This window comes from Rhipicephalus microplus, unplaced genomic scaffold (genome assembly GCF_043290135.1).
Source record: "Rhipicephalus microplus isolate Deutch F79 unplaced genomic scaffold, USDA_Rmic scaffold_393, whole genome shotgun sequence".
Lineage (NCBI taxonomy): Eukaryota > Metazoa > Arthropoda > Arachnida > Ixodida > Ixodidae > Rhipicephalus > Rhipicephalus microplus.
In genome coordinates, this window is record NW_027464957.1 from 28803 (window position 1) to 100891 (window position 72089).

Sequence of the window (72089 nt, forward strand, 5' to 3'; positions counted from 1 at the left end):
TACTCAGCAGCATCCAGATTATACGGGCCAGGTCAATATCACTCTACATGAAGAATTCACCCAAGCGGATATCCGTGCCGCCCTACAAAAATTGATATCAAATCTGCACCAGGTCCGGACGACATCACGAATAAGATGATGCGCAATTTGGACGATGAGTTGATCACGCATATCACGGACTATATTAATAACTTCTGGAACACCGGAATCTTGCCCCCGCATTGGAAAACGGCCAAGGTGATTCTGATTCCGAAACCAGGCAAACCACTGAATACTGACAATTCTTAGGCCCATCTCCTTAACATCTTGCATAGGCGAATTGATAAAACACGCTTTCCTGGCTAGACTGACAAATTACCTCGAAGACAATGCTTTTTCCCCCACACCATGATTGGCTTCCGCAGGCATCTTCCAATGAAGGATGCCATGTGGCAGCTTAAGCATCCCACTACAGACAGTACCGGGTGCTCCACTAAGGGCATACTTGGTCTCCATCTCAAGAAGGCTTTTGACTCTGTCACGGATAGCACCATTCTAAATCAGGTCAATACCCTAAACTTGCGGCTTTGCACGTACAACTATATAAGGGCATTTCTTACGGGCAGAACGGCCACGATCACTGTGGGAGCACTCAGGTCGTCCGAAATAACCATAGGAAGTGCGGGAATCCCACAGGGTTCCGTGATCTCTCCCTTGTTGTTTAACCTCGCCCTCATTGGTCTTCTTCAAAACTTCAAACCATCCAAGGACTTCATCACATCATTCACGCCAACGACATTGCCCACTGGGTGTGCGAAGGCAGTGACGGTTCCATTGAACAGAGATTACGGAGGGGGGTTGACATAGTCGAATGGTATTTACAAGGAACTGGACTATCTTGCTCGGCGGAGAAATCTGAGCTACTGCTACATCGCCTTACACTTAGAGGTCAGCCCCCAAACATCATTCCCAAGCGCAGGCACATGGTGACATAAAATTACCTACAAGCGATGGTCACGCCATACACACCGTGGACAAAATCCGAGTGCTAGGTTTGATCATAGAAAGTAAGGGTACCAACAGAGAGACAGTTCACAACATTGAAGCCAGAGTGTCCAACACGATGCGCCTCATTAGGCGCATTACCAATAAACACAAATGCATCAAAGAGGCTAGCATCATCCGTTTTATCCAATCATTTGTTCTAAGACACATCAACTATACGGTGGCGTACCACCGATGGTTCACCGCAGAAAAGTCAAAACTCAACAGCCTAATTTGAAAAATTTACAAACACTAGCACCGAGCTCCTCCTTCAGCTTGGTTTACACAATACCCTTGAGGAACGTATTGAGGCACAACAAATCTCCCAATTCTAGCGATTAGCCAAGACTAAGCCAGGCCGCCAGATTCTATGTAATCTTGGTTTTTTTTACCACACTCAACATGGAGATAAACACGACATACCACGCACTATCCGTGCTAAGCTAACAGTACCACCCATACCAAGAAACATGCACCCTGAACACAACTAGGGCAGACGTGTCGGTAGAGCCAGAGCCATGTCAAAGATGTTTGGGCACAACCACGAGGCAGTCTTTGTTGACGCAGCACGCTACCCGGAACGTCACCACTTCGTGGCTGCTGTCGTAGACCACACATAACAATGCAAAAGCCGCGCGTCAATCATCTCACGGAACGTAGAAACGGCAGAGAAAGTGGCTATCGCGATGGCCATAGCCCACACTAATGCCTCATGCGTAATCAGCCACTCGCAGACAGCCGTTCGAAACTACGCCAGCGGCAGAATCTCCCCCGAGGCATTCCGGATTCTTAGTACAGGCAAAATTCACAAGGCGGAGAAATACGTACACATCTTGTGGTTCCCGGCCCACACACCACTAGGTAACGCGGAGTACAGTCCGAATGAAGTGGCGCACAACGTGGCTGGAGGTCTTACGTTCCGAGTCACGTCAGACGAAGCGGCCACCCAAACGGACGTTTCGGCGCCGGTGTGGGAAAGGGACGATCGGCTCACTAAATTTAATGGCATAATTCAACACTATCGACTCCAAAGGTGGGAGTACTCTCCGCCTCACCCCAAGCTAACTCGGGCCCAGTCCGTTCAGTGGCGACGGCTACAAACACGCACATACCCGAACCCTGACATCATGCACCACCTATATCCCGACGTCTACAGTTCTAATATATGCCAGTACTGTACTACCAGAGCCACTATTGACCATATATTATGGGAATGTCCAGCATTAGTCAGAAATTCTGGGTTCACGGCCTCCAATGAAGACCTTCGGGCGCGTTCGCGGACTGCGCTGCTCAGTTCGGGCCTGGAAAAACAACTTTGGGCGATCCTGCAGGCCAAGAAAGCTGCCGGGAGACACGGTCTCTCCGTTGGCCCCTAGGTGGGAGCCCATCCCAGCAATCTGCCGGAAATTAATAAAGTATACCTTTATCTCTCTCTCTCGGTTTATCACGAGCGGAAAAAGCTGGTTTTTTTAAAGAGGCGCGAAACGAGGATGAGGAGGCGAGTTCGAAACCCTTGCCGCTCCTCCGTGTAGCCTTCGCAAGCCAAATCTCTTTCCCGCCCTATCCAACATCCGACCATGAGGTGACGTGTGCATGACTTGCCCGAACAAGTCTAACCCCCGAGCCCGCGATCAGCGTTACTTTGTTGAGCAGCGTTATTTTGTGGTCTTGTGCCTCTTTCTGCAGGATGGTTTGAAAACGCTGGTTTAGACACGGTGGAGTAGATGAGCACAATGAGTGCGCGAACGCGTAGGAACTTTTCACGGTGGTTGTCTGCTCGATGCGCTGACCGCAGAGACACGAACTCATGCAAAACGCCGACACATTAGCCCCGCCTCTCGTTGAAATTCACAAAAAAAATAAAAAAAGACGCTCACATTCTCCTATTGCGTCTGAATGTTTATCTAGAGCTTCATTATTCTCTTCAAGCAAAAAATTACATAAACTTTGCATGCGGTGTTAAATAATTTTCGCCATGTCACGTGCACTGTTTGCAACGTCAGAGCAGAGTCGTCTACGTAGAGGACCAACGTCACATCGTTGGCGTGTACGTAGAGTCATTCATACGCGCACGTCATGCGCTCATTTTCTAGGCGCGTGCCGGCAGAGGGGAGGGAGAGCAGCGTTCATCTTGAAATTTGACCCATTTCCGCGGTGCGTAGAGTTGCGAATTTTGGCAGACGTGATCATGTACGCCTTGTCTACGTATAGCGCTTGTCATCTCAAAATTGTCAACTCTGGTGAGTGGCCCTTTATCTGTCAAGTACAACTCGTAAACCTTCAACATCGCAGCAAATCAAAAGATCTAGTGGTCTTCAACCTCTTTGAACAAGAAAGGCACTGCTTCAGCCTTTTTCACCATACTCCACTACCCGGCCTGCATGAGAACGAAACTTAGACTGTAGAAAAAAGTTCCTAGACAGCTCTCTAGCTAACCTTATCCAATCCAAAGCCTGTGCTTCCCATATTTTCTATGGAATTACACAATCGCAGTGCCAGATTCTTTTGTAGGTAGTATTGATGAAGCTCTTTTGCTTGATGCTTAGGAATCGAGGCAGAAGAACATAACGTGTAGGCGACACAATGCAATTTGCTCTCGACACGGGCGCCTAGCGGTCACAGTGCACGATTCTAACCCCAAGGGTGCGACATGAACTCATTCGCAGCGGCTGCATTTTTGATGGAGGTGAAAAGGATATATAGCATTGTGCTAAGATGTCGGTGCATGCTCAAGAGCTCCAAGTGGTCATAAATTGTTCTCATATTCATACCAAATATTTAGAAGGTAAAACACCGACACATACAATGCATTAGAAATTCAATGTGTGCCGGTGCGTGTTCCCTGAAGGATAGGCTAAGGCACACGCGCCAAGCGGAAAAGTACCTGCGAAAACCATGACGTTTTCTGAAGGCGGTCAATATTTTCCGTGACTGCCTTAAAACAAGGTAATCCGCTTTATATTCGAACCGAGTGCTTCACTGTAGCGCTAAGCTAGTGTTCGGCATGCACCGTTTAGGGACATCTTAAGGATCAGAGGGCAAATATCACCATATGGCAATCTGAACTCCACTCCGAGTCATTCAGTTTCGCAGCAACTCGCAGATATGTAACCCACTTTTGTAAAACGCATATAAGCTTTCCCGGGACAGGCAATGGTTTGATGGAACCATCGTAATTCACATTCACATTGCCAAGTTTTCTTGTTCTTGTTCACCTATTGATCATGACGCGTACCCACTATAGGGGATCGACCAAGAATCAAGTGGTTTTAAAAATTATTGTTCAGATTTAGAATAGTGTAGATGTAATAGAAAGATTACCGTTAACCTTGGAAACTGTCGTGCCAAGTTTTGCCTCGAGAATGAATAATGATGATGACACTGAGTGTGGGCATTTTTGATCCTTCTATTGGGTGTTTACAACATTTTGCAGCAACCGTATAACAAAAAAAGACTTCTGTTTTACTTGTGTAAGTTCCCTGGTTTTTGGTCAACCTAAGTTTAGTATCCTTTGACAATATAAAACTTTGAACTCTTTGAAGCCCGGTTTCAGACCCTCTGAGTAGGTATGAGCCATATTTCACGCATCATGATCGTCATCATTATCTCTAGTATTAAACTGGTGGTCGAGAGCTGTGGTGAAGCAGCTGTTTCGGCTACCTCGTGATGGTTTCTCTGAAACGCGATTTTCGAGTGCGTGCACACAAGAGGGACACAAGAAGGAAAGGACACAAGAAGAAAATGCCAACAAAGGCGATTGTGTCGTCACTCTCTTCTTTTGTCCATGTTTTAACAGCGCTTCAATCAATCTTTCCGGATGTTCCAGTCTTGTGAACCATAAGCAGCTGGTCAGGGCCTTTTGAAGGTCTAGTTAAGCGGCTCAAACTTTTTTTACACCTCTCAACCTCTCATAGATGCTCGGAAATTCGTAGAGGAAATCATGGTGATCACATTTTTCAAATATAGCATCGCTCCCCACCACAGAAAGCCTCTATTTCGAAACGCGATTCGCTAACCCCTTTGGAACAGTAGATCAATCTTTTTTTTTCACGCGCAGTGTCGCAATCACGCCGATTGGGGCCTTGACATAGCACGAAGATTGTCGATTGGTCTCAACCAGTGATGACGATGGGTTATGCCTTCCCCTCTTTGTGAGGGAAAAGAATGACGAGGCCATACGAGAATTTGAAGCCCGCTGAAACCAATGTTAGAACTTCTTCAACTTTCTAAATATAGTACGTAATAGCGAAACTATTGCGGTAACATGTTTACAAAAAATTGCACCTATTTTTATTGTTAGTTTAGGAACTTGCGCAGGCTTGCCACTGGTGGCCACTTTCCGCCAAATCGAATTTGAAAGGCCCGTGGCAAACTAAAATTGTGAACAGTGACATGGCAATCTTTTCGAGATGTTCATCCGTGGTCTCGACTGAGTAAGACATTCGATGCTCCTTGTCTTCCCAATGAATGCGATAAAATATTTTGTTCTACTTTTTTATAGTTTTATAACCGCCAGTAGAAGGCGCACTAAACGCGCAATTTAGTACGTCTGGTATTCTTCTCATGCGCATCTCCTCAAATCAACAAATTTTTTGGACACAGGCCCATTGGCGCGTCCACCAGCAACCTTCCAACAAAACTTAAGTAAACGTACTACTTCGAGTAACCCCAAAGTAATAGTGTTATAATAACGTTTGCTTAGGTATTTACACATTTTAAGCTTCTTTAAAATTTTGCTTCTGACGTGACTTTGTGACAATTACGCCACGTTTTCGAGCCACAGCCTCACTTGTCTTGAATAGCTTGTCGAATTTTTCACTGCTGTCATTTCGTATGTGAGTTTAAATTTGTCAATGACACGTTGTTCAGGCCAGCCAAAAAGTGGGCTTCTTTGGGCAACCTTCACAAACTGCTCTACGGTGACTGCAGCGTAAGCATGACCACCCTGAAAGCATGGTGTGGACGTTGCTATGGTTCTCACGTACTTTCAAATTTATTTTCGTACTTACGAAATTTGGTTGTTTACTTATCAGACATATGATTCCACTGCGATGAAGTTCTCATAGGTTGGCAGGCAGGCCACACACGCAGTCCGACTCTTGTTGTAACGACTGGTTCGCCCTGATGCCGCACAACTGAAAGCATTGCAAACTTTCGTTTTGAGGCAGTAGCATTGAGGGACACAGCTGGTGCATGCATGCCCTTTCAGTGCTTCCACGGTAAAGGGGATCATGTGACTCCAAGATCACCAGGCCTCTATAGTAAAACGGGTGACTCAACTGGCATGTAAAAACGTTAATATATTTAGGAGTTATGGATGGTACTGTTAACAACGGGGCTATATAAAATTGGCAATTTTTACTACTACACACCTCACACAAATGTTCAGTGGGGACCATGCAGACAAAATCTGAAGTAACAACTTTTGGCGACTTTTCGCTCGTTGTTTGGCGAATTTCACTCGAAAGTCAGAGGTAACCCGGACCCTGGGGTTTGTTTACTGGCTCTTTAACAGCCAAACTTTTTAAGCATGGACTATGTGCACGTGAGGTACACAACTATTTAGGCCAAAATGTGTCAAAGAAACTGTTTTATTTCCAATACAAGTGAAAGACATTTGAGGGACAGCCATTGTATTGAAGGGAAACACAGGAGTGAAAGAGAGTAGGGAAGAGCAATGAGGAAGCAGGTTGAAGCGTTCAGCAAGGGAGAGTATAGTAAACCGGGAATGCTGAGACAGGGAGCCTGAATGGAGGAGGCAAGTGAGCGCTAATCGAAGGCTTGGTTAATGGAAGTGAACAGGAGGATGGATTGAGGGAAGGAAGAGAACAAATGAATAAGATGAATGAACATTTTTCGTGAAGCGGGATTAATATTTTCGTACTCACGGTCGAAACTCGAACATCACGATGACGCTGCTAACAAGGCAAAGATTTTTAGAAACCATTTTATGGAGTAGCCTTGGGCTTGCTAACGTGCATTGAGAGTTAGAAAAAGAAAAAGCATGGCATGGCCATGCATAATGGCGAAAGAGGCAACAGAGTGGGTAACTCTCTTGTCTCTGCATTTTGACAAGAGAGTGAATAACATAAGTCAGAATGATGAGGTAAAGGAGGGCATAGTGTAAAATTTGCAATATCAATGATATGTACACTACATTATTGCGCGTGCGCGGGAGAGTGAGTTCAGGGGGAGGAGGTTTGATGAGATGGTAAAAAGGAAAGATAATTGAGAAAGAACGCCGGTCACACTGTACCAACGGTCTTTACGTCGCTTATGTGTAGATTTCCGTTTTTCATTCTCCTGAGTGGATTTATTAACAGAAATGACTTCATTAACTGTCTTAATTTCAACCTACGCGAAAGAATCATTGGCACACGTTTGCAGCACCAATTGTGAAATCTTTAATATTGTGCGTTGCACCGTATTCATGGGGTAGGTACACTTCTTAAGGTGGTCTTCATCATGAACAATTTTAAAGTAATTTTGTAGTATCTATAGTGAGATTTAAACAATTACTAGGATGGCGAGCTGAGTATTAATGAAAGATAGCACGTGCGTTAGCTTCTGCCATTTTGTTCGTTCGGCATGGTCTGATATTGACAAGCGCTTTTGTAAAACCTAGAGTACAAAACTCTTGCATAAAAATAATTAGTTTCAGTATGAAATATGCTCTCACTGAAAGCAAATAGTGAGTATGCTTTGGTCACATCGGTTTCAAAGTTTCCAGAAAAATGGACAGGAGTAGACTTGCGAAGAACTCTGATTTTTTAAAAATTGCTTAATTTGATCATATTGGGCTCCCTGCGTCCCGCCTTTTGTTGATCAAAAAAGGACGCCGGAGGTATAAAATAAAAAAACGAACACATCCCAAGGAGCCCCGGTAGACTAGACAGCAAAGTGATGACCATGATTATCGGGCAGCAGCACTTAGCCAGCGTGGGTGACATCATCTGTTGTTCTTGGCAGCCAAGGCACCCGTCTCTTCGGAAGATTGCAGGCTGCCCTTTCAACTCGCGCAGGTTGGCCACGAGCACCACCACAGCACCGCATGTGGTGGTGCGCGAACAGGCGGTGTGCGTGGTTCCCACATTTTTCACGCATACATATTTAACTTTAGAAAAGCAGATCAAAGATCGGCGTCAAATATAGTTATCCACAATTTCTTTGTCATTAAGATATATAAGTATGTTTTAATTATGTAGTCTCTAAACTCTCTGCAGCCGAGTTTCGGGCCCATTCTCTCTTTGTTGCTCTACATTGCAGAGAGATGAAATTATACCCATCAGTTTCGCAAAGGGGATGTGTGCCAGAGATAAGAAGATGCACTTCAGTGACACCTTCAATGGTGCATACATCTTGTGCACGAAGCGTTGAACGAGAAGTAAAAAATAATTGAGGACAGCCATATCCCTACCAAACTTTTTAAAACTTTACTAGAAATGTTCATTGGAAGCAGTGCTGTTTTAGGAAACCTTACCATGTAGAAATATCCAAAGTATTCAAGAGCGCCTTGGTACTTTGTCTTTATTAGTTTGTTCGTGACAATTCCCTCGAGTACGAACTGTGTCAGCCTTACATAAAGATGACTTCCAGAACATAGGGGTTTTGGATTGTTTTCATGATATCTTTTTTTATTGTAACAACGTATCGAACTGAGTCACATAGCACTTAAAGCTCATAATCTCAGCCTCAGTAACTTACCGTCGCGAAGGTTGATTACACAGCAAAGCATTCTCCATCGGTTCGTCTCGCCACGTAGTCGGGGTCAGATGCAAGCCGTTCGTGTGTAAAATCTTCTTCTCTCACACGAACCTTTATATCTCCTGCTTTACGCTTGCCCATGGTTTCGGAACCTCCTCCACGAGTTTCTGGATCAGAATGGCGACTTTGTTGAATGGCGACGTTAATTCACGTTGACGCTGCCGACGAACAGTCTCTTTAGGAGGGTTCAAAACTGCACTCATGGGCGAAAATGTGAGACACTTATCCGGGGTTCTGGGTCAGATACGCTGATCGAATGGAAATTTCGCTTTTATTGCAGAGTAAGAATACCGCGAGAAGTGTACAGTAGAGCTAATTCTGGAAACTGTGGCACGCCGACACGCTAGGAGATTGCAGATAAATTGAGCGTTTTATCAAAACTATTTCTGATAAAGTTTTTTTTTATTGGGCGATAGAAATCTGAACAAAAAAAGTTATAACTAGCACATTGAAGTTGAATAGTATTTAAGCGATGAAGCGGAGAGGTTCGATAAACCTAAAGTAGTTTGAAAAAAGTAAAAAAAATGGCCCCGTATCTGAAAATCTGCCAATGTTGTCGAAAGTTGATAGTCATGCGTCTAGAGAGATCGAACAATACATTTAATTCAGGTTCTGCGCAAGAAAATTAGTGAATGGTATTCTGGAGGCACTGCGTTAGAGTGCCCCGAGCGCGCAGCGGAGGACAACGAGCGCACCAAGTCACGTCACACGTGAGACACGAGAGCTATCTGGCAGTTATCTGGGAAAGTAAAACGCGTGGCTCTAAGACAGGCGTGCGCGCCCGTCTCAGGGGTGATAAGGTGTAGAACGCAAGGTGGCAGGTAGGTGCCACCACCGTGTCCACTTAAGAAAGCGTTGGAAACACTTCCCTTTTCGTGCAAGCGTTACATGGTCAGCACCGCGTGATAAACGCTACGATCTTTAGAACAACTTATGTATGCCTTTTCTAGTAAAAGACGCACATACACAATATATACGTGTTGTTATGGTGCCTCAGATATTCGCGATTATTGCTTTTTATACGTCAATACCACAAGTATGAAGGCTGAATCTTGAGCAACATTGGTGGGCGCTGCGGATGGGGTCGGCCGTTTGGGATATCAGTGATGCCGTTTAAAGTGTCCGGTACTGTTAAGGGTGGACAAATAGACAAATAGACAGACAGACGTACAGACTGACAGACCAAATTTTTTTGCTTTGAAGGTCCCCAAGAAAGGCTATCGTCTTTAACACAAATAAACTCATCATTCCGTAACCTAAACCTTCAATGAAACGCTAAGCTCTTGCAAAATAACGCCACCCACTCCATTGCTTATGAGCCTATCAAGATGCACTTTGATGACCTAGATGATAGTCGTGAGAATTAGCCGAACTCTATGGAACATGTCTCTTAGAACATGCGAGGTACTTAACGCCCAATAGACCCGAAAGGACCTCGACCAAGAACAGTTTCTTTTTTAGAAGATAGTTTCGTTTCAGTTCATCTCCAGTTACAGTAGATGTGCATAAGGCAGCAAGATAGAAAAGAGTATACAGGGTTGACAATCGCATTGCTATATGGTGTCTGCAGTGGTCAGCCATGAGTTGTTTCTACTATACCGATTTACCTGTCGCACGACAACAAAAAATGCTTCTATAAACATCTAAACCACAAAAGGCTGTAGAGCACCTAATGTCGAAGCCGTCCAAATACGTTGTGATGTTCCAATGTTATGCAAATAAAATCGAGAGGGCATTGGTGACTCGATCAGTTAATTTATTGGCACTCTTTTAGGCAATCAGCCAATTTTCCAGGTTCCCGGAATCCGTCCTTGGTATACTTCAGCAATCCTTTGAGGCAGAATAGCCTGCTGAATTTACCAAAATAGTTTGTAGAAGAGCAGGCGTTACTGAAGTCATCGTAGTCCACGTCGTATGCAGCGACACCAAAGGCATAGGACCCCTGTTGCGTCCTCACCTTGCAGAGCTGTGGATATGGTCAGTAAAAACAGGAATAGTTTAGTAGCTTAGTGCCTCTAAGTTCCTGCTATGGTTAGTTGTTGCTGATGACAGTGATAGCGTTATAAACGTCACGCTACGTAACCTGACTGTGGGGAGCAACTGTAGGTATTAAGAGGCTCTGCCGACTACTGCGATAGTTGTAAATTAGGCATCGAATGTGGCGAGGGAGCCAAAAATTGTTCTTCGGCGTGCCACCTTGTGTAGTCACTGTGATATTGCAGTCACGTGTTTATTCAAAGCACTTGAAACGTTTCAAATAACATTTAACGACGTTCACAATAAAGCTGAATTGGCATCAATGCTCCCCTACCTTGTCGACATGAGTGGTCTCATTGTCGAACGTGAATGTCCGGCCATCCGATCGGTTGTAATACAGTGGTCCATAAGCTCCCGTTTTGTATCTGGAGCCATTAATAAAGCTGGGATCTTGGCAGACCTGATTCAAGGAGTGTGTGAGAGAACAGGTACACAGTCGATTCAGTGTTTACACACAAATGTGACATTACACGAAAGGCCATGACACGAGAATCACACACAGGGGGTGCAGGTAGCAATGAATGGAATCATTGACGTTGCTATTCGTTTATTTGGCATACGTCACATATCCGTTTTTTATAGTCTAAGAGGATCTCTACAATCGAATATTTATACAAATAAGTCATGAAAAAACTGTGGAAGACACAACTGCACATCGGACATGAATTTGAACACGTAAAGTGATTCGGACGTATAGTAGATAATAACAAAGGTAAACTAGACAACCATTCGTTTTTGGCAAGAAGCCAAGCGACTTTTTAACCTTTTGCTACCTTGCAGGTCCAGGCAGAACTCATTTGCAATAGTAGGTAATACATACAGACTAAACACAGAATATATAACATTTACACTTTAAATACATTTGTAACCTTGTGCCATCAGCTCGTGATATTGAATGTCTAATTAATGGACAAGCTTTCAAAAGTATTCATTTGCTATTGTTATCGTGGCTTATGCTTGCGAAGTCACTAAATTTCAACAAATGTATTAAACAAACAGACCGTACCATAAGCATCCTATTTTGAGAGGCCACATTGCCACAGCTTTACAGAAACTCGGGAGTACGTTTGGTCGAACTGCGCACCATATGATCTTAGCGCGTTTTAAAATTACTCGAGCATATCTCTTCCAGGTTTCTGGTAACACATAGCAGATATTTGGCATTTTCTTCTGTCTCGCCGTCCCGAACCTTCTGACGCTAACTATACGTTCAACGCAGAAAAATTGGGGGGGAATCTTAAACTTCATCTCTAAGAACTGAACGCCATGGCGATATTTGCGTGTGCATATGCGCACCCAAGCATATATACGCACCCAAGCATATACGCACCCACGCACATACATGCAAAACCACGCACATACATACACATACACAAGCACACACACACACTTGAGTGACATAACTAAGGCAAAGACACTTTTTTGTGCCCGTTTCAACCACCCCTTCATGGCAACCGTATATGATGTGTCCGAACTACGAGTGAGTATAGTGGGTTGGTGCACTTTTAAGACACACTACAAGGACAGTGTCCTGCGGCTATTCTCTTTGCGTTCGTAAGCGCTGAATTGACTCACTACACACAGGCACGAACATTGCAGTGACATTTTCAGTCACTGCAGCCAATACAAAGAATTACCACTAAAGGAAGTTCATCACAAGTGGACGTGACATGATAATTTTGAGTCGTAGTGCCAAATAGTCATCTATATCTGTGTAAGAGAATGCGTGCCAGCATGTGTGCACCATTAGTTACGGGCAACTAGCGATGCGCCAACTTCGTCTTTGCCGGGAAACATCCACAATGTGATAGAAACTGGGAATGTACCACGATCAACCGGGCCACCACCATATGTATTTATATAGTGTCTATTAGTGATAATAAATTAGTTAAAAGCCTGCGCTGGTTCTCGCTTCTTGTGCTCGTTGTGTATTTTTGTACTGAGTAGTTTGATAATGAAATACCAAGAAGCCCGATCCCATGCTTCACCACCGCCACATTTGGTCTAGGGCGGCTGACACTGCAGCGGAGCAGTGTTCGTTTTACGTGAAGTACTCAATGCTTTCCACAATGCCTGTGCTTTAGCAGCCCCAAGGGAAGTGTACCACTCTTTTTCAACTGACCAACAAAGAGTAAGTGGCAATTTCACTTACCTAAACGCACACGCCCCCATGCTAACACTATAAAAATGTGAGCTGATCTATCTATCTATCTATCTATCTATCTATCTATCTATCTATCTATCTATTTATCTATCTATAAATCTATCTATTTATCAAAATATCTATATATATATATTTATATGTCTAATTATCTTTAAGTCTACTTAGTTATTGATCTACTTATATATTCATATATCTATTTATTTATCTATGTATTAGTACAGTCACCTATGACTGTGCTTTTCCGGACCGTTTCATTGAAGCGACTTGTACCGAAAATGATGTGGCATAAATGACGGCGTGTCAAATATAAATGGCAAGGCACGAGTAGAAAATTATAACATGCATGTGAGGGAGCACATGATCTGCACGCCGCTACCTTGGTGTTCTTGGCGGCTGCTCTGCTAACTTTGTATATACTACAATTGGTATGGCGTGACAAGAGTGCTTGACAAACATAAGCGACTGGTTTTGACCCGCAAACAATGACACGCAGGTTATATACAACATAATTTATATCGTGCGTCTTGGCTTTCTCGGGGCAGTTTAAATCATTGCATGTAGGCCGAAATCACTACGACAGATGCACGTGTACTACAAATGTAAGGGGCAGGCGGTAAAGCGAAAATCATGACTTGCACATTGTGTACGCCATCAGTTACAAATATCCCCGCCTATGACGTGCTGGTGGTACGATTGGCAGGTGGTGAAAAAACATATATTTTATTGCACACAAAATAAGTGATATGTCCTACTTTATGCTTATATTGTGTTATTTATGGTCGTCATTTAGTGACGTTAGGACATACCTGTTTCGATATATATCAAGATAGCACACCCACTGCGAGTGCTTCATAAGCAAGGCTGCTAAAACTTCGCTTACATGAAACGTTTGTCCTATTTCTTATACTACCTGTAGTTATGTTCGTTATACTGTCCCCTCACGCATTAGTTATTATCAAGGTAGCCACCCCGCCATGAGCTCAATTAAGTGCGGCATATATTGCTGTACATAAAAATGCGAGTCATGATTTTCATTTCCCAATTTATCTTTTATGCTCGCGTTATGGTCACCTAGCAAAATGCCAATTTTGATGAATATCAAGCTAGCAAACCGGCCTTGAGTCCACCTTGAGCGCGGCGTGTAAACAGAGTCGAACGCGATACAGTAATCGTACCCTGCTCGTATCGCTTACCCAATAGCTAAAACCTACCTTCGCCTCTCGCTGGAGACTTTAAAAATATCAGAAAAGTTACAGGTCGGCAGGATGCGGTGTTTTGCGCGGTGGAAATGCAAGTCACAAAGCGCAAGACATGATTGAGTGCAAGCGCGGTGCTGCTGAAGCGGCCACGAGGACATTAAAGAGCATCGCACACGTGGATGGATGGTGCAACGTTGAAGATGTTAAAGAGTGAAAGTGTGCACCAACACGCTGGTCCAGTCGTCAATGATCAGGACGAGTCATGTGGGCCGGAGTTTAAGGAAGATACTGAGGTACAGAACAAAAAAGAGTTGTAGCAGAAGGAGGCGAGCGCAATGTGGTCGTGGGACCGGGTGCTTAAGATGGGCTGTCGGGTAGTGGACCCAAACCACGAAGCGGGAGCTTCTGCCGTCAAGCTCCCGTTCTATAGGACCGTAGCCATGCAGTCCTGCACTTAAGTCCAGGGACTGCGGACTTCGGTGCTGACAGGCAGCAGCAGCAGCAGTCGGGCAAGTGCTCTGCACTGTGCATTGAGCTGCCTGGCTACGTAGCCCCTGGTCTCTCGCTGCGTCGCCCAGGAGCCCGCGTCGCCTCACCTTAACCAACCAACCCATGCCAAATGCACTAGTGAAGCCTCCACATATCGGTGTGATCACACTCACAAGGTTCACCATTGCGCCACTCACGCGCGTTGTTGATAGTTTAAATCAATGGACTAAACTTGGGTCTTTTGGTTCATTCTGAGTCTTCTACTACATGCTGTGAACATTTTGTTGAGTGTGTAGATTGACGGAAATATTTTAGGGGCGGAGCTCTTTATAGCGCCACCCGTTCATCCCTCGGAGTCGTAGTAGTAGTCGTAGTGTGTAACCAGTCTTACATTTAGACCTTCAAGGTGGTGCCGGTGAGAGATTTCTTCTGTGCGTTGTTGAACAATGAAAAAATCGCAGCGTGCACGTTAACTAAGAACCAAAGTCTCCTGTCTCTCATTCCCCCTTAGCAGCCATTGGCATGTACATTGAGCACTATCTGACAAGAAAGGTTTGCTACGTTATACTCGCTGGGCATAACCTCCTTGGTTTTAGAAAGGTTTAGCGAGCGCTGTGCCGTATCGCCACGAATACAGTGAACTAGTTTATGCCATGAACTCGAGATGGTTAAAAGTGGGAAGCAGACACGAGGCGCAAGCTGTAAGAAAGTGTGAGTGTGCCACTTCTCGTTCGTCCTTGGAATGTCCGCTGGATGGCGGTGCATATGCGGAATAAATGATCAAAAGATGCGAATGGTAGTACTTGGAATGTTGAATAGATGGACGAATGGGCACACAGACAGATGCATGGACGGACTCACGGATGGCTGCATTGACAGATAGACGCCGGGGCGGATGCATGGACGGACGCAGGGACGGACGCACAGATGGACGTGAGGACGCAAGAACAGACGCACGCACAGATGGTCACACAGGCGCACGCATGGACGGACGGAAGCAATAACGAATGGATGGACGGATGCTTAGCCCCACTCTCCATCATTCACTCTGTGTACTTGTTGCAATTTTTTTACTTCAAGTAGAAATAAGTGTTTTCTGTTGTCTTCTAAACCAACGGCTTTTTCCTTCATAAAGCTCTCAGTTGCTTAACCCCACAGTGATAACGAAATGAACAAAAAATACCTGAATCGCAAATGGCGTCCGAAGCAACAAGACGTGCTATTACAAGCTTTAACAGTGGCTATAACCACTGGTACAAGCTACCACTCTAGCGTCGCCAGCGCGAAGTCGGCGACGGGAATGACAGCAGGTTAGTTCGATCCGTACGCAAGCAGAGACAGTGAAGAGATCAGAGACGTGAGAAAACAAAACAAACTTTACTCTAGTGATATTGCAGCAGAGGGATCTAGTACAACACTTCAATACAACTAACAAAATACATCAACACTTGATATAACTAAATATACATATAAAGAACAATAAATCAGGTTTCGAGAGAGAACTATTACAAACTACACAAACCAACAACAACAGAACTAAGGAGGATAAAGTTTGAAGATATAAACAGGTGAAGGCATACGTTTGATGACCGGCAGCGTTGCGTCCCCGACGATCAGATGCGAGAAGTCGAAGAGAGTTCTGGCACGACTGCGATGTCGGCGGTGTTGCAATGCTGGTGGCTCCGGGAGGCTAGTGCTGGCAGGTGACCTCGGGCAGGTTGAGCTAACTCGAAGCGAAGTCCTGATGTCTACGTTGTAGACGTTAAGATCGCGTCACAACTAGACGAACGGCTACGTTTAGGTGGCCAGCCGATACAGAGCCACACTAAAAACTTCTAGAAGAGATACTTGTTGATCTGTTTCTAAACCATGTTGGTCAGCCTGCCTAGCAGGGCAAAATCCTGCGCTCAAATCCCCCTCGTGTCCCCTCGCTCTCGTCCTTGGGGACAAGACACCTCTACATGGGTCCAATCATGCGCGTTTCATTGCTGGAAACTCCGCCCCAAAAATATATTGACCCCACCCCTTTTTAATTGGGAGAGGGCCCTCAACTAGCGAGAGTGACAACCTGTTGGGGTGCTGTCATACGGCTTGGCCACCAGAAGTTTTCCCGTGGGAACGGTCAGACTGTTTGGCTCTCAGCTGGTGCGTCCCGTAGTCTAAACCTTGTTCTGGGTACATCGCGGCCTTCCACGACCCTTCAGACGCCGCCGTAGGTACAAAAGATCAAACGTCGGCGGCGACGTTCGAAGAAGAATACCCCATTCTGCACTTCCCGGCTCTCTTTCATGCGCCCGCAATTCCCGCCGGTCAGCGGGGTAGTACGGCGCCCGTTAATTGCCGTGACGCCGGGTCGCGAAAATGGCAGTCTGTGACATTTCAAAAGATCAAACGTCGGCGGCAACGTTCGAAGAAGAACACCCCATTCCGCACTTCCCTGCTCTCTTTCATGCGCCCGCAGTTCCCGCCGGTCAGCGGGGTAGTACGGCGCCCGTTAATTGCCGTGACGCCTGGTCGCAAAAATGGCAGTCCGCGACAACCACGATGAGCTGATTATTGGAGCTGACGGCATGTATGGCTCCCAATGGATTGGAGTTTAGGAAGTGGTACGACGGCCAATTGGTGCGAGCCCAGGAGGGAAGGTTTGCGATATGGGAAGCTAGAAAGCTGAAGTATTAATATGTGGGGTTTAACGTTCCAAATCCACCATATGATTATGAGAGACGCCGTAGTGGAGGGATCCGGAAATCTCGACTAGCTGAAGTTTTTAACATGCAAGCAAATCTGTACATGGGCCTACAGCATTTCCGCCTCGTACAAAAATGCCGCCGGCGCAGCCGGGATTTGATCCCCAGACGCGCGGGTCAGCAGCCGAGTACATTAGCTCCTAGACCACCGTAGCGCAGCAGATCAAAGCAGCTAGAGTGAGCAGTTCAAAGTAGACACGCGTAAAATAAAAGGCTATTCGAGGTATAGAGACACCCAAAAAAAAAAGTTGGCTAAAACGGGAGTATGAGACTTTGCAATAGAGCCAGATGTGTGAGGCAGTGGCTAAGGTGTGCTCGGATTTCAGTTACATTGGAAGTGAGTTGGATTTCTGTAAGGCAGACCTTAAACCTCGTCATATCTTTGCGTTAGAAAGAGAACCTCAAGTAGAGTATGACAGGCAGAAGGGCAGTGAAGATTTTAAAAGACCTGAGGAGCTCCTTGAAAAAGCGGAAGGCTTCGAGAGCATAAAACTACTTTGTTCTATTCACAAAAATGGCTGTGCTGGAACCTTCGAGAGGCCAAGCGCCTACCATATCGCGTAGAGTTGGGATTACCTTTCATTTGCTCAATTCAATGAGCAATAAATAATTTCCTAGGTAACGACGGCGATCGCCTAATTATGCTTTGATGTGGTGGTCGCTTATTTTTTTGTACCGCTGAATGTAGCAACAGGTGCCACGCACAAGGTCTCAGACTGGGTATAACTCCCTAAGAGAGAAAGAGAGGAGTGTTCGTTTTTGATATAGCGTAAATGCTACATCTCTGAGAGAGCGGCTTGAGAGTGCAGACGCACTTTCCTAAATAAACAAGGTGTGGTCGGAGGCAGGCTGGGTAGTAAAGTAAATGTGGCCAGACAGAATGACCACTCTGAGAAGGCGAAGAGCGTTAAAGATCATGCCATATTGGTTGAAGGCGAACTAGATGAGAGCCTATTGCAAGGGAGTTCAATTCTAAAAAGAGAGGAAACTGACGCGTTTCACATAGCATCTTGAGATACAGAGGACACTTCATTTACACTTGGTGACGACGTTCTAAGGCAGCACAGACGAGGCTATACGAAGCCCAAGCACACGCTTTTTTATTACGCTTTTGCATCTAGTCCACGAACGCTAACTTTTATGTACTGCGTAGCCTCAAGGTAAATATAAAATTAAAAATATGATTAATATGTCCATGATTGCTATCAACATTATTAGGAAGTTTACGTTCTGTGGAATTCTGCAGAACAGACGCCTTGTGTCGCAGCGCGCCTCTAATGAGGTTTGTTGGAATCATAAGAGGGGTGATCGGCAGGGCCATCGTGAGTGGCGACCAGAGAAGTGTGCGCACGCCGGTGGCCACGAAATTGACTGGGCCGGAGCTTAACGAGCAAGCTCCTAAAATTATGACAAATCCTAATTCGAAAGAAGTTCAATAGCTGCGGCAAAAATATTTATTAATTTAAAAATGCAGCACAACGTTGCCCAAGTCACGTAGAACCAATACAGTTTCGATATTAGATTGGATTGGATAAACTTTTATTGCAGTTTCGATATATGACGCGTAATATCACAGCAGTGGAAAATATTGCTGCAGAAGCTCATCTGAAAAATTTTGAGAGTCACATTGAACGCCTACCTCGGATGGGAACCCAACACTACTAAATATTAGCAGTTCAGCTTAGCGAAACGCCTCGTGTAGCTGCTGTCAGGTGTAGTTTTGAGGCACGCAAAGCTCCAACATTGATTTGATTGATATGTGGGGTTTAACGTTCCTAAACCACAATATGGTTATGAGAGACGCCGTAGTGGAGGGCTCCGGAAATTTTGACCTCCTGGGATTCTTTAACGTGCACCCCAACCTGGGCACACGGGCCTACAACATTTCCGCCTCCAGCGGAATTGCAGCCGCCGCAGCCTGGGTTCAAACCAGCGACCTGCGGATCAGCAGCCGAGTACATTAGCCACTACTTTAGCCACTAGACCATATTCCGTCCTCGCCAGCTTGTGGCAGCACAGTGAGGCTCCCTGAAAATGTGCTGTATGGCGGAAGAAAAATACGCATTTTCTTCGTCTCAAAGCTCCACCAAATACCGTGGTTCAACCTCTCCTTGACCTTTCCTTAAGGAGGCGCCAGCAATCGATTCCGCGACCGTGCCAAACAAAAAATGGCGGACGTGCCTGGTGTTGCAAGAATACTAAGCGTTATGAATATTCGCTATTATGGACGTTAAGATACGTGATGTCCGCAGTTACTTTTTTCAAGATGTTTTCTCCTTCAGATTAAGCGACCAAGTGCCGGTGATGCGTAGGTGGGAGGAAGAGCAATGGCCGCCTAGAGAAGTGGTGGCTCCCTTTCTCGCACGGGGTCGGAACCAGCCGAATACTGATTCCGGACAACATTTTGAGAGAACATGTTCCAGTAATGTTCATATGTAGTAACCCGCCAAGTTCTGGCGGCACAAATATATATATATATATATATATATATATATATATATATATATATATATATATATATATATATATATATATATATATCATGCACTCACCAACAGGTACCACGCTCAACAAGCGCAAGTTTCCTCACCCAAAATAAATCAGCCGTTTTGTCATGCGTTTGTATCATACACTGGTTTAAGCAAGCAGTAAATATAACCGCTGCGCTAGCATGCTTACTGCATTACTTACTTCTGTGTAGCTTCCGAAGGATTCCGCCGCTGGATCGTGAACACACTCGGACAGAAATGCGGCCGGTTGTCCGGCTTTCAGTGTATTCCATCGGCCTTTCATGGTAACGGAGAGGGCCCACTGGGAATTCACGCCCCTTTCAACAAGCTTCCTCATGGTTTCCGCCGCCGTGCTCTGTGCAACATAACACTTGGACTGTCATTTGCTTTTTACTCAGTAACAGCATCAAATCAAAGTAAATAAAATGATTCTTTCGAAAGCTTTTCAGGGTCGATGCACCTAAACTTTACACACTGCTCATCCTTCTCCGATCGGTCCGCGCCATAATGCACAGTCGCAGCAGAGGGAATGCTCGGGTAACGTATTATATGTGAGACAGAAAAGAAAGATTGGAGAATGGGCTAACTCAATTCGTCCGCGCCATAATGCACAGTTGCAGCACAGGGAATGCTGGGGTAATGTATGATATGTGAGACAGAAAGGAAAGATTGGAGACTCGACTAACTTCGCTCATTATTGTGGCGGAATATAACATGGCTAGAAGCACAAACTCGTTATACTAGTCGCCAATTTCAGCGTAGACATTACGGACACTTTTGCGACTTTCAAAATATATGTGTGTATGTAAATAGAGTGATGGTTTCAAAAGAATGCCTGTGTACTTCGAAGTCATTATCACTCAATTTGTGAAAATGCGTGATTTTTTTAGTTTAGCGACAGTGCGCCTGTTTCAGGAAGACAGAAATTTCCCACATATGTACGAAGTGAATGAAGATGAAGGAGCTTGCTCAAGAGGTTGTATTCGGTAAACCGTCAATCCTCTGTACATATGCGTAATCATCATGAGATAACGATGTGGCACGAGATATGTTGTGCTGTTATTCTATACACACGTTATATGCACAATTTTTATTATTTACACAATAATTTACTGTATACAGATTTTATATACCGATGCAGTATATGCCTTTTGCTCAAGAGCTTACTTGCGGATGACATAGGCTCAGAGTAACCTTTTAGATTTAGTATTATGGCTTTTTGATCCGTGAAGTACAAATCCAGAGGATCTTGAATTTAAGATGTAGTGGAAAGCTCAAGAAGGGTCCTGACGGCGAGCGCGCGCTTCCGCCGCATTGCGAGTCTTTCGTGCCGCCACCTTGGCTTCCGCGGTGTTCATCATGCGTAGCGCTATTGGCGAAAGAGAAAAGAAGCGCGCCGAGAGCGAGCGCGACGTATACACGCGGTCACCTAGGAGTCTGCTAACAAACTGGAGCGCAAACCGACAGTGGAACAAACGTCGCCTCTAGAGTGCATCGCACGCAACGAGGCACCCTAGTCTCCATAGTGGCAGCACGCAATCAAGTGAGCGCTCTTGAAATGAAGAGCCCAGTTGCGCCTCTAGCGGAGCAATGAGCATTCCGTCCACACCACCGCAATGACGAGACAACTTCCCAGCAAAAGGAACGAGCTCCTGAAAATGCAGAAAACTACGTGCCGTGAAAACTGGCGCAAAGTAAAGCGGTGAAAGTTCTAGAGTCGATCAGGGTGAACTAAGACCTCTAGTCCTAATTAGGTAACCATCGTCATTACCGTTTGGAGGACAGTCTTCATTCTGATCATTATATGGCATTATCCTCTTTTCATTTGCAATTACCATCATCATCAACATACCGCCCGTTATCGTCATCTTTTTGATATGCTAACGTGCGGTATCATAAGAAATGTGTTTCTACGGCTACTATACTGCTACTACTACTACTTCTGTACCTGTTGCTGCTGCTGCTGCTAATACTAATAATAATCAAGCGGTATGAGCCCTGGGACAGGAGAGCAAGAAGCACGAGAACTGGGCAGGAAAGGAAAGAAGGATGTAATTAGGAATACAGCAGATTAAGATGAATGCCAGTTCGACAGAGAAGCTATAATGCTGTTCCGTTCTTTTAGGTAGGAACACTGCCTTATTTTTTTTGGTAGGTGTAACCTTAAGAGACAAGAAGAGAGCAGAGTGGATTAGGGGACAAACGGGGGTTAAGGATTCATAGTTGAAATAAAGAAGAAGAAATGGACATGGGCCGGGCATGTAGTGCGTAGACAGGATAACTGCTGGTCATTAAGGGTAACTAACTGGATTCCCAGAGAAGGGAAGCGGGTTAGGGGGAGACAGAAGGTTAGGTGGGCAGATGAGATTAAGAAGTTTGCGGGTTTAAATTGGCAGCAGCAAGCACAGGACCGGGTTAACTGGCGGAACATGGGAGAGGCCTTTGTCCTGCAGTGGACGTAGTCAGGCTGATGATGATGATGATGACTGCCTTATTTTGGCGCAGCCGGCCATAAAATCCAACAAGTGGGTAACATTCTTCGTTGACGAGGCCCACGTGGACAAGATGATCTTTTCTAAGTACCAAGTTCAAAATGAAGCAGCGGTGGAGCTCCCTCGTGAGCTCTGCTCGGAAGAACTCGCGAAACTTGATGCAGGAAAGCCAGCCGTGAACACTACTGCCATATGACAGAAAGGGACCGTAAAAGTGAACTTGCGTGTGGCGACCTTCTACAGCTTAGTCCTTGAAACAGCACGTCCAAGAGACCCTGGATCAAGGTCTTGGACAGAAGAGGTGAGCCTCGTTTTGAAATCTCTTCAGCTGCAGCAGGAACAGACTGTGCAACAGAACCAAATATTGACATCTCTTATAAGCTCTCTAAATCCTGAGGAAACAGTGCCTAAATTCGTAGAACGCTATGTCTTCATGTCCACAATGTTGGCTTGAGTTTAACGAATATACCGATGAATGAAACAGGTGGCTCTAGGATTAGGAGAAAATCACTAACATGCGTGTTTACTTGAGAGGTTTTGCGCTCAAGTGGTATGAAATATGCATTAAGGAAGACAATGGTGACTCTTGAAGTTATTGGAAGAAGGAACTTTCGACCGCATTCGGAAGCAATCCAGTATATAGACGGAGTGCAGCACTTATTTCAAGTCGAAGCAAAGCTCTCTTGTCGAGTACTTCTTCGAAAAACGCCGTCTTTTGAAGTTAGCTGAGCCTTTGCTTCTATCTACGGCCGTATAGTAGCATTATTAACGCATGAATTACACACTAAAGTATTGAAGCAGGTAAAAATATGGTCATCTGAAATTTTAGATGACAGCCTGGGGTGTCTCCAGAACATACCATCAACTTCGGAGACAAGCATAACCGCTAATTAAAGCAGCTGTTTCATACAGAGTAAAGCAGACTGGTCAAGCCGCGATCAGCGAGAAGCAAGCCACCTCGCAAGTAGCACGCCTAGCTTGACCTGGTGTGCTCTAAGAGGTGGAGTGAATAATATCGACACTAAAGCTCAGGAGGATTCGACAGAAAAAGAAATAAATAAATGAGGTTGTATAGTCCCACGCGATGGCTCCAAATGAGACTGTTTATTTACGTTGCTCTAGCTATACTTCACATTCCAGTCAAAATAGGAAACAAGCCGATGAGGGCTCTCGTAGACAGCGGTACATCTGGGTCCATTATAAATGCCAAAATGGTGGACGCACGTCGCGTGCATAGTGGGAGAGTCCTACGGGTGTAAGGCTATGATGGAAAAGTAACGTTACATGATCAGTGGGCCTTTGTAGACATCGAGTTTCAGGGTCAGCAATTAGAGAGCGAAGTGTTGGTGGTAGAGGTGGTGACGTATGACTTTTTCCAAGCAAGACCAGGTATAAAGAAATTAAAGATCGACGAATACTGGGACGATGTGGTTCTAGTCGAGGCCACAGCAAGAAACGAGACATATGCAGGTGGTCTCTCAAGGTTGATGGTACGAAATAACACCGAACAATCCGAAGAAATCAATGAAGTGAAGCTGCGGGAAGGCTCCTAGCAACTGGTTTTAACTGATGTTCTGTATAAAGTCCCACCAACACTTGTTTCCAGAGTCCTTTATTTGTTCCACGATATCCCGGAATCTGGAGGACATGACGGATCTGGCGCACTTACAAGAAATCGGTCAAGAGATTTACATGGCCTCACATGAAGAAAAACGTCAGTCAGTACGTTCGTTCCTGCCATGTGAGTAAACTACACAAAGTCAAGTATAAACAGCCCACGGATGCTATGGTACTACCTTGCTATTCGAACGTTCCTTTCGAAGAAGTTCACGTGGATTTCGCCGAACTAAATAAGAAACAGGAAGGGGTCAAGAAAACGCAAGCTTTTCTTCTGGCCATGGATGAATGCACGAGGATGGTCGTGGCATGAGCAGGAAAAGAAGATACAACTAGCGTCATAGTCCTCCTCGAAAGAGACATGTTTAAGATTACGCGGTGAATCGTATGCGATAACGGCCCTGCGTTCAAGAGCGACAAGCTAGCAACATGGGCTCGAGATCACAGTATATCGATAAAGTTCTGAGCTCCTTACCATCCCGCAGCGAATGGTCTGGCAGAACGTGCCATACGAGACGTGAAACAGTAAATCAAGATGCCCGATAGTTATCGTGTTGGATGAAAATGTTTTTAGAAGCCACCGTGAAACGTCATAATTGATCCTATACGTGAAGGGCTTGTGGTGAGTAGCTTGGGGTAATCGTGAGAGGCTTGGGGTGCAGTCCATAGTACGCTTCTTCAGAAGAAACCCCTAATCTGCAGGCAGACCATGAGTCCGGACTCTTGGAAAACATCAACATCGTCGAGGAGAAGCAAGATAAATCATGGGAGGAGAGATACCGAAAACAAATGAAACAGAATTTTGACAACAGGTATCGAGCAGACATGCTAGACATTCAAGTCACAGACCACGTACTAGTGAGGAAAGGAATAAGAGGTGACAGTGCAAAATTCTATGGTCCTTACACTGTGACCAAGACAGCTACCTAGATCGGAATTTTGAAGACTGTCTGGAATCTGGTGAACGTGGATCAGTTAAATGGGCTTCAGTTGGAAATGTGTTCAAATATTACCCCAGGAGGGGTACTAAAAGAAACCGGGAAGGGTGAAATGGTATGAGCAGAAGAAGCACGAGAGCCGGGGCAGAAAAGAAGGATGAAGTAAGAAATAGAGCAGAATAATATGAACGCCAGTTCTATACCGAAGCTATATTGCCGTTGCGCTTTTTTAAGTAGGAACACTGCAATTCATAATAATAATAATAATAATAATAATAATAATATTAATAATAATAATAATAATAATATAAATAATGCATCACTGTACACAACCATGAGAAATACGAAGAAACAGGCCTGTCTAAATTTCTGAAGACTTGTGCGACTAGGTCCCGCAGAGCGGGTTACAGCGATTTGTTTCCAGGGCTACGAACTTATCTTTGTTTCTTCAATGTTAAAGGTAATATTACTAATAGTATCACTTGAACTAGTGAAACGACGATGCCACAGGGTAGGCTGACGGCTTTGCTGTATATGTTTTACCACATGAATCTCTCTATAACACACAAAAGTGAAAGTTTCTGGTGCACAATCGGTATCGCGATAACATACAGTTTGAGGGCGATGGTGCAATAAATTACCTAAACGTCCACATAGGATTGCATGAAACATCTTGCTCCTCTTAAAGCACATCGCACAATGGGAGTGCGTCAGCCCCCATAGACATTGGAAATGTGGGTAAACAACGTGGGAAGTGCTGGATAAACAATTTTCAGTTTCGTAGCAAGGGCGAGCTAATGAATCGGATAACAAAAACAGTGTGTAAACCTTACGCACACCTTTAATAAGCGTGCGCTCAAGTATTGAAGGCATTATGGTGCTAAATTATATTTATTTTTTTGACTAAGCTGCTACATTAATAAATTTGATGGCATTTAGCCTGGTGAAGTCTCTAACAGGAACATTTGAAATCAGGTATTTAAGGTTATCATTTATATTAATAATCATAAATAGGCTTGTTAAGAGCTCTAATATGCGTGTACGAGCAACGGCATGCCGTAGTGAGCATTGTATGCTTCCTTTAGCTTGGGGTGGTCCCTGTTTTTTGTACAACGTTGCAACTGAGCACATCAACTCTGGCCATTACTTGTTGAATCTGAAGCCTAGAATCCGATATGGCGCCTTTCATGTAGATTCCGCTGCAAGTATGAAGCGAATATTTATTATAGTGCAATAGTAAAATAGCAAGCCACGTGTCATAAGTAATGAATAAAACGCTTTTCACATGGCGGTAACTACATGAAAGGTTTTAAAGGTGAACTCGATGGACCCAACAATGACCCATCATAAACCGCCATCCGGCGTTTTTAGCAAACGTAGCGCAGGTACATGTGAACAATGGGAAACGTCTCTTAACAAGAAAAGAGGTTAAAAAAAGGCCGTTAAGCAGAAAAAAACCAAATACCAAGTCACGTTCTCGAAACATTAATAATTAAACACCCATCAATCACAGAATATTACAGAAGAAAAGGTTAACAAGAACAAAGTGAAAGGTTGTGGTGCAGAACATAAAAAAAGGACCGCAACACCATACGACCGGTAAAGCGGCACCGCCAGCATGCTATCACAAAGTTCGCTGCGCCGCAGACAGCGGCTAAATGCCAAAAGCATTGTCTACCTGTGGTGCAGACGCATTTACACGTGCGAGTAGGCATGTCAAGGTTTATTTACGTGAACAATGAACGATCCCCAGTGCTTCGTCCAATCATCGTGGCTCACTTGGTGGAGATGCGTGGATATTTGTGTGTGTATGTCTATCTACTGTACGGATCAGGTTTCGACGCTGAACATCTCAGTTGAATAAGTTTTAGCGAAGTCACTAGGTGACGAGTGGCCCCAAAGCGAATGCCCTTTTGTTTACCCGTGCGGCACCGCACAAGTGGCATTGGGGTAGTGCCACCTTCTCTGCTGATGTGCCGCAGGCGTAAGGTGATTGTAGCGTGACTTTTCTCATGTTTTGCTGCTCTGTGGATGTATTGATACCTCATTTACGAAAGGTTTTTGCGCTTAGCGTGGTTTTTGCTTCCTCCTGAATCAGAGCCATCCCCCCTCCCCCAAAGCAATCTGCGCTTGAAGGGCCGCTCACCGCTCAACACGCCCCATAACAAATTTTAGTTAAACCATGGAAGTTGTGTGCCCAAAAAGGAGCATAATGCCACAAATTTTTTCAATCAGTTATTTACGAACTGAGGAAACTGTTTTTTTTTTTCAAGCTTGTGAGACGAGGATGAGGGCGAGCTAGAAACTCTTGCCGTTCGCCGCTCGTGGACTTTGCATGTCTTCCCTATTCTCTTCGGCACCTGAGCAAGTTGTTACGTGTGCATTAAGTCCCCGAACAAGCGAAATGCCGAACCGAAGACATTAGTGCTCACTCGTTTGGGGACACTGGTTTAGACGCAGTACAATAGATGAGCGTATTGAGGGCTCGAACGCACAGGACCATTATTTTGTTTCCAGGTCTGGCTTGTGCTCGATGCGTTAACCACAGGGACAAAAACGCCTGCAAAACGCAGGCGCATTAGCCCAACATTGCGGTGCAATTCACGTGAAAAAATGAAAAATACAGGCACATATTTCTTGTGTTTCTTCCTTTATTTCAAGCTTTATAAGCTTTATTTATCTATTCGAGCAAGAACTTACACAAACTGCACATGTAGTGAAAAATATTTTCGCCATGTCACATGCTGCTGTTGGCCACGTAAGAGCGCAGTCGTCTACGTAGAGCGCCAACGTTACAGCACTAACGTCTATGCGTAGGGCAATTCCTACGTCTACGTCATGCACTCAGCCTCAAGGCGCGCGCCCGCGAAGAGAAGGAAAAGCAGCGTTCATCTTCAAATTTGACCCGTTTCCGTGGCGCGTAGCGTTGAAACTTTTGGCGAACGTGAACGCGAACACCCTATATATGCATTGCGATCGTCATCTCGAAATTGTCAAATCACGTGAGTGGCTTTTATTATATGCTTTCAATGTCCCTTTAAAGGCCAACTACGGTGATTTTTTACTGTATCATGATAACGGTAATATTATGTTTTCCAAGATGCTCTTCTCACGCGGCCAATAGCTAAAATGCTCAACCAATTAGAAAATAGTATGTAATTACCAAAAAATTGTGATACCAAAACCCAACTAAGTGCACTTCTTCGTGTGACGTAATCATTAACCCAAACCTGCCTGATTAGTGTTATGCCCCCCAGATGGCACTACACTGTCCACACACTCACAAGTTCAAGCAAGACGAAATGAGAAGTTCAAGTAAGACTGGAAATTAAACGACGTGGCATATGCAGACTTGCTTTCGGAGCACACGGGAATACCCCTATTTAGGGTGTACAGGGATACTTGGGATAGACTTTGTGTGAGTGCAGGGAAGCTAGCAGCAAGATAAATTTAAGGAGCGATTGAGAATAATGAGAGAGGAGCATTGGGATAGAAAAGATTTCAGCTACTTGCACATGAAGAATATTGATAATAAATGGAGGAAGCGAACTCGAAAATTGTCAAGCAAGTATCTAGACAACAACGCAACACCAAGCCAAAAGAAAACATTGGTTAAGAAGGAGGTTAAAAAAACAGAGAGGGGCACGTGGAAGATGGCAATGCTAACGAAATCATCACTGGAGACCTACCAGAATATTAGGCAGCAAATTGCAAGGAAAAAAATCTACGATAAATTTCAGGGTAGTTCTCTGCTCTTCGAAGCTAGAATCGGAGTATTGCGGACCAAGACGTACCGAGCAAAATACGAAGGCACATACACGGTATGTAGTGTGTGTGGAGAGGAGGCAAAAACGGCTGAACATTTGAGGATATTCTGTAAAGGGCTTCGCCCTATTCTCGAAAATATTGTCACCAAGTTTTTCGAATCATTGGAGTTTAGGGACAGTGAAGGCAAAAGAAACTTTAAACGGGTAAAAATAACCGTGAGGAGTCTAACGTATTGGTGTCTACAATAGAGGCGCGACTGAAATACAATCCTTAAATATACAGTGATAGTACTTAACTTTATGGCTAGGGGGCGTGAGCCGCCACCCGATATAAAGGCCACAGCCGGATACATCTATGCATCACTTAGTCCGCTGCGATCGGCTAAAATGTTTACGCTATTATGGCGAAGGTATGGTGACTCGTGTGTGGCTCACAGCGCACCACTTGTCACACTGTAAAAATGTTTACACCCAAAAGGGTGTAAATAGGCTTGTCCTAAGGGTGACACCCTAAGGGTGTTAACTAAGCACCTTACAAAAATAACGCTTTTCAATGGGCCCTTAAAATAGGGCGTACATGTAAACAAACTGTAGGGTGTTACAAAAACACCCTTTAAAAAGGTGCTTTCAACGCCCTTCACTTTTTAATACCCAATGAACAGGGTGCGAAAAGAGTGCACAAAGGTGTTATGTGCCAATGGCAGGTGCGCCAGTATTTTGTTCGAGTGCACTAATAGATATCAACATGCACTGATTACCCAGTACTTGAATAAAGCGGTCCAGATTGGCGATGGTGTGCCACCAGTCTAGCTTCACTTATAGCGTGGGACAAATATATATATATATATATATATATATATATATATAAGGGAAAGAAGTGTATACCTAAGGGCTCGTTTTTCCGTGTTTTTAACACAATAATAATGAGATATAACAGACAGTAATGCCAAGGAATGTACAGGGGAAGTTATTAACATTAATGGAATGTAAATAAGAAGAAAGAAAAGTGGATGAAAAAATTACCAACTGTAAGCAGGAATCGAACCTACGACCTTCGAAAAAGACGAAAAAAGAAAGAAAAGAAAGAAAGTAAAAAAGAGGAAGAACCACTGTGAACACTGAGAACGAAGCCAACTGTCCGTCTACATCCACCTACGGTTCATATCACGTGCTGTTCAGTTCTTGGCTTGTGTCGGGCCACCCAAGATTGTCGCCGCGGTGCCGGGAGGGTCCGGGACGGCGTGCCTAAAGAAAGGGGTTTTTTCGTCTTTTTTCTCCTTTTTTTCCCCTTCTTCCAGTTCCCTCTCACTCTCGCAAACGTCTTTCAAGGCGAGAGGGACGCGGCAGCAAGGAAGTTTGGAAGCTCATGTCAGTATAACTCATCCCCTGATGAAGGGAGGTCCCCTCCCGAAACTGTTGGGAAATAGATATATTTATCCTTGTTGACAACGCTCCCGTTGTGCCATATCCCATACCTATATATATCTATATATATATACATAAGAGAAATTTATACCTAAGGGCTCGTTTTTCCGTGTTTTAACACAATATAATGAGATCTAACAGACAGTAATGCCAAAGGAATGTACAGGGGAAGTTATTAGAACCAATGGAATGTAAATAAGAAGAAAGAAGAAAGAAAATTGGATGAAAAAATAACCAGCCGTGAGCAGAAATCGAACCTACGACCTCCGAATAACGCGTTCGATGCTCTAACCACTGAGCTATCACAGCGGCCTTCCCTCCATCCCCTAGGTTTATATGTGAATTTAGAAGTAGGAGTGACAGTTAGCGCCATCTATAAGCCAAAGAACGAGTGTGAAAACACTCTTATTCGCATGTTTGGCGTCACGTAGCACGTGAACTTATTATGAGCGGGCAGCTGATTAATTGTCCCTCTTATACAACCTAAACACACCAAGTCTGCCAGTACGAGACCCTCGTTCAATGAAATAAGAGAAACAAGTGTATACCTAAGGGCTCGTTTTTCCGTTTTTTAACACAATAATAATGAGATCTAACAGACAGTAATGCCAAGGAATGTACAGGGGAAGTTATTAGAACCAATGGAATGTAAATAAGAAGAAAGAAGAAAGAAAAGTGGATGAAAAAGTAACCAGCCGTGAGCAGGAATCGAACCTACGACCTCCGAATAACGCGTTCGATTCTCTAACCACTGAGCTTTCACAGTGACCTTCCCTCCATCCACAAGGTTTATATGTGAATTCAGAAGTAGGAGTGACAGTCAGAGCTATCTATAAGCCAAAGAACGAGTGTGAAAACACTCTTATTCGCATGTTTGGCGTCACGTAGCACGTGAACTTATTACGAGCGGGCTCGATGAGCAGGTTCGATTCCTGCTCTCGGCTGGTTATTTTTTCATCCACTTTTCTTTCTTCTTTCTTCTTATTTACATTCCATTGGTTCTATTAACTTCCGCTGTACATTCCTTGGCATTACTGTCTGTTAGATCTCATTAATATTGTGTTAAAACACGGAAAAACGAGCCCTTAGGTATACACTTGTTTCTCTTATTTCATTGAACGAGGGTCTCGTACTGGCAGACTTGGTGTGTTTATGTTGTATAAGAGGGACAATTATTCAGCTGCCCGCTCATAATAAGTTCACGTGCTACGTGACGCCAAACATGCGAATAAGAGTGTTTTCACACTCGTTCTTTGGCTTAGAGATGGCGCTGACTGTCACTCCTACTTCTAAATTCCCATATAAACCTAGTGGATGGAGGGAAGGCCGCTGTGATAGCTCAGTGGTTAGAGCACCGAACGCGTTATTCGGAGGTCCTAGGTTCGATTCCTGCTCACGGCTGGTTATTTTTTCATCCACTTTTCTTTCTTCTTTCTTCTTATTTACATTCCATTGGTTCTAATAACTTCCCCTCTACATTCCTTGGCATTACTGTCTGTTAAATCTCATTAATATTATATATATATATATATATATATATATATATATATATATACTCTTCACAGTATATGTATAATTCGTGTTACAGAAAACTAAGCCTCGCTGCAATTGCATATTGTATTCAATTATTAGACGAAATAAAACTCATTTAGAAGTTGGTGCCATTCCTGCATGTATAATTTTTCTGCCACACAACTTTGCCAGCATACGTGTAACATGTTGACGTGCACGCATCGCACGCCACCATCTCCTAAAAGGGAATGGCACGCTCAACAAAGGAAGCACTGCCCAAACAAAACACAATCTGTAGTAGACAGGCAGACGCTGCAGTGGCACATCAGTTATGTCACTTCCGCCGGGCAAAACTGAACGTCACACGCACAATGTTGCCATTCATTCTTGGCAAGCGAAGGGAGCGTTGCAAGTCAAAGTATTAAATTCATTTGAAAAAAATCTTCGAAACTATCAAATTTCCAATCGGCATGAATGGCGCAAACCTCCTAACTACGTGCCCAATAAATTCGATTGAGATCTATTGACGGGAAAAAAATTGCCGGAGTTGCGCTTTTACAATCATTTTTTCCGCTGCCTCGTGGATGTGAGGCACTGTAAGTTTTCTGCAGCGCACTTGGCTTTGCATTACTTTCGTGTTCGGTTCATCTTTCATTAGGTGGTGACACAGTCTGATGACGAAAAAATATGGCGAGGTGTGGCGTATTAATAAAGCTTCACATAATAACGCCATGACTGGGTGATTTCATCAAGCATTTACTCGTTTTCATGTCAGCTGAGCCCAACAGCAACGGCAACTTCTCCTGTTTGATGACGCATCTAGGCACCTTGAAACTTAGATGCGGGACGAAGTAACTCCACTAGCTTAAAAAGCAATATGAAAGGGCGGCTCGATTTGAAGTAAAGGCACTAGCTATACCTAGCATATAGACCCGGAAACAAATACGTGTAGTATTTCGCATTCGTGGCATAGGTGTGTTTAGGCAAACACGATCGCAACACGGAGGTGATAATTGTGCACACACGCTATCAAAAGTCGGGTGTAAAGAGATGAGGCCGCTGCAGCTTGTAGTGAAAATACTTTGATGCAGTATAACGTTCCTACACAAATTGAAGGATGAGGACACAGCACATACAAAGGCGTGAGCCTTCTGATGATCGCTGTACAGGCGAGCCATGCGCTGCCATTACTACCAGTTCAAGCCCAGCAGATCGTTTTTCTCCCCCTCTCCCCAACCTTTTACGTGAGGCCAAGCAAGCAGCCAGCACGTTTCCTTTACGCTTACGAGCCGAGGTCATTAGCTGCACTTCACACACTTTCACTCACACATAAAACTGAAGAAGAGGTGGATGGTATCTCTGTGCTATGGCTTTATGCTGAACCTCACGAAGATGGCGATGGCAAAGGTGGGCACAGAGTGCCGGTGTAGTTGCTAGCGCTCTTTTAGCTGTGGAGTTTACCATCAGTTGAGTTGCTGCGAGAATAACACCAGGCTGCTAGATTGGCTATATAATATAATTACGTTATAAAGAGAGGTTGGGGCTCGAGTTTGCAAACGTATCAGGCGGTCGAGAGAAGTCGCCCCAAAATTCAGTGATATGCATACACTGTTAACGTAAGTTCTCAGTACTAGAGCACTTCATTTGTTTTGACTAACTACACTAGGGAAATATCACTTACTGGCACCTTTGATAATGACAGCGAATGAGCGGATGGGACTTATTCTCCCTTGACTTCTGCAGAATGCATGGGTATTGCATTATATAGCTGTCGTGACAGTGAATTCTTTTGTGATATCCTATTGAAAAGACGAATAGTCCGAAAAAAAAACGTTTCTCACCATGTCGTATGTGTAGCTGCTGTTGGTAGTGAGTAGCGGCGGTCTTTTCAGCATGGCTGGCTGAACAACCCGGCAGTCCTCGAAGGTGTTGTCACCTTCCAGGTAGTGACTGATGATCACTACAATGCTGGGCGTATAAGAATACCTGCACATTCATACGAAGAGGACGGTCAGAAAGGTTGATTGATTGATTAATTGATGTGTGGGGTTTAACGTCCCAAAACCACTGTATGAATATAAGAGACGCTGTAGTGGAGGGCTCCGGAAATTTTTACCACCTGGGGTTCTTTAACGTGCACCCAAATCTGAGCACACGGACCTACATTTTCGCCTCCATCGAAAATGCAGCCGCCACAGCCGGTATTTCATCCCGTGACCTGCGGGTCAGCGGCCGAGTAGCTTAGCCAGTAGACAACCGTGGTTGAGCGACAGTCAGAAAAGTGACGATATTTACAAATCTGTTGAAGTCACGTTGGCTGCCGTGGTCATCACGAATGCGTCAATGCCAATATTTTCTTTTTCTTTGCTAATTGATCAAATCATACCACTATAGCATATATACCCTAGTGGCACGACCGACAAGCCACGTCTGCTTTCTAGGTGGCCCAAAACGACACGAAAGGCTGCTAGGATTCCTCGCGGCGCCACTGCGCCTTTTCATGTGAGCTAGCTTGTGCCGGCTGCGTGTTCTCTCATTAGCCTGGGCAGCCCGGGAGTCAGTCAGTGCTTGTGCAGGGTACATGCCTGAGATTGGCGCGTTCAGACAACGTCACCTATAAAGAAACTTCTTCAGGGCCAGGAAGCTCTACCACATACCTCAATGAGGCGACAGCGCTTGTTGCGTTGTGCGCTGTGGTGCTGCACAGTGCAACCAACGCCGACATGCCACGGCGCGTTTCCATCGGCGTTGCAGCCCCTGAAGCATTACTGCGCTTCGACAAGAAAAAGCGAATGTTGCATCCTTCCCTGTGTGCCATCGCGTTGTTAGAATATTGATGATTGCTGCTTGTTCTTGGGTTAGTGTTCTTCTGTGAGTTACAAGACTGCAAGCAACTGCGTTGCCAAGCCAGTGTTGTGAAAACATTTCTGAGGAAATCGTGAATCTGGGCCGCTAGTGAGCGTATCCGGATTTTTGACTGACCAAGGCACGTGGAAGACATAGATACGGGCTTTCGTTAGGGATAGTGTCAACCCATTAAAGATGCCAAAGTAAATGCGCTTCTTTTAATTCATTTCATGTGTTGTGTTACATATAAAATCGTGTTATGCCCTGTCACTTTTATCCCATGCGCGTTTCAAAGTACGCGTTAAGACCATTACAATAAGAGGGAAGCGTAATGCTGTTGGTTTCTTGTCATTCACAAATGTTGGAAATGATTTTTAGCCAGAGTGATATAGAAGAGAGGGCCAGCGACGGCCGGAGGGAGGTCTAGGGTACACAAGACGCGCTTTTTTGTTCCCCAAGTTCGTTCTCATGCTTATCAACCAGAATTCTTGCGAAACGCGTACCGCTGTCGTGTGGGCCGTGTAAGAAAACGAGACTTATGAGCGTGTCTTGCAGGATGGATTATTGAATTTCAAGTTCTAACAAGCTACTCTACTGCACGTTTGCCATTTCGCGCTGCTGCACAAGAACCGTGGTGGAGTCTGCGCTTCGTTAGATATCCCGCACCAACAAACATGTCGTTAGTGACATGTAAAAATTGAGAATGAATTCTCTTTGTTTTGCCCGGGGTGTCTGAAGCAGTAATGGGAGCGCTCTGGCGGCTTCGTTGTTTGGATATTCCATGCCAACGCTCAGTTTAGGTTGTCTACGCAATAACCGGGTAGTATTGCGTCTGCTTGAACCAGGGAGAAAACGCGCGTTCCAAGTAACTACAGCTGCAGGTTTACAGGAGCCCGCGATGGCACGACAACGCAGCCGAAGCTGGCAAGAAATGCAGCAGTGGTGGCACCTGGGGGCATTCGCGTGAAAGCTTACGGCACAGTCTAGCCGCTCGTGCCACAAGAGTATATACGAGTTTACTATAGACGTGTCATTTACCTCCGTCATCCATTCACGTCACGAAATACCGAATTTGGTACATGTGAAGCTGGCGAAACTGTCGCCAGCATGGTATGAGCGTAGCGTGTCATGTTTTACATGACACGCATACCATGATTATCGTGTTTGGACGTGCTATTTACACACGTCATCTATTCACGTCACCTGATGTCAAATTTGGTGTATGTGGAGCAGCACGCTATGAGATTACAACGTAATTATGCTTCACTTGACAATATTGTCCTGATTATCACGTTCAGACAAGTCATTTACCTTCATCGCGTCTTCACGTCTGTGATACCAAATTCGGTAAACGTGGAGCTATCGAAACGGCTGAGAGCGAGCTATGAGAGAGCATGTAGTCATGTTTTACATGGCACGCGTGTCTTCATTATTATGTTTGGACGAGTCATTTATCTTCGTCGTTAATTGACGTCACGTAAAACCAAATTTGGTGTATGTGAAGTGAGCGAAACGGCTTCGAGTGCATCATGAGCATAGAATTTAGTGATGGTCATACAATACACTCATGTGATGATTATCACGTTGGCACCAGTCATGTAACGTCGCCATTCATTCTCGTTCCATAATAGCAGATTTGGTGTACGTGAAACTAGCCAGGCGACCACGAGCGCACGATGAGCGTGGCGTGTAGTCATGACTAGTCATAACATGAAGTAATTACATGCAAGTTAATATTTCCACGTTTGAATCTGTCACTTATGTTCGCAATGCAGTCATGTCGTACCATACCAGTTTTGCAAAATGTCATGTGAACAAAACCACCGCAAGAGCAGGAAGACAATGAAATGTATATCATGACAGTCATGACATAAGACTTCATGAATTTCATGTTACGACAAGTCACTTACGCTCGACGTATCGTAATGTTATGTAATACCGATTTTGGTATCAATACTATAATCCAGACAACCAGTAGAGTGAACGTTGTAGGCGGCTGGATAGCTAGATACTCTCAAAGGCGCCGAAGTTCACTAGGAAATGCTCCTCATTCAAAATACTAGGAAGTGGACAAAACAAATTTCTCGGCTCGGCGTTGGCGTTTCAAAGCGGCGTCTCTAGCACACAATTCCGGATTTTTCTTGAGAGGCATCGGTCGAGAGTGATGCGCAAGCGGGCGAGAAAGTGGGGTGCAGGGAGGAAAAAGGGAACGGCGAGATAAGAAATGGCGAAGCACTTCACCTACTTTTAGGGGCAATGCTCCTTATAGCGGCACCCGTTCGTCCCTCGTAGTCGCTATAGTAGTGTGTAACCGGTCTTTAATTTGGACCTCCAAGGTGGTGCCGGCGGGAGATTTCTTCTGTGCGTTGTTGAAAAATAAAAAAATTTGCAGCGAGCGCGTTACATAAAAACTGAATTCTCCTGTCTCTCATTCCCTTTTAGCAGCCATTGGCATGTACATTGAGCACTATCTGACAAGAAAGGGTTGCTACGTTGTACTCGCTGGGCGTAAGGTCCTAGGTTTTAGAAAGGTTCAGCGAGCGTTGGGCCGCAGCGCCAGGAATACAGTCAACTAGTATATACCATGAACTCGAGGTGGTTAAAGGTGGGAAGTAGACATATAGCGCAAGCCGTAAGAAAGTGTGCGTGTGCCTCCTCTCGTAAAGTCCCTGGAATGTCCGCTGGATGGCAGTGCTTCTACATCAGGAATATATGATGAAACGATGCGAGATGGTGGTACTTGGAGTGTTGAAGAGGTGGACGAACGGACACATAGACGGATGCATGGACGGACACACGGATGGCTGCAAGGACGGATGGACGCATTGACGGACGCACAGATGGACGTGCGGAAGCACGAACAGACACACGCAGGGACGGGTAGATGGATGCATGGATGGCCACACAGACGCACGCATGGACGGACGGAAGCAAGATTGAATGGACGGATGGATGCTCTGCCTCACTCTCCATTATTCACTCCGTAGATATGCTGCCAATTTTTTCCTACACTCCCTCGCACTGCATTCTCCAGTTGCTAGGGACGAGGATAAGCGTGTCGGCCCGGAGCTGTTGCTGTTACCTTGTTTCATTGAGGGACCTTATATTTTGGTTCAGAAGTTCCCTTCAGCACTGTGGAGGCTACAGGCTCCTCCACCAATAGAAAAGGCGTTTAGCCACCCAACGTGTATTCATTCGCGCCATGTCATCTGCTCATCGTATTCACGGCGTCTGCCCAACAAATTGTTGTTATTATGGCTAGTTTATTACCTTAAACTGCAGTAAAACTACTAAACAAGCAACTACAGTGGGAACTGGAAAGCCCGAATAGGTTCCTCAGCTGAAGATCGCTAGAATCCTATGCCGCGGGATTACTTCACTTATTGGCTGCTTCTCTGCGACGCTGTTCATTGCTCTGGTATGTCTGTCTCTCAGTCGAAACGTTCCTTCGCGTCTCCCGCAGCAGCGCTTCTTTACTCTTTTTTTGAATGCGAAACATTTCTTACCGAGCTTCGGCGACTTTAAACGTATCTATCTATCTATCTATCTATCTATCTATCTATCTATCTATCTATCTATCTATCTATCTATCTATCTATCTGTCTATCTATCTATCTATCTATCTATCTATCTATCTATCTAGCCGCCTACGACTTTTAGGTCTCCCAGCAGCTTCAATATTAGTATCAATACAAAATTTGGTATGGCATACCATGATTAATGAGCAACATATTTCACAAGTCATAACATGAAAATCATGACATGTGTCATAAATGTCATGATCTTCATTTCATGGTCCTGCAGCTTTTGCGGTGGTTTCGTTCCCCGGCATGTTGCAAACTGGTATGGTATGACATGATTGCATGGGGAACACCAGCGACAGACCCTAAGATGACAACCATGACATGTGTGCCATGTAACAATATGACTGCATACCACGCTCATGATGCGCTCACGGCCGTTTCAGTATCGTCACATATACCCAATTTGCTATTACGGTGTGTTAATAAATTACAAACGTATGTGACTGGTACAAACATGATAACCAGGAGATGCGTGTCATGTCAAAACATGACTACATGCCACAGTCAAGGCACCAATACTTCTCTGCGTGACGCGGTGTGCGTGCTCGGCGGCGTTCATTTCATCGCCACGCCACGCGAACAGACAGACAGACAAAGAACTTTATTCAGGTCCTGAGGAACTGCGTAGTAACGGCCCCGTTTAGGGGGAATCCGTAGCAGTCGCGGGCCGCTCCCACGTAGGGACCGGAAGACCGTGGCCCTCCGCCCTCTCGCAGGCCCTCTGGACAGCCCGAAGTTGAACCAGGAGGTCGCCGCTGTGAAGGGCTTCCTCCCAGTCCTCTTCTTTGTTGAACTCTGCGTCACGTAACGCAGGACATTGCCAGAGCATATGAGGTAATGAGCAATACGCCTCACCGCAGTCTGGACAATGCGGCTCGATGTTGGGCGAAAAATGGCTGAACCTGCCACGCGAAGGGAAAGACCCCGTTTGGAGCATCCTGTAGGCCGATGATTGCGGTCGCGTAAGTTTAGGATGAGGAAGTGGAAAAGTCCTCCGAGATAGATGATAATGAGTCATGATCTCGTGGAAAGTGAGTAGCGAGTCCCTGTATCTTCCGGCGTACCCGCCTGCGAATCCGCCGGGACCGCCGCGGTGAGCGATACCTCGCGCACGGTCATGGGCAAACTCATTGGCGTTAGGGACATCAGGATGTACGTTGGCCCCCATGTGGGCCGGGAACCATGTTATGGGGTGAAACCCGGCAGCCCCCTCACAGCCGAGGATGGCCGCTGCCTCACGCGAGATCGAGCCCGAGGCGAAAGCCCTAGCTGCGGAACGCGAATCTGTAAAGACATTAGGACGCGATGGGTCCTTCATTGCTATGGCGATGGCGATTTGCTCAGCCACCATTGCCGAAACCTTTCTAACCGAGGCAGAGCATAGGAGTGTGCCACTATGATCGACCGAGACCACTGCGAAGCGATCCGAACGCCCGTACTGGGCTGCATCGACAAAGGTCGCGAGATGCGGTCTGTTTGCAACTGATTTTAATAAGGAACGGGCCCGAGCTATGCGGCGCCCTACATTGTATTGTGGGTGGACATTTCTTGGAAAAGGAGCTACCGAAAACGTGCCTCTGATCGAGGGTGGTAGTGTTACATTACGCTGGTTAGTCGCCGTAGGACCGCAGCCTATGGATTTCAGGATGCGCCTACCAGCCCTCGAGGACGATAGTCGCACGACCTGAGCCATCTGCTGGGCCTCTATCACCTCCGAGAGGGAGTTATGCATGCCCAATTGTAGGAGCTTCTCGGTGCTAGTGTGGATAGGCAAGCCTAGAACTCGCTTTATGCTTTTGCGCAGTAGTGTATCAATTCTTGCCTCTTCTATTTTGGACCAGCGCAATGCCGAAGCGACATAATTAATGTGGCTTATGAGAAATGCATGATAGAGCCGAAGGAGATTGCTCTCGCTCAGCCCACCCCTGCGGTTCGAGACCCTGAGTATGAGCCTAAGCATGTTCTCCGTCTTGGAGGTGATGCGGGCTATAGTTCGTGAGTTGCCCCCCTTGGACTCTAGCAGGAGTCCGAGGACCCTGATGGAGTCCACCCTGGGTATTCTCTGCCCATCCCGTCTGTATAAAGCTATGGGAATCTGTTCTAAAGGAGTGAGGTTCCTCAGTCCTTGTCGGGTGGGTCTGTATAGTAGTAACTCAGACTTTGCCGATGACAGGCTCAGGCCTGAACCGACTAGAAAGTTCTCCGTGATGTCTAATGCCTCTTGGAGCGCCTGCTCTACCCCGGCGTCGGACCCTCCCATGCACCACACGGTGATATCGTCCGCGTAGAGAGCATGGTTAACCCCGCGCACCGTAGCGAGTCGCTCCGAGAGGCCCTTCATGGCAATATTGAAGAGTAGAGGAGAGATAACTGCCCCCTGTGGGGTGCCTCTCGCTCCCAAGGTAAATTCCGTGGATTGGATTTGACCGATCCTAATGGTAGCCCTGCGATCCCTGAGAAAAGACCTAACGTATGCGTGGAACCGTTGCCCTAGACCCATAACCGAAATTGCCACAAGCACAAACTTGTGCGAGATATTATCAAAAGCTTTAGCTAGGTCTAGAGCTAGTATGCCTCTAGTATCCCTGGTGTTGTTGTCAATGATTTGTCTTTTGATAAGAAGCATCACGTCCTGTGTGGATAGTGCAGATCTGAATCCGACCATATTGTGTGGAAATAGCTCTCTGCTTTCTATGTACTCGGATACCCGATGGTGAATCGCATGTTCGGCCACCTTGCCTACGCAGGACGTAAGCGAGATGGGTCGCATGTTCTCCAAAGCCAGAGGTTTGCCTGGCTTTGGGATAAGCGCTACCGAAGCTGTCTTCCAGGATTCGGGGACGTGCCCCGTCTCCCAGATCTTGTTGACTTCCTCGGTAAGCTTCTCGATGGATTTGCCATCCAAGTTACGTAAGAGCTTATTTGAGATTCCATCCGGGCCCGGTGCAGAGCGTCCGTTGAGCTCGTGGAGGACCTTACAGATTTCTGGTTCAGTGAAAGGTGCGTCCAGCTCCGCCACCATTCCACCCCTGTAATGCGGATAGTCCGCATCGCCGGAAGGGCCCAGCGGAAGATAGCTGTCCGCTAACCTCTTCAGGAGGGCCTTTTTGGACACTCCCTTCGCTTTTTGGTTGTGAACGATTCTGTCAATAGCCAATCGCTGATTTCCCTTCGACTGTGACTCATCAAGTAATTGTTTGAGGAGGTTCCATCTGGCCCCCACTCTCATCTGTCCGTCAACCGAAGAACATACTTCATTCCACTGCTGTTTGGAGAGTTCAATAAAGTAGGCTTCGATCTCGCGATTGAGTTGCGCAATTTTCTTTCGAAGTCGGCGATTGAGCCTTTGCGTCCTCCACCGGGACAGGATGGAATTCTTAGCCTCTAAGAGATGCGCGAGGTGTGCATCCATCCGATCGACCTTCATGTTCGTTTTGACAACCTTGGTCGCAGCATTAGCATCCGCCTTGAGCCTTGCAAAGAGGCTGTCTAAGCTGTCGTATTCATCCCGGTCCTCCTTCCGCAATTTACGAAAGGCATCCCAGTCCGTTACTTTAAATTCCCTGGGGGGAGCTGCATTGACTGCTAGGGTAATAGCCACTATGAAGTGGTCACTACCTAGATTCTCTTGCAAATTTTGCCACCCTGCTCCGGCGACGTTCTTGACGAACGCCAAGTCTGGAGTTGTGTCTCGGACCACCGATGTGCCAATTCTTGTCGGGTATTGCGGGTCCGTAATCAATTCAAGAGAACAGCTAGATACGGCCTTTAGGAGGTTGTTGCCTTTGGGGGACTGCCTGGCGTATCCCCAAGCGTCGTGCGGAGCATTAAAGTCTCCCGCTACCACGATGGGGGCCCCCCTGGCCAGAGCCACCGCTTTTGCCATGATCGAAGCGAACCCCTGCCGCTTGTCCGACGGCGAGCTGTACACATTCAGGAGGAATACGCTGTTCTTGAGCCAGCTGTTGGGGATTATTTCGAGGATAATGACCTCAGCCTTGCTGTTGCCAAGCTGTAGTTTGTGTTCTTGAAAGGAGCACTTTTTTGCGACCAAGGTTGCCAAACCGCGCTTCCCTTGCTCGCGCACCGAGACGACTCGATAGCCCGGGAAAGTTAGCGCATCACCGAGAGTTTCCTGTAACATAATTACGTGCGGTTTGACCGCCTGAGAAGCAATAAAGTGCAGCAGTGGAGCCCTGCGCCTTTTGAAACTGGCACAGTTTCACTGCCACACGACCAGTTCATTAGTGTTGCCCGCCATAATTACTGTTCTGAGACAGCCAATCTCCTGTCGGGTTGACTGTTACCGCGCCTGCAGGCGACTGTGCCCTGTTCGGGCCTATCGGAGGCGAGCTACCCGTAGCTAGCGCTGCCTGTGTACCTTCAAGAGACGACACCCTTTTCAGTAGGGTAGTCATGCTATCAGCCAGTTGTTTAATCGATTGCTGCATGCTTTCGAGAGCCTTGCTGTTGGACTTTGTCTCCATAGCATCCCACTCCCCTTGGGGGGGTGAGGCCCTACGTTTTCCTGAGCGCGCCTGCACGTCCTCTGGTGGGGGAATCTGTTGTCTCTCACCCTGCGAGGAGTAATGTTTGCGGAACGACTCAAGGTCAGCCCTCAGCTGTTGAATCTCTGCCTTAAGGCAAGCATTCTCTTGGATCAACTTAGCTACCCTGGGGTCTTCCCTATGCTCTGGCAATGGTACCCGCGTTACCTCTGGTGGCGGCGCCGCTGGCTTCGGCTTGGCTCGATCCGCCCAGGTAGGTACTTTCTGGATTCGTGCCCGGGAGCAAGAGCGCCCTTTGGTGCGAGCGCGGCCCCTGGAGCGGTAGCGCCGGCGGCCAGCCGGCGTGACGGAACGCCCCTGCCTGGGAGCGCTTGCCACGCTGGAATCCCTTGACCGGTCCTCTTCGACCAGCTGTTGCTGAGACTTTTTGACGCGCTTTCGGCGCCGTCGTCTTCTCCGTCGCACGACGTAAGGAACTTGAAAGCGTTCTTTGCACGTTGTGTCCGCCGTCGGATGTGGGCCTCCGCAAAGGGCACATTTCGGCGAGCACTGGTGATCGTCGGGTGGAGACACGAGCCCACAGCCCCTGCACACCTCTCTCTCTCCTTGTTGGGGTTGGGGCAAACATCGGCCCTGTGACCAAGTCCTCCACACGCGTAGCACACGTCGGTTTGGCGCTTGTAGAGCGTGCAGCGCAGCATGCTGACGCCGCATATGACATAGTTTGGTACCTTCATGCCGTCGAAAAGCACTACCACAGTAGTGGTGTTCTTGATCCTTTTGGCTTCTAGGGCCTTCGGATTTCGCTGGTTGACGATCATCGTTTGGAGCTGGGCCTCGCTGATGTCAGTGTCCACTCCTCGTATGACTCCTTTACAAGTGTTATCGGGGGCCGCGACATATGCCGCCACATGGTACATTCCTTCACTTATCCGAATCTGTTGGATCGCGGCGTAGGCGTTTGCGTTCTTCTGCTCCGGTGTGGAGACTACGAGAATGTTCTGGGCGATGTTTGGGCAAACGATGTCCCCTTCCGTCTCTGCCGGGGCAAGAGCAGCCGCCATGGCAATAGCCTGTGCGAGCCTAATTTGGCTTACTTTTCTGACGTCAAGTCCGTCCCTCGGCCTGACGATAATTCGTATGTGGTCCCTCGGCAGCCGGGGGAGCCTCGATGCAGCTGCGAGGCGCTTCATTGCACCTTGCGGGGCTGCCGTGCGGCAGCCTCCATTCGAGCCCACATGTGATGCGTTGCCCGCGGAAACTGGCGTTTCTATACGAGCTTTCTTGTTCCTGCCCAGCGCTGTCGTCCAACCCGGGCGATTGGCTTCTTCGTGAGAGATTTCCTCTCCTTCCACCATCGCTACTTCGGGCATGTTGCCCCTTTTTTCCCGCCTCTCGCCGTCGACGCTAGGCTAAGCCCGGTAGGGTTAGCCGAGCCGCGGCGCGTTCCACAAGAAATGTTCCAATAATTCAACAAAAGGACCACTCACCGAAAAAAGTCTGGTGTCGACGTGATCCTCAGAAGAAACTGCGTCGAATGAAACGCAGCTCGAGCACAGGCACCACAAAAATCCTAACGAAAACATTAACAGAAACGGGAGCCGATCTTCTCGCGTCCGCACTGGTCGGCGCCCCCTGCGTCTTCGCCACGCGAAGGTCATGCCAGATACTAGCAGGCGTGCGCCATCCTTCGTTGCTTTGATGCATGCGCGTTTCAGCACGTCCGGCGTCCCTCCGTGACGAAAAGAGGGAGACGCAGTGTTGTTGTGGGTAACGCATCAGCGCGAAACGCACCAAGTCGCTTTTCGCGCTGGTTGCCGGCGAGTCGCGCAGACGGACGCTGGTCGCGCCTGGCACCAGAATAGAGTTCTCGCGTTTCGCAAAAGTAGCGTCGCTGAGGCCAGTGTGCGCGTGCAACGCTACATGGGAACACTCCCATTGAGTCCTTCATGATGCCGTTGCGGCCGTTTTGCTAGCTCCACATATTCGAAATTTGGGGTTAATGATGTCAATGAATGGCGAAAGTACATGGCTTGTGCAAACATGATAATCCTGGCAAGCGTGACATGTGAAACATGCCAACATACCACGGTGATAGCCTGCTCACGGCCGTGTCGCTGGCTCCAGATATACTAAATTTCGTATCACGTGACGTAAATAGAAGACGAAGGCAAACGACACATCAAAACATGCATGATAATCGTGACACGTAAGTCATGTGCACTATCTTTTACCTCAGGCCCTTAACATTGTTGTGATATTAAAGTGATATTTCTACCTTACTCATTTGTGTTTCGCATATTATCGATTCCCACTGTACGTGGGATCTGTCAATTTGTTTTTGTTTTCTTCGAAGCAGAATTTGACGCGCATGGAATGTTGTGAGAGGTGGCATATTAGATATTTAGAGGTGCAGTGTTCTTGGCCTGACGGTGCAGTCCGAACATTGCCTCGGCACGTTATGATAGCAGGTGCAGCAAGGAATGCAGCATATCTCGCTAATATTGACAAAACGTACCTGATGATTTAGTGGCCAAGTTAGATGAAACAAATCGATGGCTGATTTTAACATTTCTTTACTGCTGACAGCGCAGTGGGCGCGTAGCAAGGGCAAGTCCAGATCGAAGCGGAGAGTCACTTCTTCATGGGTGTTGATTTGTTGTTTATTAAACAAAATTATTGGTGGTAACCAACACAAATAAATAAATGCGTAAGAAATGAAATAATTGCGAAGAAGACAAAAAACATATAACATATATTTGGTGTGTAAAACACACCAAAGAAACAATATTTCAAGCGAACGTCATCAATTTTAAGCCGTATATGGGAATATGTTTTACTGTGCAAACGTCTGGCTTCTTAGAGCCGTTCCACGCACTTCCCGCATGGCCGCAAAGCACTTGCCGGGAGCCCTACCACACGCAACCAGGGGACAAATGAGCCAATTGGCAACGCTCTTTCAGCTTCCGCAGCGTCGCCAAATGGCGTATTTGTCCCCCACTTGCGTGCGGTACGGGTCCCGGCACGTGCGTGGCAGCTGTGTGGAAAGCGCGTGGAACAGCCCTTACACACTGTAGCTTTGATAGGGCAGAACCAAAGTGGTGAAACACAGTAGAGTTTCCATGGGAGATGCCGGTAGACAAATTCCGAAGGGCGCCTGACATAGACCGCCTAAGAAATGCATTCGCATATCAAAAATAGGATCAAAGAAATATTTAAACACTTCATTTAGCACTTTTTGGTGCTCGGAACTGCAACAGCTTGGAAAAATTGGCACTTTCTCTCAGAAATATTTCTGCACATAAATTTGCTGTGCTCATAGACACATATATAAAGCACTTTTGGGACAGGGAATTTTTTATGATTACGGTACCCACCTTTTAATGACACACCAGCTGAAACATGCCGTTTGGGATTCCTATAATGCAACCGTATGCTTCCGTATGGTACCAATATATTTTCTGTCTATTTATAATATTTCGCGATGCATATGTTCTTAAGAATCTTAATTATTCAGAACGAATAATAAAAACTCTTTACGCTAATATTTAGTGATTAGACGTCTGTCAAATTCATTGCTTTTTTTAAATAATAAAAGTTAAGTTCAATGGAAAAAGCTATTCTTTCAATACGTTGGTAGCCGCCATGATGTAAAAGAACTTTCCAACACCGCAATAAGGCGCTGTCTGATTTTTAGTGCTCGTGAGATATTTCGCAAAGAGCGCATCTATAGCTTACTTACAAAAAGTGTTCAGCGTACGCGTCTTCGATTTTCGGGTCTGCAGGTGGTAAGGCAAAAACGGTGACGCACTTTTCATCATGAGGCTGCTCTCTTGTGAAGTAGGAGTCGATGGACTGCAAGAAGTAGGAAGACTCAACACCATGCCAAGTACAAAGGTAGGTGCAAGAACTCAGTACTGAGAAGTATGAAAACTCGAAGAAACGAAAGCATTCGTTAAACAGTCGGATACACCTTTTCGAAGTCCGCCGCATTTCCTCCTCAGAGACAGATGCACACAAGCCTGCACCAATGGGCACGCACTCCTGACTGCACTCAAGAGTCGGTGGCCGCGCTTTTGCAGAGCTTTGGCAAGTGCGTGAGCGGGAATGTTTGTTTAGTCGAGGAGCAGGTCGGCATGCCACGCTACCGTTGTCTGGGTTGATTTGATTGATATGTGGGGTTTAACGTCCCAAAACCACCATACGATTAGAGAGACGCCGTAGTGGAGGGCTCCGGAAATTTTGAGCACCTGGGGTTGTTTAACGTGCACCCCAATCTGAGTACACGGGCCTACAACATTTCCGCCTTCATTGCAAATGCTGCGGCCGAGCCGGTATTCGATACCGCGAGCTGCGGGTCAGCAGGCGAGTACCTGAACCACTAGACCACCGTGGCGGGGTGGTCATCTGGGTGCGGCCATTCCTGACTTCTTAAGTTGTACTCCACTAAAGTTTTCTAATGCACTCTAACTATACAATCCCTGCACGGCGATGGCGCGCCGCCCCGCGGCTGTCATATAGCATACTGACATGCTTTGGCCGCAAAATAACGAACACACATATTAAATAAACACTCAACGACAAGCACAAGCGGCACTTCCAACTAGAGTAGACCGGGTGCAAATCCAGACTTAAGTAACAACATACAGACATGCGCACTTTTCACACAGCCTTACGCTATTCAGCTATCGAACAATCTCTTCTCCGATAAGTACAATGTCACCGACTGTTCACTGATACAACTTTCACCTTCCTTCTTAATGTAATATGCTTCCATCGACTCACGCGCAGTTTCATGCCTACTTCTACCTGGAGTCTTTTACTTCTACCTAGTTGATGGAAGCATATTACATTAAGAATAAAGGTGAAAGTTGTACCAGTGAACCGTCGGTGACGTTGTACTTATCGGAGAAGTGATTTTTCGATAGCTGGATAGCGTAAGGCTGTGTGAAGACTGCGTATGTCTGTATGTTGTTACTTAGGTCTGGATTTGCACCCGGTCTACTTTAGTTGGAAGTGCCGCTTGTGCTTATCGTTGAGTGTTTCCTTACTTTGTGTGTGTGTTATTAAGCATGTCTGTAAGCAAATACCAACAAGGCCAACGATCAGTATTGTCACATAGCATACAGCCTTTTAGAGCCCGAGCAGAACCGAACGCTCCCACAACGTTCGCTAGCACGCAGTTCATTGAAATCGCAAACAGTTTCCGTAGTCAATTGCACTAAAACGTACACGTCTTCTCCTGCGGGAATGAAGTTTTACATTTTTTCGATTCGGCCCTGCTTTATTAGACAGGGAAATAAGTCAGTTACGGTGGTGAGACGTAAATAGTGTTTGGTACCCGCTCCCTCCGCCATCTCTGCTTCTGCCGCTGCATGCTTGAATCGGTATGGGACACCACCTTCGCAGGTGCAATATTTATTACGTGACGGTTCTGCAGCCATAACGCTGGTGAAAAAAGAAAGTTATGCAAGACATTTTAGTTCAGCTTGTGGCTGATGGAATGCTTAAATGGACTTTAATAATTATTAAATTGTCGTCTGCCTTTTGAAGTTTTGGGGAAAGCATGCGAGGTCAAGTAGTGCTTTGCTGGGCATAGAACCATCCGATAGGGAACGAACTGACTTACGTAGCATGTATATACCGTAACCACAACTAGCCATCCAGCAGGGCTATGCGAACGCAGTGGGATCAAGCTAGGACTTTGATGGTTGGGTTAACCCTTATTAAACGGGCGCAAGCCACCATAGACCATGGGCCTCCAAATCGCAGATGTTTTGGTATAATAAGGAATTTGTTGATAATCTAAAAACTTAGCAATATATCATTATCAAAACAAGTAATCAGTCTAAATCACGAGAAAAAACATTAACATTGTTGAAGAATAATCTCGATTGAGATAACCTTATCTATAAATTTGTTTCGTCTCCCGCAGTAAAGCGCAGTTGTCCTCGCAAACGCTTCATCGCCTAAAATCTAGTACTGTAGCCCCAAAAGGAAGAACCCCCGAAAGTGATGAATTGAATCTCATTCTTCAAAGTGACTCATCAAGAAGTGTTTTTCTTTGATGGGTAAATAAATGTGCATGTTAGGAAGAATTAATGCAGAGCGAAGTGCAGAAGAACTACTAGGTAAAACACGAAGGTTTGCCAGTGCTGTAACGACAGATGTGCGTTCCGGAAAGCAGCATGAATAACGCACGAGGTTGTACTGAATGAGAGACGACACGGTAGCAAAGTGACCGTACCCGAAGTAATCGCCCTCTTCACAAGGTGAAGGGAAAGATGAAACGGGGCATGTGGCGTCCTCTCTGGTAGAAATCGTAGCGCCTTTTCATTCTCGCCCACGCCTGAAGCTCTTAGCATGGCTTCGCGTGCGGTGAAGTAAAGACCATGATACTGATGATCGAGGATAATGCCGCGACTACTATTTCAAGTGAAACTCTTCGCTAGACCCGGCAGCTCAAAATAACCATGCAACGAAGCTTCAACAAACGAGAACGCCACCGGCAACTCACGATGATATCCACGATGCACCGTAGAATCAACATTCATTAATGAATGGCCGGGGAGCCATCAGTATTTCTAAATACTCTGAGTTTGTTGCAAGTGTGCGAGTAGTGGCAGGCACCAATATTATTTTAAGTGTGAAAAAATGACAGCTTACGCTGATAGATATGAAGCAAGCATCTTGCATTCTACACACCTGACGCACGCATTTGCCGTCATACTGACGGCGGGCAGGAAGGCGTTAACTAACGTGCAAAACGTAGCGGCTATTGTGCAGCTTCTCCCAATTAATCCTAGTGGCATTGCGGAAAAATGTCTCCCTACGATATACTAAAATACGACTCGAAGAATCAACGCACTGGCCATGGCCGGTAATGCCACCATAGCTACCAAGGCAATGAGGAGCTGCTGTCTGCTATGCGTTTCTCAACGTTGTACATCCGCCGCACTACAAATAGCACTGCGCGTACCTTTCAAAGCCCCTCTTATAGATCCCAATAGAAGTGTATAGTTTGGCTTTGGTCTAGAAGGCGGAAATGTGCACTCTTTTTTTTTAACGACGTTGATAGGCACGCATCGTGCCTTGATTTAATTTGCTCTTAGCCCAATCTGGTACCGAGATATATTCCGTCAGCTTGTACGTAGGATGGTGTTTACTAATCCTACTTCCTTTTGTTTGTGCGGCATTTTATTATCATAAATAGATCAATAGGTTGCAGGAATATGCCCCATAACCTTGATAAAGATTATACACTGGTTTTTTCAATTAATGAGTCAAAAGTCTTTAAAATCAGGAAAACGCGATGTTTACCCACAGGCCTTGGCAATCACTTTTTTTTCGGTGGTGGCACCCTTATTAAGTAGGCTAAGCGGCATCACTTTTTCTTTCCGGTCCTTGTTTTTCGGCGATTTTAAGTTGTTTTTTTATGTCTTGCAGACTCACCCGAGCCTTCATGCTCCTAAAAAATAAATACTTTAAATTTTAATTAGTGGTGTCAATTGGTTATCTCAAAAAGGAGAATTGAACTTCTTTGTGCTGAGAGCAAATTACAGCTTTGTAATTAAAAAAAAAAGCGACATTTAGCGCAAATATTGTGGCGTATCAAAGATCAACCTAATTCATCAGTGCACTTGAAACCGAAGCACCTATAAGCGCATAAAGCAGACGACCAGCAAGACATCGCTATTGAAGGCAACTTCTTCCAAACACGAAGTTCTGGCGCATTATTTAACAACGTTGCCGCGCGTGCACAATTGCGACTGCAATATACGCACCCTCAAAATGATATCAGTTAATGTTTAGCAATACGAATATCATTAATTGTTTTTGACGTCCTCAAAAAATATTGCTGTTGCAGCCTTCCGCGTGTTGGTTGTAGTTTCAATGCTCAGTTAGAGTGAGTTTAATTACTCCGCAATTATCCATGCAGGTCGTTTTTTTATATCTTCGAGCTTTATTGGATTCCTGGTATGAAGTACTTCAACTCCTCAATATGAAACCCGCTTACCTCTACTCTTTGAAAAGATAAATATTTGAACATTCACAGTAGCGGGCAGGCACCCTATCTGTGAGTCACTAACACAAAGTAAGCCAAAATTAGCTGAGATGGGAGTTTGTCCAGCATAAGAGCCCCCAAAACTTTCCTGCTCCAATTATTTACTCCCTGGTGCGGAGTTAACTCGGCACATGTCGCCGTAAAACGCCCCCTGCTTAATGACGTAGTTTATGAACGACATTACTTGTTAAACTCCCCACAGAGTTTCAGGTCACATAATTACGAACTCCCTATGAGAGTTTTAAAAACCCTTCTTGGTCGTGACATCCGTATGTGCGAGTGTTTTTTGTATGTACGGGCATCTGTTAGCAGGTCGGCGTGAAACACCAGTGTTTTGTGTGGCTGATGCTGCGAGCGTCTGTCGACAGGCAATGAAATTATCAGGGCAGCGAAAACTTACAACGACCGGTTGGTGTTGCGAACATTTCAAGATATTTCGCACTAGTGAAGCACGCTGGCCATCGCTCTGTTCCCTCAACGAAACGCCGCGAATGCTGCGCTTCAAAGAGCCGAGTTACACAAATGTTTGAAGAATAATTTATTGGTAGCAAAAGTAAGCTGTTACGGTCGTCAGCGACTGCTTCTGCTGTTTCCTACGTCTAAAACTTCGAAGTGGTCTGAAGTAAGCTTCGCTCGACCACAATAGGCTGGCCGGCAACTGGTGTGAGAGTTGCGGCGGCGACGTGCCCGCTCCGACTCCACCGATGGTGGCTTCTCGGAGTACCACGCGTATTTCAGTGGCTGCAACATCTAAACGGCAAGGCGGCCTCGTTATACCACCGGTATCAAGCCGCCGTCAAAACGACCTCACACTGTACGCCAGCCGCCGTGGCAAGCTCTGTGAACAAGCATGGATCACTTGCGAGGCAAAGAATGTGTTTCACAAAAAATAAAGGCTGCTGGCATGAATAACAGTTTTCTGCGCCTTGCGACCGCAGTTGTGAAATTACTAACATGAAGGCAAGCGCCTAACGAGGTGTAGTACAACCATCAGCAATCGCTTCTGCAGTTTCATTGTCTAAAACGTTGAAGAGGACCGAAGTAGTCTTCGATCGATCGAGCAAGACTGGCAGGCTACCGGCGTGAGAGCTCCACCGGCGACGCGCTCGCCCCTATTCCGCCGATGGTGGCTACTCGGAGTGTCACCGGTATTTCACCGGCTGCAACATCTAAGCGGTAAGAAGGCCCCGTTATGCCGTCGGTGTCAAGCCAGCGTCGTAGCGAGCACGCACTGCACTAGCCGCAATGCCGAGCTCTACTAGTGAGCGCTGCGTTACCCAGAAAACACTGCCTTTCCCTCTTTTCGTGACGGATGGACGCCAGACGTGCTGAAACGCGCATGCGTCAAAGGAACGCAGCGCAGCGCACGTCTGCGAGTATATGGCAGAACCGGCCCCTGGCGTGGGAACGCCGGCGTGACGCTACGAAATGAACGCCGGCGGGCACGCGCACCCCGTCACGTCGAAATTTATTGGCGCATTGACTGTGGCATGCAGTCATGTTCTCACATGATACGCATCTCATGATTATCATGCTTGCATCAGTCACAAACCTTCGTCCTGCATTGGCGTCACGTAATACCGAAATTGGCATATGTGAAGCTAGCGAAAACGCCGCGAACACATCATGAGTGTAGTAATGTTGTTAATGACACGAATGTCGAGATTATCATGTTTGGGTGTGTGATTTACCTATGTCGTCCATTCGCGTCACGTACGACGAAGTTTCCTACATCTGAGGCTAACGAAACGGCCGCGAGCACATTATGAGTGTGGCTGGTAGTCATATTGTCACATGACATGCATCTCATGTTTGTTATGTTTGCACCACTGTCTTACCTTCGTCCTCCATTCACGTCGCGTAATAACAAATTTAGTATTAGTAAAGTTAGCGAAGCAGCCACCAGCGCATCATGAGCCTGGCATGTAGTCACGTTGGTACACAACACGCATCTCATGATTATCATACTTGCATCAGTCACATACGTTAGTCATTCATTCACACCTCGTTATACCAAGTTTGATATATGCGAAGCTAATAAAATGGCTGCGAGCACATCATGAGCATGGCATATAGTCATGTTGTTACATGACACGCATGTCATGAATTTGATGTTAGGGTCTTCCGCTTGTGTTCGCCAGGCAATCATGTCATACAGTACCAGTTTGGCAACATGTCAGGTAAACGAAACCACCGCAAGAGCAGCAAGCCCAGGAAAGGTAAATCATGACATTCATGATGTATATGTGAAGATTTTCATATTGTGGCCAGTTATATATGCTCATCATATAGTAATGCGATGCCATACCAAGTTTGACAACGATTGTATTTTTCAAACGACCAGAAGGGCTAAAAGTCGATGGTTGATTGATAGATTAGATAGATAGATAGATAGATAGATAGATAGATAGATAGATAGATAGATAGATAGATAGATAGATAGATAGATAGATAGATAGATAGATAGCCACGCTCAAAGTTTCCGAACTTCGCTGAGAAATGCTTCGCATTTAATGAAGGTTGCTGGCCTGAATAAAATTCTTCTACGTCTTGGCACCGCAGCTGTCAAATGAAACACACAGAGTTTGCGTACCGCTTGCATTGCCATGGAATGCATGCGAGCAACGGGAACCACGGCTACGAACTCTCTCGTTCGTTCAAAGCCATCGCTCCATAGCTTAAACTGCGTGGATAGCGGACACATATTTCTGTGCATGGTGAGAATACCGAGGCGAAAACTGCTAAGCAGCAAGCATTTTGTGATCGCCAGCCGTCATTCATCGTACAACCGTGCCGTACTTCTGAGTGAGGCGCAGTAGTCGGACACGGTAGCGGCTCGGTTCATCGCGGAATGTGCTCAGTTGAAGTGTTCAAGCACGGACGTTCAGGCTTTGTGTACGATTCAGTGCATTTTACGGATTTGCACAAAGTTCTGCTAATGAAAACGCAGTTCTCATGGCAAAGGCCAACTGATAAATCACGCTTGCTATAGTTAAAAAGTATCGAATATTAGGTAGGTTCAGGATAAAGGCATGCGTGTTCAAGTGCTTACATAAGGCGATCGCAAATTAATGTCTACGCCATGCATAATTATTGCTTATATTTCAGTAATGTAACGGTCCTTCCAGAGCTTTATGTGAGGTCCAAATGTGGTGCGTAAATGTGGTACACTTGGCGACCGTAGTGTGGGTGTGAGGCGGGAGCCGCAAGTTATGGTGAGTGTAAGTGTTTTAATATTGCGTGAACGTTGTGTGAGTGTTTGTGTACTGTGACCAATATTGCGTGCTTCGAAGGTTATTGAATGAAATTTATGCTGGCGCATGCTACGGCTGCGGACGGGACTTTTTTTCTTCAGTTGATGTAAAAATTTACTCCCATACTGACCTGAAAAATATCCCCACTGGTTGTAAAATAAAAAAAAAATCCCCTCAACTCATCCAGAAAACCCTTCCTGTTGGAAAGTGAGTTTTTACTCTCTCCAGATGGCGTTTACCGAAACCCCCGTTGGGGCTTGCGCTAGAGTACAAGTCGTTTACTGCCATCTCAGCTTGTGTTAGTTTACAGTGCACAAGGCGTTTTTTGCAGACTGCCCTTTCTTGTGCATTCTGCTCGGCAATGCTGGGATCACACAAATAAAATTTTGAATTTCTGTTTCGTTCATGCGAGTTTCCACGCTACCGATAAAGGTACTAGATGAAGCCAACTACACAGTCTGGCAACACGGCATGGCTACATGCCGCATCCCCGGTGGTGGATATAAATGTCATTCAAGCCCGGGCGGCTTCTGGCATGGCACCGCATCTGTGACGACGACCTTGCACAAGCTGTTTTTGCAGGTTAGTTACCTATCTAGTGCTTCGTGTGCGAAGACCAGCAATTACTTTTCGCTAAAGTTGTCCCCATCTGTAGAGCTACCCGATGTGCAGTGGCGAACGCGTGCTTTTCTTCTTGTGCTTGCTGTGTTGCGGGCAATGATGCTTATGCTTTATGGTGATATTGAGTCCAACCCTGATCCGACGACTAAGGCGGCGGCGGAAACGCTTGAAAGTGTCGCAGATACAATCATTAAAACTATAGAAGAAGCACACGCAGCACTCGTTGCTTAGCTGCAACACGGTGCTCCATGCGGCATAAAGGGTAGGAAAGGCGAAATAGCAACCATCCGGAGTAAAGTTGAATTACTAACCCAAGGGCAACGCCCCCAAAAGCAAACGTTCCTTCGTAGTGCATGGTCAATTCTGCCACTTAAGCCATTGTATTGCAGGGCGTCTCTAAGCATATCGTAACAATCATTTATAGGTGTGAGGAGGCTGAAGACAGGATACGATGATCTAACTTGGGTTTCTTTGGCCTTCATTATGACTCTGCAGAAGACTGGGCAGTATCTGAGCTTAAAATACTAAAGTTTTATGCAGAAAGCAGGAGATAAAAACCACTGGTGCGCGATTCCAACCTGTACATCGTCTAGGCAAATTTAATGTTGATAAGCACAGGCCTATCACTGTCGAATTGGCAACAAGAGCTTCTTGCAGCTGCGCGCAAGCATGAATATTCTTTATTCTCCACTCACGAAAACACGCCTCGAATTATATGCCATTTGCTGAGACTAAAAAAAATCATGGCTTTTGGTAAGCTGCGCAGGAGTTAATCTATTTACGTGTACAATATTATAACGCAATCTTTGGTACAGCTGAATAAATAGCAATAAACAGCTAGAGAGACGCGCGTGCGCTCAGAACCATCATGGATAACCAGATATTACATCAGGAGCCGGATTCACAAAACTCACTTACGAAAACATTTTTGCGCAAGTCGATTCACGAAACGAAAAAAACGTCGTAAGAGGCCATTGTTGTCACACCGGCCGCTGCAATAAAGCGCGCTGTGACTTCCCGGGAACAAGTAGCGATGGTGATGCAGTTGCTATATTTGCTTAAGTCAGCGAAAAGTGCTCGTAAGTGGATTCACGAAGCAAAATTGTGAGTAAAAAGAGCGTGGCTGAGATAAAATCCTATGAGTGGTCCGGACCACTCTTAGGAACATTGTGGCTACTTTGAACCTGCCGCCGCGGCGGTATACTTTGACGCCCTGGCTGGTATTGGGTTAATTCACGCCCATGAAGGGCTGCCTGATGACTGCTGGTGCGTTTTTATTTCTTTCGGCGCTTTGACTTTCGCGTGTTGTTTCTCTTATACGCAATGAATGGTGTTGACAACCACCGTCGTCCAAAAGTTCGAAGTCGCAATAATTGAAGAATGCCATTGGGCGTCAATGGCGTAAAATTATGCATGTAAAATTTGTGGTTGAATGAAAACCAATGTGATACGTGAATGGTCGGTGCATTGGAACGCGGCATGGCATAGGATCAACCTTATTTATTATGTTGTTGTGTTGCGCCCCATCTCATCCAATTAAAAGAGCGACTCGAGATCTTTGCCTCATTGGTGGAAATTACCATCAAAGAGGTAATGGGAGCACATTCCTTGCAAGCTATTGCAAATAAAAATGAGAGGAACTTTTTAGTGAGGGGTTCGTACAGCTTGTGCTCTAGTGTACTTCCATTGGCTCTAACTGTCGAATGGTGCAATCTCTGATTTACAGTTGCCGATGAATTTTGGGATGATCTGGAACTTCGCAAACCAAAGCGTATTAGGGGTCTGCGTGATTACGCATGGAACTACAAACAAATCACTCATTTTCACCTTCACTGTTGAGAGCCCAATATGGACCGTGATAATATGGCAAGCAGTTAGAATAAAACGACCCTAGTAACTGTCAAGCTCATCAGAGTGATCGACAGACGCTCGTTACATCGTGACCAAGAGAAAAAGCGCTCTTTATTGTTTTGTCGTAAAATATAAACAGTCAGAATGATCACATGACTCCTGTGATAACCGGATAAAGGAAACCAAGATAGTGCGTGTCTTGGCGCTTGTCTCTGGAGCAGGTGGCCAAGGAATGCAGCAGGATGACGTCACATCTTCCGCGTTTTATAAGTATCGTGGGCCTGTTCAAAAAACGGAAAGCATTTCAGAAATTAATCATCAATACCAAGACTTTTCGAAGCTCGTATGACGCGCCCATATCGCGTCGTTCTTTGCTCAGGACTTGAAGTTTTGTTCGATGAACGAGGCTCTTGGATGTCAGACGACTTGGTAGCTACGATGTCTTTGTCCGTCGCGTCCGTTGACTCGCTGTTTCGTGGATGCTGCTCCATCCTGACGGGGCTTGTTTCTCCTCCGTGTGGGAGAAGGAAGAGATGACGCCTGTTTCTGCGTACGGTTTTTCCTTCATTTTGGACCCAGTAGGATCTCGGTGTTTTAGAAGAACGAAGGACCGTGCCCTCGGCGCCTCTGTCTTTGAGCCATACTTGAGTGCCTGCGGATAGACAGGGAATAGGTCTCGCAGCATGACGTTTGTCAAAATACATCTTTTCTTTTTGTCTGTATTTTTCGTCTTGCTCTTTACAAGAAGCCTTTACTACTTCTGGCTTTAGCGCGGATGGCATGCAGGGTACTTTTGAGCGTAAACGGCGGCTCATTAGCAGCTGCGCTGGACTATAGCCGGTTGGACCCGGCGTGTTTCTATAGCTCAGCAATGTGATGTAGTGGTCCTCTGCCTTCTTCAAAAGTCTTGTAAGAGTCCCTACCATGCGCTACGCTTCCCCGTTAGCTTGAGGGTAACGAGGACTTGTTGCGACATGCCTAAAGCTGTAGTTTCTTGCAAAATCAGCAAACGTGAATGAGATGAATTGTGGTTCGTTGTCTGATATTACCGTTTGTGGTATCCCATGTCTGGCAAAGCAGCTTTTCAGGTGCTGGATGACCGCCTTCGACGACGTTCCTCGATCCAGCAGGGCCTGCTCAGGATACCTGGAGTGATAATCAACAACGAAAAGGTGGACAGCTTCTTTCATCTCACATAAATCAATTCCGATTTTCCTCCATGGCAGCTCGGTTGTTTCCGATGGAGTCATTGGTTCGGAAAATTGGGTACGCTCTGTGGCGCATGCTTGGCAGTTGGCCACGGTTTGTGCAATGTCTTTGCTAATTCCTGGCCACCAGAGAGATTCTTTAGCGCTCACGTGGCAGCGTGCAATTCCTTGGTGTCCCTCGTGAACCCTCCGATGCATTTCTTTCCGCAGTGCTCGTGGAATCACCAGCCTTGAGTCCTGCAAAAGCAGCTGCTTGCATACCGTGATGTTACCACGATGTGCCCAGATTGGCTTGAGAAGTTTTGTGTAGTGCTTAGCTGGCCAACCTTGCATACAAGCTTCGAGCAACGACACACATTTGGGGTGGTTTGCTTGCTCTGAGCGTATGCGTTCGAGCATTTCGTCAGAGGACCCATACTGAACGACTCCCTCTACGTGAGCCGAAACGTCTGCTTCAGACAACTCTCCGACCGAAAGCGCAGTGTTCATCACTCTCGCGCGAGAAAGTGTGACCGCCGTAGCAATACTTTTCCCCGGGACGTGTGTTAGCGTGAACGAGTACCCCATAAGACGCATTCTGAACCTTTTAATTCTTGGTGGTAGAGAATCAAGAGGATTTCGGCCCAGTAGCGGGAGAAGAGGCTTGCGATCCGTCTCAAATAGGAACGTGAGGCCTCTTAGGAATTCGTCGAAGCGTTCCGCAGCCCAAGTTAAAGCTAATGCTTCTTTTTCGATCTGTGAATACCTCTGCTCTGTTTTTGTGAGCGATCTGGAGGCATATGCAACAGGACGTCTCTCACCAGATGGCTGATCCTGGAGGAGTACTGCGCTAACCCCTAGTGAAGACGGGTCCGCCGGTACAATTGTCGAGTACCGGGGGTTGTACCTCGCCAGGCATCGGTCTGAGCTGAGAGTGGGCTTGATCTTCTCAAAAGCTGTCTCTTGTTGAGGTCCCCAAAACCAGTCGCTGTTCTTGTTAAGAAGGCTGCGTAAAGGAGCAGACATTGAAGCTGCATCAGGTAAAAACCTTCAGAGATGGTTCATTATACCTAACAAGGATCGAACCTCAGCAACGTTTTGGGGTCTGGGCAATTGCTTGATTGCTCTAACTTTCTCGGGGTCTGGACGCACGCCGTTGGCATCGAAGATAATCCCCAAAAATGTGACCTGTTTAACTGAGAAACAAGACTTTTCCCTGTTGAGAGTTACGCCTGCTTGTTGAAGTCGTTCGAGGACGTTACAAAGCCGCTTATGTTTCACTTGGTTCTTGCCGTACACCAGAATGTCATCTATGTAGTTTAGTACGCCGTCTAGGCCTTCTAGAACTTGCGAGAACTTTCTTTGAAAACTTTCAGGTGCGGATGTAATCCCGAACGGCAACCTGCGGTAGCAGTACCGCCCATACGGCGTAATGAACGTCGTGAGCTTTTGACATTCCTTGGAAAGCCTAATCTGGTAGAAACCAGAATGTGCGTCTAGTTTAGAGAAGACTTTGGCTTCCTGGAACCTTCCTATAACTTGCTCAATTGTTTGCAGTTGATGACGCTCTCGTCAGATGAACTGGTTCAATTGAGTTAAGTCAACGCAGATCCGTACTGCTCCAGACGGCTTCATTACAGGAACGATAGGCGCGCGCCATTCTGTCAGTTCTTCGACCTTCTGTATCATTCCTTCTGGTTCTGGCCTGTCCAGTTCTTCTTTGACTTTTTTCTTTCATGGGAATAGGAACCCGTCGCGGTGTAGACAGACTGTACGGGATTGCATGTGGCACAAGGCGTATGGTGTGTTCTCCCGATATGGTACCCATGCCTTGGAATATCTTGGGATACTTGCTTCCCGTGTTGTCAGCAGTGTCTAATTCATCTAGGAAGCGAACAATTCCCAGAGCATTTATTGCTGGTAGTCCCAACAAGGGCATGCGCCAAGTTCTGCACGACGTAAATGGTTTGTTGTGAACAGCTGCCTTTCCAAGATATTTTAGTGTCAATTTTTCCGATCGTTTGGATGCTAGTGTTGCTAGGTCCTTTAAGATCGGCTGCGTTTTCCAGAGAAGGCGGAACAAAAAGATCACTTTCACTGACGACTTTCACTTCGGCTCCCGTATCTACTTTCATGCGGAGCGTCTAGTCGTTTATCTTTACCGTCACGAAATGCTCAGATTGTGTGTTCGCACACAGCTCGACCGTGCCTATAAACGTGCCATCAGCTTCGGCGATGCTATGGAGATTTGTGTCTCTTTGCTTCTTTTTTCGGCATGCCTTTTCATAGTGGCCCAACTTCTGGCAAAATCTGCACGGTTCTTTATGCGCTGGACACTTGTTTCGCGGGTTAAATGGTCCAGCACAATAACTTTCGTTATTTTGATGATAAGCGGGGTTCTGACAGCGAGTAAACGTGCTCTTTGCAGCGGCTTTCTTGGGCTTTACTGCGCCGACGCAAGCTTCTGGGACTGTGCCCTAATGCTCTTTTAGTTCTGCTTGCGGTTGCTTTACGGTTTCGCTCGTACGCGCTCTTGCCAAAGCAGTGGCCATCTTTCGCTTGGGGTTCATCTGCAGTTCTTCCGAAAGAACTTGGTCCCGTAGTCCTACTACGAAGTGGTCTCTTATTAGGCGTTCCTTCATGCCTGCGATCTCGCATCTGTCGGCTAACTTGCTAAGCTCGGTTGCGAACCGGTCTACTGTTTCTCCCAGTTGTTGGCGGCGTAGATTAAAGCGAGCACTTTCGTAGACTATGTTCTTGGTGTGGACAAAGTAGTCCGTAAATTTAGACTTTACTAGCTTGAAGTCCTCCATTTCTTCGTCTTTTACGTTTAGCGATCGAAGAATCTCCCTAGACTTTCTGCCCATAGTATAGAGAAGAGTCCTTACTTGAGCTTCGTCTTTTTTCTCATGTAGCCCAGACGCGAATCTGTAGTCGTGAAATTCGTCCATCCAGGCGGCGAGTCCGCTGCGTTCTGGAAGTCGAAGGGCTTAGGAGGCTTGATTCCCGCCATTTTGAAGCATTATCGCCGATACGGCTTGTTCTCGTAGACCAGTCGCTCGCCATTGTCGTAGACCAGTCGTAGGCCAGTCGCTCGCTTATTGACGGGGCCGTTGAAGCGCTAGTTGGCTAAATTGAAACCACTTCTGACACCATGTCAAGCTCGTCGGAGTCATCGACAAACGCTCGTTACATCGTGACCACGAAAAAAAGACCTCTTTAATGTTTCGTCGTGAAATATATATAGTCAGAATGATCACATGACTCCCGTGATAACCGGATAAAGGAAACCAAGATAGCGCGTGTCTTGGCGCTTGTCTCTGGAGCAGGCGGCCACGAAATGCAGCAGGATGACGTCACAGTAACTTTGTATGACACCGGAAATATGCGAACCCTCACACTGGAGCAAAGCTTGGCTGAATCGATCCCTGCGATAATTACAAGCCATTTAACTTGACCCACGAACATCATTCAAACGTAGAGCGAGCCACTGACATGTATTTTGTGCGACGCAGCGATTACGTACCTGAGTTGCGAAGGCAAATCCCCTGTCACATGGTCTGATCGAAGCAGACGACAAACGCCAGCCGATGACGGCTTGGCCGACAGGCACAGCTTGTGATTGGTTTTGAAACAATACCCTCTACATCAGCTCACTTCGTGACGTTGCCAAAACAGTTCTTTCATCTGGCGCGCCTGTCCTGTTCGTCATATCACCCCCCTCGCACATAAGAGCAAAGTTTGTCACGCCGTGAAATTAGTGCAGGTACTTTCTGAGAGCTTACTTACGTGCTGCGCAGTTGCCGAAAACAACATGGCGTCCTAAACAGCATATCGGTCAGTGCCACTTTCAGCAAACGCTTCTCGCATTAGTTACTTCTGCGTTCGACCGGATGCGTTGTGATTACGGCAACTCTTTCGGTGCGTGTAAGCAGTGCGGAAAGCTGCGGCAGTGCAATGGTGTACGGTGAAGCGCAGCAAAGCCTGTGAGTCGGTGCGGTTATCAAGCGGGGATCGGCGTCGGTTTATCGAAGGCAGTTAGCTCTCGAGAAGCTTGCAATGTCTGTTTGTGTGCCGGTAACAGTTGGTTTGCTTGACTTTCCAGTCTCTCTGTTGGGTGCTGGGCGAAATTTTGGATAGACAGCGTTTTGGCACGTTACTTCAGTGACCCCAAGTACGTACGGAAAAGTATGAACTACGCGCTGTGTTCGGTTCTTGCTTCGCCAATGGTTAGCCCGTACGCTTCTATTTTCTTCAGAGCAATCTAGTGTTCGGGAGTGAAACGATGTTCGTTGTGAACAGTGGTGCTGTGTTGACGTTCCAAGACTTGTGAACAAGCTGTGCTCGTGTGACCGAAAATTGAAAGACAGCGCTGATAACTGTTTTGCCCTGTGAAGTTGCGGTGGTGGAGCTTGGCGCTTTTGCTAGTTAACTCGTCACTTCTCCTTTTTGTGATAACCATAGTCCTAGCGCTATGATGTGATCAACCAAAGCTGCGAGATGTAACATTCTGTTCTGGATCGTGTTACTATGGAAGTGCGCCTAGACTGTTCTTCAGTAACAACTTGAGAGTTCTATGAGGCAGCGAGAGCCCGTGAACGTCAAGCTTCCCTCCGGCCCCCAGAAAAAGCAAATATTTCACCGGTGCCTCGCTTTGGATGAAGTTGAAGGCCAATATCGTATAACTACAGGTTTCCGAGTTCGTCTGGCCATCGTTTTGCACGGCACTAGAGCCTTGACAGCAGCCGGTCATGGCAAGTTCTTACACTTTATCAATGGACGTGCACGCCTGGCCAGCCCTTCATTGCTGTCATCGGCAGCTTCCAGTCTGCAGATGCCTTTTGCCTGTTGGCCGTAGAGCACACTTGGTTCCTCATGACAACGACGGCTACTAAATGTTGCCATCGGTGAATTCACCTTGCAGAACTAAATTTTACCGGTACTCTAATTCACGCAATACTATAACGTGTACAAGTTTTTAAGCCCATCAGATGTAATGTTTCCCTATGGTAAGTTGAAGCATAAAAAATTTGCTACTACTGTTATATACATACATATAATATAGAGCAGAGTCATCAGAAATTTTTTTGCGATTTGATAGAAGTGAACTCTTGTTTGATTATGAGGTTGGGCCTGTCGAATTACCAAGTTTGATAGTTGGAAAGTTAATGTGTATTTTTCAGGAGCCAGGTTGAACTTGAGAAATTTATGTTATTTTAGAAAACTAGTTCTTTAGACGATTACCACTGTGGTAGTACTATACTTCACTACGACATTTATATTGCAGTACGTAAATTTTACATGAGGCTTCAGTTTATTTCAAAGTGAATATAGCAGATTTTGGTCACTTTAACGAAGTGATAGCGTCGTCAAATAAGTATCAAAAGTGAGTGTTTTTAATGATTGTTTTAAATATCTCGTTTTTGACTCTTCACAGATCGCAGTGATTGGCTTGTTAAGGTCTTGTGATTCATCGGTTGCACACACTGGCACATAAATCCTCATCATGACTTGGAGAACCTGTACAAAAATAGGAAGGACATGTGCTCCCTAACTGTGCAAGTCTATCTCACTGCTGGGACTGTTATCATTCGGCGGATGTGGCCTGGAAGCATGAATGGCAGCCTCTTCTGGAAGGACTGCGATCTGCTTGGGAGCTTCGAGGGCACAAAACTGCCTTACGGCTAGCTGCAATGTTAGTTTTTCTTTATTACATACGAATAAGTGAACACCACTTACTGTGCACAATTTGAAAACCCAAGCATGGTTGCTTGCAGTGGATACCTGTATTGTCCTCACACATGATTCTTATTCAACATTTATAGAACTAAATAGCAAGATAATTGAAAATGTTGAAAAAGAAATGCCTGCAGCTTATGAATGAAACTTCAATAATATGAGACTCAAAAACTTGTGCTTTTAAACGTGCGCAAATCTTTCGATTCCTTATTGAGCTCTTGAGCCTGTGACTCCCTCTGTGCATCAAGTGCTCTGGATGGAAATAGCAAGTGGGTGAAAATTGCCTGGCTGTTCACAACTTGCAAGGAGAAAGACATACTGAACAAGCCTCAGACGACATAGGGCAAGGAACTGGATCTTTTACTTCATGTAGCTTTTTCTCTGTCAGTGCTGTGGCTTGTTGTGTTTCAGCCTAACGTGTTCACCACGATTGCGTAGTGATATATATTTTTCTACAAATTGTACCTGACCTAAGTATGCATTGTTGATCTATAAGGGTGACGTTCAGTGTGTTTCAAAGCCATCGCTCCTCATCTCTCTGTCTGTGGTTAGCCTACTTCAGCAGCAGTGGGATGCAGCCAGCACACATGCAAGCCAAGTCATGGAGCGCTCCTTTGGTGTTCGTGCAGGACGCAGCATATCCATCCGGCAAGACACTGGTATCAACAATAATGGTGAATGTTGGTGGCACCTGTAGGAGACCGTTTTGTTTGTTGCGCATGATTATTTCCCCTGAAGAAGTGCATTTTTGAAAGGTTTTCTTCTTTCAGAATAATAGATGTCAGCAACAAGCACACTCAAAATCCACAAGTACTTTGTGTCTTCTAGACTGCCCATTTGCTCCTATAAGCGGTATGGTGAGCTTGCTATGTTAGACAGCCTTTTAAACAAGTTGTGAACATTGGCTGTTGTGTTGTAATGCAGTCTACATTGTGTTTCTTAGTGAACTTATTTGTGGTCTGCTTCTCGCACTCAGTGTAGTTGAATTAGAAGAAATTTTATTGGCTTTTTATGCCTGGTAGAAGTTTCGTGCCTTCATCTATAACATTGTAGTTTTGCCCTTGTATCATAATAAAATATATCTTCAGTCTTCACTGTTTGTGTGTGTGTTGAGGCTTGTCATTGTCTTCTGAAAACACGACATCTGTAAATATGAGCACATATTTAACAACTGTACACTCTTCCATGGAGCATGTTTGTTACAATGATCTTTATTTTTCCAACTTCCAGCAGTAACAAGAGATCCGGTGCTATACGGTCATGTACAGTGTATCAAGAACAGAGCTCAGAAGACCAAGTATAAATGACTGCCAGTGAATTTTCTCCTTCTCAAAGTTTACGACAGCAGAAAGAGCACATTGTGATGTCAGGAGCAGTTTGAATTGTACACGTAGTAACATTCTGCGCAGCTGCAGCTTGACTTCTTAGCAGTGCATTATTCAGTAGTTCATTGGCTTGCATTCAAAATTAATTAAATTTTGCATGGAAGATACCAAACTATGACACTAATTTAAAGGCTGCTGTAGTGTTAGTGGGCGAATATTTTTGAGCTGAAGTTTTTAACATGTGTGTTAAGTGCCTGCGTTTCTCTGCATTTACCTGTAATAAATCACAGCATCCATGGTCGGCAATGGTAATTGTCTTTGAATTCTTTGTAGTACAAGAAGTAAAGCCATGGATGCGGTAATCTTGTACTTAGTCCGCGTAATCCTTCAGTCTACACTTATTGGTATAGCACCAATGATGCCATGAGTGTATAAGCTCTGGGAAGTGAATCTATGTGAATTATTTTATTTGGAAGGAAGAGGAACATCGCTACTCCTAGTATATCTTAACAGTATATTTTAGTGCTTGTGTATTAATATTCCACTGCCTGTCCGTCCTTCAGCAGCCTACTTCTCTGTTACTACTGTGTAAGTGTAACTTTTTTATAGTATACTTTGCTCAGATAGGGTTGTTCATAATGTAAACGTGTACTATGCAAGTGACTTATCATTTATGCAGCTTTACTTAGACTAGAAATAAAAGTATCTATATTATAATAATGTAGCTATAGCATGCATTTACTTATCCTTTTTCTTGGTGTCTGTACAATTGTTTAGCCCTACAAAGGTACTGGTATACTCTTATATCGAAGCTGGCATAATAAAATACTTTTTTAGAGAAGTAATGATATGCTTATAACTATTATTACTATTCTCAGATGAGCTGTGAAAAATCTATGGAAATGTATTTACATTTATCAAACTGTGTCAAGGTAATTGTTTTTATGTTCTTTCATTGTGGTCCATGCCTCATGCAAATGACACATAATTACTTTGCAGTGGCATAGTATTAAATGTGATTTTACACATACGTGCTGAACAACATCGCAGTTGAGGCCAGCAGCAAGACATACATGCAGTGCACTGGAGCATCACCTCACATAGTGTACAGTCTTGGCCACCAGTAAACTGAATATTTTTCAAGCCGACTAATAGACAGCTGTATGGGAACTGTGTTGATGTGCAAACTTTGAAGTCTTCTTGAGGAGTTTTTTTCATCATTTCAGTCCAAGTGAACTAGCTACCCAAGGCCACAACTGGTGGGAATGTGGTGGTTTCCTCTCTCCAAAACCAGTCCCAATAGCTGCCGCAATGTTAGCATGGGGTGAATTCACGAACTGGAAAAATAATTGGCCTTTGTTTTCTTGGCCGAAAGAGTCACTTCTCCCTCGAACCACCACGACGTGCCAGAATAAAAACTTTTAGCTAAATAAAGTTGATTTTGATTTCGAGAAGTGTTTTTGGAAAACGAAATGGCGCAAATAGCTGTCAATATAAACACTGTTTGCACCAAAGAGTTTAGTATCTTATAATTGTATTATTCATGTATTGACTAGAATTTCTTCGCGCTGTGCCAACTTTCAGCCCAAGTGTCCTGACATGCTTTGTTAGTGGGTTTTGAATGAGCCAAGCTGTGTAAATAAACAGAGTGATATTGCAGACATGTACAAAATATTGATGCACAGCCCTTTTCTTTTAGCATGACATTGTCGAGGGCTTCATTTTTGTGTTTTTTATAAAAACTGCTCGTCACTGGGCAGCAGCAGAAACTGTGCATCAAGCTTTTGCGAGATGGTTCGAGAAACACCGTGTTCAGGCATAACAGTGACGGTGGATTTCTCTCGTAAGTTACTTTCTTTATATTCAAGATGAGTGTATTAGAATTGTTGTTTTATAGCCATACATTTTAATATTTACACATGAGTGTATGTATGTATGTATGTACGTATGTATGTATGTATGTATGTATGTATGTATGTATGTATGTATGTATGTATGTATGTATGTATGTATTGTAATGAATCTGAATAACGGACGCTCTGCTGGTAATGAAGAAGACGATGATGATCGGTGGCTGTTGTAGTAGCTCGCACACGCCGCTCACCATTAGCCAGATTTGCCTGATGAAGCACATTTTGCCAAGCTGCGTCTGAACCTTTCTCGACGTAAAACACCTCTATTTTAAGTGGTGGAGGAGCCGGGTTTGCCATCAACCTGGAACTTCGAAATCGGACGCTACCCTCACCATTCACTATGACTGCTTCTGGTCCTTCTCAAGCTGCCTTACCAACGAAAGTCTACTGTACTGGCGTGCCTCGGCAACACGACCCACTAATTTTTCGCGGCAACGACGAACAAGACGTCGAGGACTGGCTCGTCGAGTACGAAATCGTAAGCGCTTCTAACAAGTAACGTAAGTCTTCTAACCTCGCTGATGTGGCCAGTCTCTGGTTCAAGAACCACGAAGGCGAAATCGTCAACTGGTCCGCCTTCAAGATCACCATCCCCGCGGTCTTCGGTCGTCCCGCCGTGCGCCGGCTTCGCGCTGAAGAGCGTCTCCATGGTCGAGTCCAGCGCTAGGACGAGACCTTTACAAGTTACATTGAAGATGTCTTGTCTTTTTGCAAGCGCGTCAATGAATCTCTAACCGAACGCGACAAAATCAAGCACATCATCAAAGGAGTTGACGATGATACCTTCCAGATGCTCGTCGCTAGGAATCCACAGACCGTCACCGATGTTGTCCAGCTCTGTAAAGAGTACGACGAGTTGCGTAAGCAGCGTCTCTCGACGCGCAGGGCCGCTGAAGATACGGCTCAAGTTTCTGCCTTCGTGCACGACGTCGCTGCTAACCACACCGTCTTACTGCCCTACATAAAACAATTCATTCGTGAAGAAGTTGCGCGTCAGCTTTCTCTTGTGGCCGAAGCATCCGCGCCAGTGACCTCGTTAGACCCACGTCTACGCCAGGTAATTGAAACCCAGGTCACGCAGGCACTGCCTTCATCGCCATCTGTCCCTACGCCACTGACCTACGCTGCCGTCGTTGCTAGACCCCCAGCCCACCTGTCTCTGGCGCATACAGGAGCACCGCGTCCTACTACCCTACGACGCTGCCTACATACACGGTACCCCATCCCGTTTCACCCCCTGCACTTTCTGTCGTTAACCCATGGCGCACCTCGGATAATCGACCCATCTGTTTTGCATGCGGTTTTGTGGGACATATAGCACGCTACTGTCGCCGTCGCAACTTCCAGCCTCCAGACCATGGGAATTCTGCCAAAACCAGGCTGCCCAGAATCCCCAGAGACCATCTTCTCCTATCACCGACTCATTGTCCCCACAACGCCCTGTCGATTCTCGCAGGTCATTACCACCAAGTCGCCGATCTGTCTCCCCGATGCTTCGGCGCACGATCCTCGCTCCAGAGAAAAACTGATAGCTGCAGTTTCAGAGGCAAGAACTGCGTCGTCGTCTAACTTTCCAAGACCTCCTCTTTGTCCAACCAACGAAATTGATGTGCTAGTAGAAGGTGTTGCTGTACGTGCACTTGTCGACACAGGCGCCGTCGTTTCTGTTTTAGTGAAAAACTGTGTCGCGATTTTAGAAAAGTTACCACGCCACTTAGGAATCTTGCTCTGCGTACAGCCACCTCCCATTTCATCGCGCCGACAGCTCAGTGCACAGCACGCGTTCTTATTCAAGATGTTTGGTACGCCGTCGACTTTGTTGTTCTCCCACGTTCATCTTACGACGTCATACTAGGATGCGATTTCCTTTTCACCCATCAGGCCCTCGTCGACTGCGCTCGTGCTGAACTCACGTTTACGAATCCGCGCCTTGATATCGACCACCACAGTCCCTCGATAGTGTTTGCTGCAGCTGACATCAGCATCACGCCGTTGTCCACCGTCCTAGTGCCTGTGTTTTCCCCTGCTGCCACTAACTTGACGCTCCTGTTCCAGACAACTATAGCTACTGTGCAACCCCGAACCATTGTCCTCCCGTTTGCCATCATCAACTTTTCCAATGGTTCGGCGGTACTTTAGGTATGCAACGTTTCTGCTTGTCCGTACATCCTGCTACGCGGCCAGTGTCTGGGAAGCCTCGAGACCTTAAATTGTATTGTTGAAGACCCGATCTCTCCAGACAAGCCATTTTTACCGACTTGTGTCTATACACCCGCAACTGACGCTAATGAACCTATGGATGTATTCCGCAAGTCCACTGATGCAACCTCACGCCTGGGTAGCAGGAACAGCTGATCAAGCTCTTCCAGCATTTTCTAACCTCGTTTGACCACAATCAGCCTTCCTTAGGTCGAGCGTCTTCTGTTGTTCACCGTATAGATATCGGTCAAGAGACGCCATTACGGCAGCGTCCATATCGTGTGTCAAATACTGAACGCCGTGCCATCAATGAATAGGTTGACGACATGATGACACGTGGCATAATCGAACCGTCAAGCAGTCCCTGGGCCTCTCCAGTTGTGTTGGTGAGGAAGAAGGACGGATCCATCAGGTTTTGCGTGGACTACCGACGTCTCAACCGAATCACGCGCAAGGATGTCTATCCGCTGCCACGCATTGACGATGCCTTGGACTGCTTACAGGGAGCCGAATTTTTCTCTTCTTTAGATCTGCGCACTGAATACTAGCAGGTACCCATGGCTGAAGCCGATCGCGAAAAAGCAGCTTTCATCACGCCCGACGGGCTTTACGAATGCACAGTCATGCCCTTCGGTCTCTGCAACGCGCCAGCTACTTTCGAGCGAATGATGGACTCTATCCTTCGAGGCCTCAAATGAAACGTTTGCCTTTGTTATTTAGATGACATTGTCGTCTTTTCAACTGATTTCGCAACCCATTTAACCCGCCTCGAGAAAGTCCTCGAGTATATTTCTGCCGCGGGGCTGCAACTGAATCTGAAGAAGTGCCATTTCGCCGCTCAAAAGCTTACGATTCTTGACCCCGTGGTTTCAAAAGACGGCATTCTTCCTGACCCTGCCAAACTTACAGCCGTTTCAGCGTTTCGCCAACCGACCACCATGAAAGAGCTCCAAAGCTTCATAAGCCTTTGCTCTTACTTCCGGCGCTTCGTCCGCAATTTCGCGACGATCATCGCTGCTTTGACCAAGCTCCTCGCCGCTCCAGAGACCTTTCAGCCTGGTCTGCCACCTGTGACAATTTTTTCAATGAACTGCGCCGCCTCCTCACGTCGCCGCCTGTTCTGCGACACTACGATCCATCGACACCCACAGAAATTCACACCGACGCTAGTGGTGTCGGGCTAGGTGCTATTCTTGCACAGCAGAAAGACGGCTTCCAAGAGTACGTGCTTGCCTACGCAAGCCGAACTCTTAGCAAAGCTGAAATCAACTATTCCGTCACTGAAAAGGAATGCCTCGCCATTATTTGGGCGATAGAGAAATTTCGACCTTACGTGTACGGGCGCCCTTTTGACGTCGTGACTGACCACCACGCCCTCTGCTTGTTGTCGTCACTGAAGGATCCAAGCGGTCGCCTTGCCCGATGGGCATTACGCCTCCAAGAATATAATATTCGCATGGTCTTTAGCTCCGGCCGGAAACATTCGGACGCAGACGCCCTATCCCGTTCGCCCCTACCCCCTGACCTGGACTGCTGCGAAAGTCTAACCTGTTATGCCACTGCCGTCACCATCGCCAACATGCCATCTGAGCAACGCAAGGACCCTTGGGTTGCTTCGATTCTAGACATCCTGGCTGGGCGGACGGCCTCCCCCCCTTTTCGGACGTTGCGTCGGCAAGTCGAGCACTTCGCCACTCGCGACGACGTGCTGTACCGACGCAACTACGCACCTGGTGGACATCAGTGGCTACTCGTGATTCCTCGTCATCTGCAATCCAGAATTTCTTCCACGTTTCGTGACAAACCCCATTGTGGCCACGCAGGTTTCCTGAATACTTATTCTCGCATACGTCTCCGATATTACTGGCGTCGCATGTATCGTTTTATACGACAATACGTTCATGCCTGCTCGACGTGCCAGAGACTAAAACTCCCCTTATCACGCCAGCGGTACCTTGTTGCCCTTACCATGCCCATCCCGACCATTCGACCGCGTCGGCATTGATATCTGTGGTTCCCTTCCCAACACTGCTGATGGTAACGGCTGGATCATAGTTGCCGTCGACCATCTCACGTGGTATGCCGAAACTTCATCCCTTTCTTCGTCTGCAGCAAAAGACGTTGCGACTTTCGTTCTTCACAACATCGTATTACGTCATGGAGCACCTCGGGAGTTACTGAGCGATCATGGTCGCATATTCTTCTCAGACGTCACCACACCATTGCTGTTTGAGTGCCACGTCTTTCACCGCACTACAAGCACCTATCATCCCCAGACCATTGGAACGACAGAGCGCTTCAACCGCACCCTTGTTGACATGCTGTTTATGTATATCTCGTCAGACCACTCCGATTGGGACCGAGTGCTCCCGTTTATCACGTTCGCCTATAATACCGCCATTCAAAGCACTACTGGGTTCTCTCCTTTTTTCCTCCTTCACGGACACGAACCTTCTTGCACTATGGACACCATTCTTTCGTACAAACCTGACTCCTCAAAGTCCACGACTTTGTCTCATTCGCTACATACGATGAAGAATGCCGCCAACTGGCAAGATCATTCACAACCCATGACCAAGGACGCCAAAAACACCACCATGACGCATCAAATAACACTACTTCCTACGATCCAGGTTCACTCGTCTGGCTGCATGTTTTTCTGCTACACCTGGCCTTTCTACCAAGTTGGTCCCCACGTATCATGGCCCATATCGTGTGCTACCAAAACGTCACCAGTGAATTACCTCATTGAGCCACTGGAATCGTCTTGATATGATTGATATGTGGGGTTTAACATCTCGAAACCACTATATGATTATGAGAGACGCCGTAGTGGAGGGCTCCAGAAATTTTGACCACCTGGGGTTCTTTAACGTGCACCCAAATCTGAGCACACGGGCCTACAACATTTCCGCCTCCATCGGAAATGCAGCCGCTGCCACCGAGATTTGAACCCGCGACCTGCGGGTCAGCTGCCGAGTACCTTAGCCACTAGACCACCACGGCGGGGCTGGAACCATCTTCTGACCAACGTCGTCATGGCAAGGAAATTGTCCACGTCTCGAGACTTAAGCCCTGCTACGACCCTCCTGTGTTTACTTGTCCATAGGTCGCCAGGATGGCTCCTTATTTCGCGGGGAGTAATTGTACTGAATCTAAATAACTGACGCTCTGCTGGTAATGAAGAAGACGATGATGATCGATGGCTGTAGAAGTAGCTCGTGCACGCCGCTCGCGATTAGGCAGATCTGCCTGATAAAGCACATTTTGCCAAGCTGCGTCTAAACCTTTCTCGACGTACAACACCTCTAT

At 46.2% G+C, this 72089-nt stretch overlaps 1 protein-coding gene across 1 annotated transcript; it reads right to left on the reverse strand.

Moving 5' to 3' along the window:
• Window positions 1–10535: 10535 nt before the first annotated feature.
• LOC142794266 (uncharacterized) lies at window positions 10536–60614 on the reverse strand. The gene is made up of 7 exons (XM_075885874.1): window positions 60490–60614; window positions 58457–58607; window positions 46366–46478; window positions 33526–33670; window positions 20115–20288; window positions 11099–11224; window positions 10536–10753 (listed from the first exon to the last, which is right to left on the reverse strand). Exons 1-7 carry the CDS (start codon window positions 60612–60614, stop codon window positions 10544–10546), a joined length of 1044 nt encoding a protein of 347 aa, XP_075741989.1. The 3' UTR covers window positions 10536–10543.
• Between the last annotated feature and the right edge of the window lie 11475 nt (window positions 60615–72089).

Coding starts and splice junctions, on each gene's coding strand:
- LOC142794266 (XM_075885874.1), bottom strand. CDS start 60,614: ATGGCGGGAATCAAGCCTCCTAAGCCCTTCGACTTCCAGAACGCAGCG. Junction 20,289..33,525: donor GCAGCTACACATACGACATG/GTGAGAAACGTT, acceptor TATGTTGCACAG/AGCACGGCGGCGGAAACCAT. Junction 10,754..11,098: donor AGACCACTCATGTCGACAAG/GTAGGGGAGCAT, acceptor CCATATCCACAG/CTCTGCAAGGTGAGGACGCA.